Below are 72,089 nucleotides of genomic sequence, written 5' to 3'. Positions count from 1 at the left end.
TTTTGGAGAAAGGATGAGTCAGCTTGAGCTTGGCATGAAGCTGACTAGTGTCCTCTCCCACTTCAGTTATTCTTCAGTTCTTGAGTCCACTTGGAGGTTCTTGCTTCCACTTGGAGATTTAGACCCTCTTACTCATCACCAGTCGAATTCCCTGATCCAAGTGTCATTTTGGAAGCTTCCTGAATATTGACACCTTGAGGAATGACTGTGCCACTTGGCCAAACTCGCCCAGCGCAGGTAGCCTTCTTTGCAGTTGACATTCAGCGCAGGTACACAGTGGAGCAGTTGACATTCAGCGCAGATGCTCAGTGGAGCGGTTGACATGATCCAGAATTAGCTTGTTTTTGAGTGTTTTCAGGTGGAGAACTGATATTCAGTGCTGTGGTTTGCTGACCTTGTTCCTCTAGGGGTAGGAACAACATGTTTAGGGACTTTGGATCCCTTAGATTATTGACATTTCATGCTTCATGCTGTAAGGCACAAAAATGTCTATAACACCTGGTCCCTCTTTGGCCTGCATTGGGCAAATTTGAGTGAATTTCCATGAGGGTTTGAAAGATTCCTTATCCATTGGATGCCTCTAGGAGTTTCTCAAGGCTATCTACTCCTTTGCGCTCGTATTTGAATGAGGAAGGGAGTTAAGGAACAACAATCCCTTTATCCCTTCCTCTATGGAACTAAATTCTAAGTTTGGGAGGGCATTCATAATCACCATTTATGGTATAACTTCCTTCATTCACCTATAAAAAGACCACTCATTCAAGTGATCAAAGGCTCGAAATCATCGAATTATAAGGAGATGCTATTAGTATGAGACTTGAGTTGATTTCAAGTATTGTAATGATGTCAAAATGTCTTGCTTGTTATGAGGAGAGGATGGGATTGAATTGGAGGAGTGATGCTAAGTCGAGCAATGGGTTGTAACTCTTCCTTTTACTAATAAAGTGTTCAAAGATTTTTCCATATGCTTGTGTTATTCATTTATGCTTTCATATGTGTATCATGTACTTGATTCCATGCTATGTTTAATCAATAGATCATTATCATATGCTTTGATTGGTTGTTGTCTTTTGTCTGTGTGCGGGTACTCTTCAAGCAGATTAAGTATGGAGAGGAGTGACAAAGCTGGTCAAGGGAGATAAGGAGTAAGTGAAAGCTACAAGTAGGTTTCATTGCCTCTTATTTAATCTATTGGTCATAGGAAAAGTACAGAATGCTTTACACTATTGTTCTAGACTTAGCTACTTGTGTAGGGGTTTAATCTTTTATCCGTAGACACTGAAACTTCCCAAAACAAATTTAGTGTCATAACTTGGAAGTTATGCCATAAATGGTGATAATGAATGCCCTCCCAAACTTAGAGTTTAGTACCATGGAGGAAGGGATAAAGGGATTGATGTTCGTTAACTCCCTTCCTCATCCAAATACGAACCCAAAGGAGCAGGTAGCCTTGAGAAACTTCCAGAGGCACCCAATGGATAAGGAATCTTTCCAACCCTCGCGGAAATTCCCTCAAATTCACCTAGCGTAGGCCAAAGAGGGACCAAGTGCGCTGCAATGCACATTGACAGTGTACTGGCTACACTATAGTGCACCCTAATTTGTTTTGGGCATATTTAGTGTTCTTGGATAAATGCCTAACCCTATAAACGAGTAGCTAAGTCTAGAACAACAGTGCAAAGCATTTTCTACTTTTACCATGATCAATAGATTAAATAAGAGGCAAAGAAGCCTACCTGTAGCTTTCACTTACTCCTTATCTCCCTTGACCAACTCTGTCACTCCTCTCCATACTTAATCTGCTCGAAGAGTACCTGCACATAGACAGAAGACAAAAACCGATCAAAGCATATGATAATGATCTATTGATTAAACATAATAATGGAATCAAGTACATGATATACATATGAAATCATAAATGGATAACACAAGCATATGGAAAAAGCTTTGAGCACTTTATTAGTAAAAGGAAGAGTTACAACCCAATTTGCTCGATTTAGTATCACTCCTCCAGTTCAATTCCATCCTCTCCTCATAATGAGCAAGACATTTTGACATCATTACAATACTTGAAATCAACTCAGGTCTCATACTAACAGCATCTCCTTATAATTAAATAATTTCCAAACCCTAATCACTTAGATGAGTGGTCTTTTTATAGGTCAATGAAGGAAGTTATGCCATAAATGGTGATAATGAATGCCCTCCCAAACTTAGAATTTAGTTCCATAGAGGAAGGGTTAAAGGGATTCATGTTCCTTAACTCCCTTCCTTATCCAAATATGAACCCAATGGAGTGGATAGCCTTAAGAAACTTCTAGAGGCACCCAATGGGTAAGGAATCTTTCAAACCCTCACGAAAATTCGCTCAAGTTCACCCAGCGCAAGCCAAAGAGGGCCCAAGTGCGCTGCAATGCACACTGACAGTGTATTGGCTACACTACAACGCACCCTAATGAAGGCCTACCTGCACTGATCTTCTTAGAGACAGTTTCTTGATGATTTCAGTCATGGAACTTCTTGGGAAGCTAGGCATTCTGATGGTTGACATCTATAGGGCACATAACAATTGAATTAGGGGTTGATGGGCCCTAATAGTACTGATCTATAGGTTGGGGTTGATGTGCCCAAATGGATATATAACAGTTGCCCCCTAAAGCATGAAGTCGTAAATATGTATGTCGATTGAAATTCTTTATCATGTGGACAGGAGGTTTCAAAGTGGAAGGTGACCTACATAAATTACAATACATATATCATGATAATTTGATTTTTCCTCATAAACTTCCTGAGGGAAGGCATACCCATGCTCATCTTATAAACTTTCATTACATGTACAAATATAGTCATCTACAGATATAGACCCATGAATGGATGACCATGAATGTAAGGCCATTATACATTTGATTTAGTACTCTTGAAAATATTGCAGCTCGGATGGATGAAACTAGAACCGGGGTCTTCAATATTTCGCTCAAGTACAATTTTAACCATGTGAATAGATGTTCTGAAGTCAAACATGGAAAGACATTGTCTGATTACTAGCCAATCATGTAAGCCATTAACAGACGTGAGAGGAATCATCGATAATGGTAATGATCCTCAAGGTACTACAATACATTTCACATGGTTTGAATAAATGTTTTGATTTCAAACACCATACAAAGTCTTTCGGTCAAAGGCTAGTGATGTCAACCTATTTCCGGAAGCGAGAAACCTACCATTGATGTATGCAAGCCTCAAGGTACTGAAGGGGTGTTTCTAAGTCAACTTCTTAGATGACGTGCTGATGTTGACAAGAAGTGACTCGTCTCAGGAGGGCCTTGATGTATCCCATATCAATGACATGAAATGAAGTAAATGATTTTGGAGATGAAAAAATCGACTGACAACACAAGGTTTAGGAATGGTGGTCATGAAAATGAAGGTTTACGGTATTGCAAAGGGTGAAGTTTGAACTAAATGAATTCTCTTGAACATGTTGGTGACACTAAGATGAATTGGTAGCATTGACTCAAAACAAAGTAATGGATGGTATGATAGACCAACGATGTGATAACCATCAAGCTGAATGACCCAACCCACATAGTCACGGTGATGAGGTGAATGTGTCAGGTTCAAGAGTGACTTGCTACCGTAAAGTGTTTTCCCCTTTTCCCAGTTTCCCCAGTCATAGCTGATCGATACCTCTTTATTTTTGTCAAGCTTGAGGAGGATAACATATGCTTGTTGGATAATTTCATCCTTCGGGCGAAACCATCACTATTTGATTTTTTAATGAGTCTAGCGAAGGTGAAACTCGGTCTTGTCTAGATGGAAAGTTTGTCACTATTTGATGTTTTTAACGAGTTTAACAATAAAGAGAACTCAGTCCTTTTCATGTTTAGAGAGTTTGAAAAGTTACAAAAAGAAAACTCCACAAGTTATTTTTCATAAATTAATCTCTCAAGTCTGAAAAAGCGTAAAATAATACAAGCGAGATATCTTTTCCAATCCGTTAACAAGCTGGAAAGGGCAGGCACTCGACAATCTTCTCATGTTTAGAGAGTCTAAAAAGAGCTTAAAGAGGACTCTATTTTGAGGAACAAGTGGTGTCTAGGATAGCAACTCGTTCCGGTGATGTTGGAACTTCTCAAAACGTGTTGATTTATGTGAAGAGGCTAGCTAATAAGACCACTCATTGCAACTATTCCTCAAAAAGGGATAAAACAATCAAGTGAAAGTGTATGATTGGCCAAAGAGATGGTGGTGATGGAATGAAACAACCAAGGCTCATCTAATAGAAAAGGCTGATAGAATGGAAACCACAAGGGTTAAAAATGGAAATGGGTTCATTTTTACACAAGTTTGAACCATAGGGAACTATGTTGGGGTTCAGTTCCATGTTTACACAGGCTTGAAATGAAAAAATATGCTTGGATTCAGTTTCATTTTTACACAAGCTTGAAATGAAAAAGTATGCTCGAGATTAGTTTACATGCCCCTAGCATGATGAAAGGTTGAGTCTCTTGTAACCAGATGGAAGTTGTTGTGGTGAAGTAGGATGGTTATCCAACACATTTCTGGCTTCGTCCAGATAGGGACAAAGGTGAATGGGGTGATTCCCTTCACATAACCTACAGAGAAACTTCACTTTACCATTAGGTACATTCCCCCCCAGCTTCATTACATTCACCTTAGTAGACTACTCGTGGCTATTAAGTGGATCAAATGAAGGTTCTTTTATGAGATCAAGTGAAAGACTCGACTGGGATTTTACGAGATCTAATCAAAGACTCGAATTGGAACTTTGCTCCAGGGATCCTTGTTTCAGTTTTTTTAATGAGCTTGACACAAGACAAGGAACTCTACTCATATCCTTGGTTTCATTTTTTAACGAGGTTGACATAGGACAAGGGACTATCCTCATGGGCCTATTTCATTTTTTAATGAGGTTGACACAGTAAAAGAACTACCCTCAAATTCCTTGTTTCATTTTTTTAACGAGGTTGACACAAGACAACGAACTATCCTCGTACTCCTTGTTTCATTTTTTAACGAGGTTGACACAAGACCAGGAACTATCCTCATGGGGGATGTTTCATTTTTTAATGAGGTTGACACAGTAAAAGAACTATCCTCATATTCCTTGGATCACAAGTCATAAGTGGTCATGAAGGAGAGATCTAGTTCCAATGCCCCCAGTACATGATGTATAACATCACTGAATTGATCGTCAATTATTGTAGGTATGGAATAGGTTGCCACATAATTAACCCATGGCATGGATGATACCATTGGTACAAAAGGAGCATTTAAGGAAGATGGTTGACTAAGAGCCATATTTGGACTGGGAAATGAAAGTTGGTCAATGGTGACAATTCCGCCTTCATGCAGGAAACAAATCACTCGAAAGAGTGTTGAAACAATAGCTCCCATGTCATAAACATAGTCATGCCCAAGTAGTAAGTTATAACCTAAAGGGCCTGGGACTACCATCACATTTAGATAAATGATTTTTCCTCCCAAAGTAATGGGCAACCAAGGGAGGATCCCTAATGGTTGACTAGTTCCTCTGTTAAAAGCCAATAAATTCTAGGTAACTGGCACAAGCGGCGGCGAATCGAGTACTTTCCAAGCAGTTGAGGAAATTATCCTCACTGATGCACCTTCATCTATAATAGTTCTAAATGCAATCATATTACAAACGTGTACTATGATCTGGAAAGGCACACAAGAAGGAAGACGAAATCCTGCCAGTTGGTTCCAATTAAAGGAAGTGACAAGACTACTTGGAGGGGGTACCATAGAAACAAGCGAATTAACCCCTTGAGTTACGAGAATTGGAGGATTTTCCTCCTTTTTGATGGAACATGAGGATTGCCCCCAAGCTCATTAGAATTTGAAGAAACAAAAAGAACTTGAGTGGTATCATATCCACTCTCTTTGAGAAAGGTACAATTAGCTGAAGGTGAAATCAAGGTCAACTGTTACCTCAACCTATTGATTAAGGTCGGGTATAGACTCATAGGATTCACTTTCAGAGAGAGTGGGTCTGACCAATGGTTGATTTTGGTCAGTCAATTCATCAACTAGTGGTAGTAAAGATCATGGAAAGAAGGGCAAATTTAAGTTTCCTTGTATGTTATGTGAAGGGAATCACCCCATTCACCTTTGTCCCTATTTGGACGAAGCCAAAAAAGTGTTGGATAAACAAGACATTTTGGGAAGTTTTAGTGTCTACAAATAAACGCTTAAACCCCTAGACTAGTAGCTAAGTCTAGAACAACAGTTTAAATAGTTCTCTACTTTTCCTATGATCAATAGATTAAATAAGAGGCAAACAAGCCTACTTGTGGCTTTCTCTTACTCCTTATCTACCTATACCAATTTTTTCACTCCTCCCCCTACTTAATCCACTTAAAGATTATTTGCACACAGACAGAAGACAACAGCCGAAAGCATGTGATAATGATCTATTGATTAAACATAGCATGGAATCAAGTACATGATACACATATGAAAGCATAAATGAATAACACAAGTATATGGAAAAGGCTTTGAACACTTTATTAGTAAAAGGAAGAGTTACAACCCATTGCTTGATTCAACATCACAACTCCAGTTCAATCCCATCCTCTCCTCATAACAAGCAAGACATTTTGACATCATTACAATACTTGAAATCAACTCAAGTCTCATACTAACAACATCTCCCTATAATTCAGTAATTTCCAGCCCCTGGTCACTTAGATGAGTGGTCTTTTTATAGATGAATGAAGGAATTTATGCCATAAATGGTGATAATGAATGCCCTCCCAGACTTAGAATTTAGTTTCATGGAGCAAGGGTAAGGGATTGATGTTCCTTAACTACCTTCCTCATCCAAATACGATCTCAAAGGAGTAGATAGCCTTGAGAAACTTCTAGAGGCATCCAATGGATAAGGAATCTTTCAAAACCCAATGGAAATTCAATCAAATTCACCCAGGGCAGGCCAAAGAGGGACCAAGTGCGTTGTATAGCACCCTATCAGTGTATGGTTTGCATTGCAGTGCACCCTAATGAAGGCCTACCTACGCTGATCTTCTTAGAGACAGTTTCTGGATGATTTTGGTCATGGAACTTCTTGGGAAGCTAGGCATTCTGATGGTTGACTTCTTTAGGGCATTTAACAACTGAATTAGGGTTTGATGGGCCCTAATAGTACTAATCTATAGGTTGGGGTTGATGTGCCCAAATGGGTCTATAACACTTGACCCTAAAGCATGAAGTCGTAAATATGTATGTCGAGTGAAATGCTTTATCATGTGGAGAGGAGGTTTCGAAGCGGAAGGTGATCTGCCTCAATTACAATACGTATATCATGATAATTTGATTTTTTCTCATGAACTCACTGAGGGAAGGCACACCCATCGTCAGCTTATAAACTTTTATTACATGTACAAATATAGTCATCTACAGATATAGACCCATGAGTGGATGACCATGAATGTAACGCCATTGTACATTTGATTTAGTACTCCTAAAAATATCGTAGCCTAGATGGATGAAACTAGATCCAGGGTCTTCAATCTCATTCAATATTTTGCTCAAGTACAAGTCTAACCATGTGAATAGATGATCTAAAGTTGAACATGGGAAGGCATCGTCTGATTACCATCTAATGATGTAAGATGTTAACAGATGCGAGAGGAATCACTGATAATAATGATGACCCTCAAGGTACTATAGTACATTTCACATGGTGTGAATAAATGATTTGATGTCGAACATCATATAAAGTCTTTTGGTGGAAGGCCATTGATGTCAACCTATCACTGGAAGTCAGAAACCTGCCATTGATGTATGCAAGTCTCAAGGTACTGAAGGGGTGTTTCTAAGTCAACTTCTTGGATGATGTGTTGATTTCGACAAGAAGTGAATCATCGCAGGAGGTCCTTGATGTATCCCACATCAAAGACACAAAACAAAGTAAATGATTTTGGAGATGAGAATCGAATGATGACAGAAGGTTCAGGAATGGAGGTCATGAAAATGAAGGTTTATGATATTGCAAATGATGAAGTTTGAACAGAATGACTTTTCTTGAACATGTCAGCGACACTAAGATGAATTGGTAGCATTGACCCAAAACAAAGTAATGGATGGTGTGATAGACCAACGGTGTGATAACCATCAAGCTGAATGACCCAACCCGCATAATCACAATGATGAGGTGAAAGTGTCATGTTCAAGAGTGACTTGCTACCATAAAGTTTTCTTAGCTTTTTCCCATTTTGCCTAGTCATTGCTGACCAGTACATCTTTATGTTTTTCAAGCTTGAGGAGGATAACATATGCTTGTTGTATAATTCCACCCTTCGGGTGAATCCATCCCTATTTGATGCTTTAACAAGTCTAGGCGAAGGTGAAACTCGGTCTTGTCTAGATGGACAAGTTTTTCACTATTTGATGTTTTTAACGAGTTTAATGACAAATATAACTTGGTCCTTTTCATGTTTAGAGAATTTGAAAAGGGACGAAAATGAAATTTCAAAATTTGTTTTTCGTAAATTAATCTCTCAAGCCCGAGAAAGCATAAAATAATACAAGAGAGATATCATTTCCAATTTGTTAACGAGCTCAAAAGGACAAGCGCTCGACAATCTTTTCATATTTAGAGAGTCTGAAAAGAGCCTAAAGAGGACTCCATTATGAGGAATGAGTGGTGTCTATGGTAGCAACTGATTCTGATAATCTTGGAACTTCTCAAAACATGTTTATTTATGTGAAGAAGCTGGCTAATAAGACCACTCACTGCAACTGTTCCTCAAAATGGGTAAAACAACCAAGTGAAAGTGTATGATCGGCCAAAGGGATGGTGGCGATGGGATGAAAAAAACCAAGGCTCATATGACAAAAGAGGTTGATAGAATGGAAATCATGAGGGTTAAACTGGAAATGGGTTCATTTTTAGACAAGCTTAAACCATATGGAACTATGCTTGGATTGAGTTTCATGTTTACACAAGCTTGAAACGAAAAACTATTCTTTGATTCAGTTTCATTTTTACACAAGCTTGAAATGAAAAAACTATGCTTGAGATTAGTTTACATGCCCCGAGCATGATGAAAGGGAGAGTCTCTTGTAACCAGATGGAAGTTGCTGCAGTGAAGCAAGACAGCTATCCAACACCCTTTTGGCTTCATCCAGATAGGGACAAAGGTGAACGGGGTGATTCCCTTCACATAACCTATAGGGAAACTTAACTGTACAATTAGGTGCATGCCCTCCAAGCTTCATTACATTCACCTAAGTAGACTACTCGTGGATATCAGGTGGATGGAATGAAGGTTCATTTACAAGATCAAGTGAAAGACTCGACTGGGATTTTACGAGATCTACTCAAAGACTCGACTTGGAACTTGGGACCTTGTTTCATTTTTTAATGAGCTTGACACAAGACATGGAACTCTGCTCATATTCCTTAGTTTCATTTTTTAATGAGGTTGACACAAGACCAAGAACTATCCTCATGGGGCCTATTTCATTTTTTAATGAGGTTCACACAGTAAAAGAACCTTCCTCATATTCCTTGTTTCATTTTTTAACAAGGTAAACACAAGACAAGGAACCATCCTCATTTCCTTGGTTTCATTTTTTAACGAGGTTGACATAAGACAAGGATCTATCCTCATAGGAGCTGTTTCATTATTTAATGAGGTTGACACAGTAAAAGAACTATCCTCATAGACCCTTGTTTCATATTTTAATGAGGTTGACATAAGACCAGGAACTATCCTCATATTCTTTTGAATCATAACTCATAAGAGGTCATGAGGGAGAGATCTGGTTCCAATGCCCCCAGTACATGATGTACAACATCACTGAATTGATCGTCAGTTGATGTAGTTATGGAATAGGATGCCACATAATTAACCCATGGCGGGGATGATACCATTGGTACAAAAGGACCATTTAGGGAAGATGGTTGACTGGGAGCCATATTTGGACCCGGAAATGAAAGCTTGTCAACGATGATAATTCTGCCTTCATGCCAGAAACAAATAACTCAAAAGAGTGTTGAAACAATAGCTCCCATGCCATACACATAGTCACACCCAAGAAATAAATTATAATATAAAGGACCTAGGACTACCATCACGTTCAGATAAACGATTTTTCCTCCCAAAGTTATAGGTAATTGAGGGAGGATCCCTAATGGGTGAATGGTTCCTCTATTGAACCCAATATATTCTAAGTAACAGGCACAAGCGGCGGCAAACCAAGCACTTTCCAAGCAGTTGAGGAAAGGATACTCACTGATGCACCTTCATCTATAATAGTGTTAGATACAATCATATTACAATCTTGTACTATGATCTTGAAAGGCACATAAGAGGGAAGACAGAATCCTGCCAGCTGATTCCAATAAAAGGATGTGGCTAGACTACTTGGAGGGGGTCTCATAGAAACAGGAGAATTAAACCCTTGAGTTATGAGAACTGGAGGATTTTCCTACGGTCTTGATGGAATAGGAAGACTGCCCCCAAACTCATTAGAATCCGAAGAAACAAAAATAACTTGAGTGGTACCATGTTCACTCTCTTCAAGAAAGGTACAATTAGCTAAAGGTGAAATCAGGTCAACTTTTACCTTGACCTATTGATTTGGGTCAAGTATAGACTCAGAGGATTCACTTTTAGAGAGAGTGTGTTTGACCAACGATTGATTTTGGTCAGTGAATTCATCAACTAGTGAAGGACTTAGGGAGAGTTTCCTGTAACCATATGGAAGTCACTGCAGTGAAGCAGGACAGTTATCCAACACTCTTTTGGGTTCATCCAGATAGGTAAAAAGGTTAATGTGGTGATTCCCTTCACATAACCTACATGCAAACTTAACTTTACCCTTATTTCCTTGAACTTCACTACCACTAGTTGATGGTGTGTCACCAGCATGATCTCCAGAAGTTGATGGCACAGGATGATGTGAACGAGAAGACCATTCTTCTAAGATATGAGGAATATCAGGGCAATTTCAAAGTTGATGGTCTCCCACACAAATTTTTCATGGATGTCAAACTTTGTGAGGCTTGACGAACGGTTTCTCATCAGATGTTACATTCAGAGCAATGGTTTCTTGCTTGGCCCTCTGCTGAATTTTCTTCTTCTTCTTCTTCTTCTTCTTAGCCACCTGGTTACTAGTACCAATACTTTCACCAACCAAAGAACAAGAAGGGGAGGAAGAGACAATCGAGGAAGAAGGCAAGGGGTCAACTCTGCAATCAACTGGAGATTGATTTTTTTCCAGTTGGAGGTGTACATGATTGTGGAGAAATCATGACGTTTTGAATCAAGGAGGTTGAAGACAACCATACTGGAAAACAAATGGTAAATCCCAATAGGGATAATGTAGCCATATAAGGAGCACCAATATTTTCAAAAGGAGGAAAAGGTCTAGGATTCCCATCAATAGGAATTCCTTGATCAGTGGACTTCGGATTTGTCGCCATATGCTTCAACCTAAGATCAACTAACGAGTGAGTGTGGGGGATGTTATTCATGGTCAATTAATTTAATTTTAATCAAAGTAACAAAAAAAAACAAAAGAGGGATGTTCTAGGCAAAAGGATTACCAACTGTGAACTGCAGAATACCTCTTGGCGAACCAGGAAGTAAGGGCAGGCAATCTCCCCGAATGCTGTGTTTGGTGTATCACAGTGTAGAAGGCGGCTGACTCAGTTACCTAAGGATGGATAGAAACCTAGATTTTTCCTCCCATATATACCCGAAGGTACGTGGAGGCCCAGTCCGTATAAGAACTTTCTAATGCAAAACCGCACAATGAGAGCATTCCCATATACTTTATGTACTGTAACACCACCCTATATAACCGAAGGTACGTGAAACAGCTACTATATACTCATGTATGTTGAATGAGGTATCACACTCGGAATGTATTGCAAACAAGTTAGTGACAACTGCTTTGTTTTTACAATGCTGGAACACGTGTCTATCCTAGACCTCTAGATGTTTTTTGTTAGGTGAGAATTCTCCATTAGGTAAATTCAGATAAATTTTAAGTTGATCTTCTTTAGAATTTTCCTTTCAAGGTTCACCATGTGATGTATGTTTTCAATTCCTAAAATGCAACTAATATTATAAGCATTCTTTCCATTCAATTTAACAATGAAAATCCTTAGCTAGTAGGGATAGAGCGATCAGGTCTTTGACAAAGAGAAAAGAGCACAACTAATGCAATTTCCCTAGCTATTCCTTTCAAGCATTCACAAACTAGAATATGAACGATTCAAGTTTTTATTTTCAAATCCCTTAATGTTATGATGAACAAAAAGTAAATATGCACAATCGATAAAAAAATTTCTTTCAATAAAAATGATGATTTTGCGACAATTTGCTTTCAAGGAAAGGAAGAATTTACGACACTTTCAATTTCAAAGAAATGAGGAATTATGACACTTTCGATGAAAAGACAAATGATGTGCACATATAAATCAATTGATCTTTTATGAATGAAGACTTTACGACAATTCAGTTTTCGAAGGAAAATACGACTTTATGACACTTTCGACAAAAAGACAAACCATTTGCACATATAAATCAATCGATCTTTTACGAATGAAGACTTTACAACAATTCAGTTTTCGAAGGAAAATATGACTTTACGACACTTTATTTCGAACAAAGATTAATCATATGCACACATCAGTCAATCAATATTTTATGAATGAAGAATTTACGACAATTCAATTTTTGGAGGAAAAGACAACTTTACAACACTTTCTTTCGACAAAGATCAATCAACCAAAAACTAACTTTGACTATAGACTGATAATGACAAAGAAAACATTAAAGAAACATTAATCAATCCAATCAAAGTAGGGCTGGCTAAGGAGATGAAAACTTATTTTCTGAGATATGACATCATTGATATTCAGCAAGCAAGCAATCAGAAGAATTTTAGCGAAAACTCAATTAAAAGGTGGGAATTTGACCCAAGGTTGATCAGTGCAAGTCAAACAGGGACTAACTACACTATAGAGCACTGTCTCTCACTAAAGCTTGCACTGATTTCAATGATTTCAAGATTGATCAGCACATGTCAAAGAGGGCTTATCTGCATTGATCAGCGCAGGTCAAAGAGGGTCCAACTATGCTAATTCAAATATTTCAAGGTTAATCAATGCAGGTAAAAGAAGGCCTAATTTCACTGCAAAGCACTGTCTCTAAGGCTAGCCTGTGCTAATTCCTGTGAGGCCACTCGAGAGTCATATAACCTCAAATTTTGACAAAAATTCAATGCAAAAGGCTAAACTACAACCAGTAAAGTATGTCAAGGTGTCTAAGGAGGTGGATAAGCTACTAGGAAAGGTGATCTTCCCCAGCAGAGTCGCTAATTTGTTTTGGGAATTTTTAGTGTCTATGGATAAATGCTTAAACCCCTAGACTAGTATCTAAGTCTAGAACAACAATTTAAAGAGTTCTCTACTTTTCCTATGATCAATAGATTAAATAAGAGGAAAACAAGCCTACCTATGGCTTTCACTTACTCCTTATATCTCTTGATCAATTTTGTCTCTCCTCCCTGTACTTAATCCGCTTGAAGAGTACCTGCACACAGATAGAAGACAACAGCCAATCAAAGCATGTGATAATGATCTATTGATTAAATATAGCATGGAATCAAGTACATGATACACATATGAAAGCATAAATTAATAACACAAGCATATGGAAAAATCTTTGAACACTTTATTAGTAAAAGGAAGAGTTACAACCCATTGCTCGATTCAGCATCACTCCTCCAGTTCAATCCCATCCTCTCCTCATAATGAGCAAGACATTTTGACATCATCACAACACTTGAAATCAACTCAAGTCTCATACTAACAACATCTCCCTATAATTCAATAATTTCCAGCCCCTGATCACTTAGATGAGTGGTCTTTTTATAACTAAATGAAGGAAGTTATGCCATAAATGGTGATAATGAATGCCCTCCCAAACTTAGAATTTAGTTCCATGGAGGAAGGGAAAAGGGATTGATGTTCCTTGACTCCCTTCTTCATCCAAATATGAGCTCAAAGGAGTAGACAGCCTTGAGAAACTTCTAGAGGCATCCAATGGATAAGGAATCTTTCAAACCCCAATGGAAATTCACTCAAATTTTCCCAGCGCATGCAAAAGAGGGACCAAGTGCACTACATAGCGCCCTATCAATGTATGGTTTGCATTGTGGCACACCCTAATGAAGGCCTACCTGCGCTGATCTTCTTAGAGGTAGTTTCTAGATGATTTTGGTCATGGAACTTCTTGGGAAGCTAGGCATTTTGATGGTTGACTTCTTTAGGGCATGTAACAACTGATTTAGGGTTTGGTGGGCCTTCATAGTACTGATCTGTAGTTTGGGGTTGATGCGCCCAAATGGATCTGTAACATCAAATCATTTATTCACACCAAGTGAAATGTGTTGTAGTACCTTGAGGGTCATCATCATTATCAATGATTCCTCTTGCATCTGTTAATGACTTACATCATTGGCTAGTAATCAGACAATGTCTTCCCATGTTCGAATTCAGATCATCTATTCACATGGTTAGACTTGTACTTGAGAGAAAGATTGAAGACCCCAAATCTCGTTTCATCCATCCAGGCTGCGATATTTTTAGGAGTACTAAATCAAATATACAATGGCCTTACATGCATGGTCATCCATTCATGGGTCTATATCTGTAGACGACTATATTTGTACATGTAATGAAAGTTTATAAGTTGAGCATGGGTATGCCTTCCCTCAGCAAGTTCATGAGAAAAGATCAAATAATCATGATATATGTATTGTAATTGGTGCAGGTCACCTTCCACTTCTAAACCTCCTCTCCACATGATAAAGCATTTCACTCGACATACATATTTACGACTTCATGATTTAGGGGGCAACTGTTATAGATCCATTTGGGCACATCAACCCCAACCTACATATTAGTACTATTAGGGCCCATCAAACCATAATTCAATTGTTACATGCCCTAAAGAAGTCAACCATCAAAATGTCTAGCTTCCTAAGAAGTTCCATGACCAAAATCATCCAGAAATTGCCTCTAAGAAGATCAGCGCAGGTAGGCCTTCATTAGGGTTTGCTGCAATGCAAACCATACACTGATAGGGTGTTATCCAGCACACTTGGTCCCTCTTTGGCCTGCACTAGGTGAATTTGAGTGAATTTCCATGAGGGTTTGAAAGATTCGTTATCCATTGGATGCCTCTAGAAGTTTCTCAAGGCTATCTACTCCTTTGTGCTCGTATTTGGATGAGGAAAGGAGTTAAGGAACATCAATCCCTTATCCCTTCCTCCATGGAACTAAATTCTATGTTTGGGAGGGCATTCATTATCACCATTTATGGCATAAATTCCTCCATTCACCTATAAAAAGACCACTCATTCAAGTGATTAAGGGTTGGAAATTATTGAATTATAGGGAGATGATGTTAGTATGAGACTTGATTTTATTTGAAGTATTGTAATGATGTCAAAATGTCTTGCTTGTTATGAGGAGAGGGTGGGATTGAACTGGAGGAGTGATGCTGAATCGAGAAATGGGTTGTAACTTTTCCTTTTACTAATAAAGTGTTCAAAGCTTTTTCCATATGCTTGTTTTATTCATTTATGCTTTCATATGTGTATCATGTACTTGATTCCATGTTATGTTTAGTCAATAGATCATTATCACATGCTTTGATCAGTTGTCGTCTTCTGTCTATGTGCAGGTACTCTTCAAGCGGATTAAGTAGGAGAGGAGCAAAAAAGTTGGTTAAAGGAGATAAGGAGCAAGCGAAAGCTACATGTAGGCTTCTTTGCCTCTTATTTAATCTATTGATCATGTTAAAATTAGAGAACTATTGAAACTATTGTTCTAGACTTAACTACTAGTCTATGGGTTTAAGCGTTTATTCGTAGAAATTAAAACTTCCCAAAAAAATTGGCGACTCCGTTGGTGACTCTTTAAAAATGAAATCTCTGATACCATGATAAAAATGCAATGTTGTATATTAAATGAAATGAAACACAGTAGTCAGCTCTACAAAAGAAAGTTTGAACCAGGAGAGTCTGGCTCTGCAGAACACTCTACATTGCTCATGCACATTACACAATATATAGTAATAATAGATTTAGGGAAGTTAGAACCATAACATAAAAAATAGAAACGAATTCCTATCATGAGGTCTTGTGAACTAACTCACTATTCTAATATATTCTCCATTATCTCTAAAAATGGCTAACATGCTGGCAGTCAGATAGAGAACACACATTCTAAGTTACAACATGCACACCCTTTGATTGGGAGATTAAGAAAATTGAAAGTATATATGTAAAAATTAAATCTTTTTGAATTAATGTTAAAGCCATACTAGCATTAAATTGATTCGAATTAAAATTCAAAACCTTTTATTATATGTACCATGAAAATCATACATTATCGCCTACAATAGAAAGTCCAAGTTATAACTTTAGATATAACTTTGTTTGGATAAACATTTTTATTAAAACATTTGTTAAAACTTAAATAGGTCACATAGATTTAATACTTGGTCAAAAATTTATGGAATGCAATAGTCCCTATTTTGCGGGCCTCCTTTGCTGTAGGCGGGGACTACTAAGATGGTTTATAAGGTTTATATTATTTGGAAAATATAGTTCTCATTTGTCGTAGTTGTGATGGTTGGTTTATAAATAAAGGAGTTTGTTTTTATTGTTTAGGAATTGTTGTGATGTTTGATTTATATAAAGGGTTTTGTTTTTATTTTTTAGGAATTATTAAGATCTAGATCATTTTTTAAATAAGTATGTAGTTGAATTTTTTTTAACTAGGTTAAAATAAAATTTGTATCTTAAACTAATACTTATTACAAAAATAATTACATATAATGTGATGTTTAATAAAATATACAATCAAGTTTTGATGTGCAGTTTATTTCTCAAGTTGGCATCAAAGCCAGTATGACCTTGGTGAAGTTTTGATGTGCATTTTATTTTTCAAATTGGCATCAAATCCAGTATGAGGGAGAAGAAGAATAGGAATAGTGTTCTATATGATGATGTTTTTAAATTTTATTCCTTGTCCATCGGTTTGGTTTGTTAAGTGCCTGTGAAGCCCTTGAGCTTAAGTCGATTTTAGATTCCCCAAATATTTGGGAATCCAACGGACATGGGCGTGGTCAAAAAATTGACCACGCCCATGTGCGTCTGATTCTCGAATATTCGGGGAATCTGCAATCGACTTAAGGATGCCCATAGATGATTAAAAAGAAATCGAGTTACAAGTGTTGCTGGTCTGGATTTTGGAGCGAATATCATGCTGTGTATTGAAGACACAGTCAACTAGACGTGATGACCCTAACAATGTGGGTTTGGAGGAGGTCGAGGCTGTCAATGTTTGTGTGGAGAATGCCTGTGGTGCCATGCATAGTTATCATTGCATGTTGTTGAGTTCATGTCAGATCAAATCCGTTGTAGCTTATGCTTAGAATGATTTTCAAACCACACTGAAGAACCATGTTACACACTGTGTAATTGCACCAATGGATGTTCAAAAGAGAAGCAGTCGACTACCCACAAGAGAAATTTGTTGTACCGATATGAAGAAATGCAAGATCAAGCATGAAGAATCCATGGAGGTTTTACAATCCAGTACGGATGTGAACATGATAGGTAAATTGTGGCTTTCTATTCAGCTTACCTCGTAGCAGAGAAAGTGAGGAGTGTGTTGAAATTGTAGTCAATGCGAGAAGCCTAAGAAACCATAGTCGATAGTTGTAGTTGTGTGCAGCACACAAGATGGGAGGTTGATACAGATCATGTCCTCAATGAACTTGTAGACGTTGTGCCCATGCACAAAAGAAGCATTAAATTTAGAGGATAGTTCCTACATATGAATCGTGGCATAGAGTGTGGAGTGGCCAATGTTTGAATAGAACGTGGATGGCATGGAGTTTTTGTGTGCGGACATGGATTATTGGTGGGATCCAACATTATTGATAGGGCATTTGTTGTCAAAGTGTAAAGAGGAATATTCAACCATGTTTAGCGATTGAAGTTGCCACGTGAAATTTACTAAGTATTACCAATACACTCACATCATATTTACAAGCCTAAATTTGTATATGTCCTATTGGAAATAATAATCCTAACCACTGCAACACTCCGACAACAACCTCTATTTGAATATGGAAGTATTAAAGCGCCAACTATTCCGAAACGAAACAAGAAATTTGAAGCATTTAATGTATTTTGCTAAATAGATATGGGCAAGCATTCATTCAGCAACTATTGCCCACACGTGATTCTGATCACACTCAAGAACAACATCATATTAATTATTTTTCTCTATCATGAATTAAATTAAAATCGTATGTTGAGTTAAATATGAATGTAAAGGTCATTTTGTAAAAGAGAGGGTAAGAGAGTTAAAGAGAAAAAAAACAACGAGGGTCTCTAAGGAGAAAATGGTGGAGCAAATTTTGGTGGGCGTGTGAAAACAACAGTTACTGTGTTTTACTGTGTGTTATTGTAAAACCTTTGTTTTACTTGGTGAATGAGCCACAGCCTCATGTAAATGTATTTTCATGTTTTAGAATTCAATATTAAGTTTTTAGTGTGTTGCTCCAAACCTACTTTGTTCTATTTTTCCCATGAGTGAATAATTTTCTTAAGTCTCTATATAGCTTCATGAAGAGTCATAGAGTCTCACGAAATTACCTCCCCATGACAAGTGTTTTTACTAGCAATAAGAATTGTTTTGAGGGAATATTTTTTTTAGCATATTTACCAGCATGTAGAAAGTTTTTCTTTCACTCAGAAATGGAAAAATCAAACAAAAGCTTGACTATTCTTCAACTACCCCAGTTTAATGGAAAAAAATATGATTATTGTGCTATTACAATGAAGGCCTTGTTTTCTTGTCAAGACATTTTGGATTTGGTGGAGAATGGTTTTCAAGAACGAGTAGATGCAGCAACATACAATGCCTTATCTCAACAAGAAATAGATTTGTTAAGGGAAAACAGGAAGAATGATTCAAAATCCCTATTTTATATTTTCCAAGCAGTTCATGAAAGTATTTTCCAAAGGGTTTCAGTAGCAACAAAGTCCAAGCAAGCATGGGACACCCTCCAGACAACCTACCAAGGCATGGAAAAAGTCAAGACAGCAAAACTGCAAATGTTGAGGAGAGATTTTGAAACACTTTGTATGAAAGAGTCTGAGAATGTAGATTCATTTTTCACACATGTAAGTGGGCTGGTTACTCAAATTAGGTCTCATGCTGAGACACTTGAGGAAAAAAGAATAGTTGAGAAAGTTTTGAGAAGTTTGCTAGCAAGGTTTGATGCCATTATTGTGGCCATAGAAGAGACAAAGGATCTCTCACAGTTCTCAGTGGATGAGCTCAATGCATCACTGATTTCTCATGAACATAGACTGAATAGAGAAACAAGCTCCTCATTGGAGCATGCCTTCAAGACACAAGTATCATTTGGTCAAGGTCGAGGCAGAGGAAGATCATTTACTAGAGGAAGGGGAAGAAGCCCACACAGAGGTGGAAGAAGCATCCCTTCAAGCTTAAATGGAAGATGCAGCATTCAAAATCCAAGTCAAGGCCCAAGCCAAAATCAAGCACAAGGTCATAGGTATGATAAATCTCAAGTTCAATGTCATTACTGTAAGAAATATGGTCATTATGAAAATGAATGTAGAAACAAGTAACATGAAATTTGTAACAAACCAAGTGTAAATTTCACAAAAGAAAATCAGAACCATGATAGCATGTTTTTAGCTTGTAATGTAGCACAAGAAAAACAAAGTGATATATGATATCTAGATTTAGGGTGTAGCAACCACATGTCTGGAAACATAGAAATGTTTTCAATTTAGATGAAAGTGTGAAATATGAGGTGACATTAGGGACTGATATCAAAGTCTCTATCATGGGAAAAGGAAGAGTTAATATCTTAACAAAGAAGGGGGAGAAGAAGTACATCTCAAATGTTTACTTTGTCCCTGGTTTGAAACATAACCTCATAAGCATTTGACAACTCATGAAAAAGGGCTACAATGTCTTTTTCAAGAATGATGTATGCACAATTTTGGATAGGCCTCCAAGCAGACAACTGATTGCAAAGGTTCAAATGAAAAAAAATAAAATGTTTCCCTTAAAATTAAAATGAGATTTGCATAAAGAAGGTCCATAAGCACAACTATCTATGAACTCAAAAGAAGCTGCGTGAAAAGAGGCAGCTGTCATACAAGTCAACTTTCAAGCAGAGGTAAAAGAGGAAACCTGGTTATGACATTTGAGATTTGGACATATCAACTTTATAGGTTTGAATTTGTTGCATAGGAAATGCATGGTGAAGGGTTTACCACTCATAGAAAAACCAGACACCCTATGTGAAGGATGTACCTTGGGCAAGCAACATAGAGAGACATTTCTAGCAGGAAAGTCAGTAAGGGCAAAGGCACCTTTGGAGATTGTCCACTCATATTTATGTGGACCAATGCAAACACCACCAATTGGTGGCAGCCACTATGTATTGACCTTCATATATGACTACACAAGGAAGACATGGATCTTTCTCCTAAAATAGAAAAGTGAAGTGTTTGAGCACTTTCACCAATACAAGGTTGTTGTTGAGAAACAAATGGAAACTACATCAAAGTCCTTAGGCCTAACAAAGGTGGCGAATATAGCTCAAATGATTTCCTTTGATTTGCAGGGAGCATGGAATTCACAAACAATTTACAACAAGGTATACCCCTCAGCAAAATGGTGTTGTAGAAAGGAAGAATAGGACCATTATGGAAATGGCAAGGAGTATGTTGAAGGCAAATCATTTGCCAAATGATTATTGGGTTGAAGTTGTTGCTTGTGCAAAATATATCTTGAATAGATGTCCAAACAAAAGCATCCAGAACATAGTTCCTAAAGAGGCATGGAGTGGAACAAAGCATAGTGTCACTCACATGAGAGTTTTTGGATGTGCGGCATATGCACATGTCCCACATGAGTTGAGGAAGAAGTTGGACAGCAAGGGGGAGAAATGTATATTTTTTGTATACAATGACGAATCTAAAGCATATAAACTCTACAATCCATCAAACAAGAAAGTCATAATCAACAAAAATGTGTAGTTCATAGAAGAGGAAGCACGAGATGGAAGTTTAGAAAAGAGAGTCAATGTCAAAGCATGCATACCACATGAGGACAAAGAGAAATTGACAACAACAAGTAATTCCTCAAGAGTGACTCCCTCTATTCCTATTCAAGCCCAACAAAATAGGAAGCAAGCAATGACATCAACATATAATAGGATAGTTTCGTGTAGCCAAGAAAGTGCTTCTCCAAGCACACTACGAAGCACGACACCAAGTGACATGTCAAGCCTATCTTCAACAAGCACAAGAAGACCAAAATTCAGAAATTTAAATGAAATTTATGAGCAAGATGAAATTGACAGTAGCGCTGGTCTAAATACCTTATTTGCCTTATTTCGTCATGTAGATGACCCAATCCATTTTGAAGATGCAGTCAAAGAATAAAAGTGGGTTGCGGCAATGGAGGAAGAAATAGAAGCAATAAAAAGGAATGACACATGGGAGTTAGTGAGCCTTCCAAAAGGAAAACATGTCATTGGAGTGAAGTGGGTCTATAAAACCAAAAGCAACATTGAGGGAAATATTGAAAGGCACAAAGCAAGACTAGCTGTCAAAGGATACAGGCAGTAGCATGGAAAAGATTACGCAGAGACATTCATGCCAGTCATGCGGATGGAGATAGTGTGCGTAGTTGTGGGGATTTATGTGCAACATAAATGGAAAGTGTATCAGATGGACGTAAAATTAGCGTTCTTGAATGGAGTGCTGAAAGACGAAGTGTATGTTACGCATCTACCTGGTTATGAGGTTGAAGGCCAAGAAGACAAAGTGTATCGGTTGAAGAAACCTTTCTATGGGCTAAAGCAAGCACCGTGCGCATGGTACAAGGATAGATGCCTAATTGTTGGACAATGGTTTCGAAAAACGTGATGGTGAACCCACTCTCTACATCAAAGAGAGCGAAGGTAAGATTCTCATTGTTTTCTTATATGTAGATGATTTGATTTTAACAGGCAGTGATGATTTCCTCATCACTGATTTCAAACAAACCATGAAGAGTGAATTTGAAATCCCTGATTTGGGACTGCTAAGATATTTTTTGGGCATAGAAGTGAAGAAAACAAAAAATGGCATTTTTATCTCTCAAAAGAAGTATGTGGTAGACATTTTGAAGAGGTTTAAAATGCAGAACAGCAAGTCCGCACCAACTCCAGCTTTCATAGGGTTGAAGTTGAGAAAATAATATTGCAGCAGCAATGTCAATCCGACATTATACAAAAGAATGATGGGAAACTTGATTTATTTTACCACCACTAGGCTAGATATAATATATGCAGTAAGTTTGGTGTCAAGGTTCATGGAGACACCCAAGAAGACACATTGGCAAGCAATGAGAAGGATTTTAAAGTATGTCAATGGGACAAAAGAATATGGTGTTTTGTACACAACAACAAGTGATTTCAGGCTGGTTGGTTACACTGACAGTGATTAGGCAGGCAGTGTCGATGATAGAAAGAGCACGTCAGGATATGTTTTTCATTTGGGTTTCGGAGCCATTTCATGGGCCTCCAAGAAGCAGCCAATAGTGTCACTGTCAATAGTAGAATTTGAATATGTCGCAGCAATAGGAGCAGCGTGTCAGGTAGTTTAGATGAGAAGGATGTTGAGGGATCTTCGTCATGACCAAGAGGGAGTGACAACTATTTTCGACGACAACACCTCAGCAATTGCATTACCAAATAAATTTGAATTCCACATGAGGACCAAGCATATTGATGTTAAATATCATTTTATTAGAGAGTTGATTAACAATGATGAAATTGCGTTGCAGTATTGCAAGTCATAGGAACAATTTGTTGATATCTTCATAAATCCATTGGCATGTGAAAGTTTTGTTTATCTCAGAAACTGTTTGTGAATTGTCAATGGCGGTAATTGTAATTAAGGGGGAATGTAGGAAATAATAATCCCAACCACCGCAATAAACACTCTAACAGTAGCCATACTTGTCAGAAGTATTTTTGCAAGTTGTGTCTATGTTTGAATATGGAAGGACTGAAGCCAGGCACGAACTATTCCAAAATGAAACAAGGAATTTAAAGCATTTAATGTATTTGCTAAATAGATATGGGCAAGAATTCATTCAACAACTATTGCCCACACTCCACAAACACGTGCACGATTCTAATCACACTCAACAACAACATCATATTAATTATTTTTCTCTGTCATGAATTAAATGTAAAATCGTATGTTGAGTTAAATATGAATGTAAAAGTAATTTTGTAAAAGAGAGGGTAAGAGAATTAAAGAGAAAAAAAAGAGCGAGGGTCTCTGAGGAGAAAATGGTGGAGCAAATTTTGGTGGGTGCGTGAAAACAACAGTTACTGTGTTTTACTGTGTGTTATTCTGCGTAAGTGTAAATCACTGTAAAACCTTTGTTTTACTTGGTGAATGAGCCGCAGTCTCATGTAAATGTATTTTCATGTTTTAGAATTCAATACTAAGTTTTTAGTGCGTTGCTCCAAACCTACTTTGTTCTATTTTTTTCATTGAGTGAATATTTTTCTTTAGTCTCTGTATAGCTTCACGAAGAGTCATAGAGCTGCGTGAAGGTGAGCTATGCGAAAGAAGCTTCGCGAAAGTCATCTGCATAAATTCTTTGCACATAAATTTTTTCAATTTTTCTAACATGTCCCATATGACCTCAAAGGTTGCGCAAGTCTTAAAAATAGACTCGCATCATATTTACAATCCTGAATTTGTATATGTCCCACGTTGCACAACAATACTTATATAGGTTGTAGGATGATTATAGGGTAGCGTTCACATGCAAATATTATAACGGTTATCGTACTTAATATTTTAGTATCTTATTTATTTGTTAGATAAATTTTTAAATTATGGCTTGTACTCTACAATAAGAGAGGTGTCAAGTGTATGGATAGTTGTCGAGTTAGTTTGACAGTTGTAGATCAAGGGAAGGATCCTTCATTTGTTGAAGAGGTGAGAGTGGTTTTCTCGTGAGGTTGTGCAACATCTTGGGATCCATGATTCAGGAGTTTGAAAGTGGAACTTCGTAATCCAACTTGTCGACTACACCTTTACTCGGGTTAAGAGAAAACTTGATGGAGCTAGTAGCTTAGAAGATTTCAAATTGATAATTATGAAGAGGGGATCCATGATTCAGGAGTTCGAAACTGGAACTTAGGAATCCAACTAGTCAACTACACCTTTACGAGGGTTAAAAGAAAACTTGATGGAGCTAGTAACCTAGAACATTTCGAATTGATAATGATGGAGAGGTATGTAGTTATAATGGTTGACATAACCATGTATGCAAAGGACATCATAAGAACTTGGTGGAAGTATAGAAGGTTTCAAATTGATAATGATGGAGAGGTATGCAGTTATAATGGTTGACAGAACAATGTATGTGAAGGACATCATAATAGACTAGCATTCATGCATTATGGTGGATGTTTGTTCCTTTATATGGACATTGACATATTCTTCTTTATATTTTTAAACACCGGGATCATAGCTAGACTTTGCTGATTGAGATTGAGACAAGTAGTCATTAAAGGGGGGACTTGGAAAATATAATTCCTACTTGTCTTAGTTGTGATGGTTTCTAAGTAAAGGAGTTTGTTCCTATTGTTTAGGAGTTGTTAAGATCTAGATGTTCTTAGATAAGTGTGTGGTTGAGATATTTCCTCAACTAGTTGATTGTATGGTTAAGATAGAATTTCTATCTTAAATCAATACTTGTTATATATATATATATATATATATATATATATATATATGTGATGTTTAATAGAATAGACAGTGAAGTTTTGGTGTGCAGTTTATTTCTCAAATCTATTCATGAGTCAGTTATAGTCTTTAAATTATATGTTATTCTATATTTATGTTTGTAATGTTATTTTTAAGTTGTGTAATGTATAAAGATTTTAAAGAATAGTATTGTAATGGTCAAAAGTTAGTATTTGATAAAAATGAAATTGGTAATTTTTTAAAGGATTTATATAATGAATATATTGAGTGGGTTTAATGGTTAATAAAATTCATTTCCTTTCAAGAAGTTATGGGTTCAAATATAAAGGGAGGTAGAGTATGTGCGCACCTACCCAAACATTAGCAATCAAATATTATTGTGCAAAGGTGGGTCTTTATCCCATAAACAAGGGGGTATCATACACCATAGTAGTCAAATCTTTGTGCGATTGTGGGTCCCTCATCACATAAACAACAAGGACTCATACACCAATGAGTCCCCTATCACATAAACAAGGGAGTCTCATACACGAGTGGGTCCATTATCTCATAAAAAATGAGGTCTCATATACCAATTTAGTGTCTAGCATAGTTATGACATTATTATTATTAAAAAAGTATCTACTATATTAATAAGTTCCCAATTGAATTCTTCAGTAAAAGGGAAAATAGTATGTTCAACCTTATGTAAAATTGCTAGAAAGCCTATTAAGGATGCTTCAAATGAGTCCCAGCAAAAATAATAATTAATTTGAGGCAGTAAAATTCCTTCATTAAAAAAATAGATTCATCTCCTACATTCCCAAGATCTTGAATTCATCTCTTACATTCCCAAGATCTTGAATTCAGAAGTTGGAGCGTTCCCATAAAACGTAGACTCGAGTCCTAATTGTTCAACAGTTAAGGAGTGTTCCCATAAAACGTAGACCCGAGTCCTAGTTGTTCCTATTTTTAGAAATATGGATATAAACAAAACCACATTCCCAAGATCTTGAATTCAGAAGTCAAGGAGCTTTCCCATAAAATGTAGACTCGAGCCCTAATTGTTCCTATTTTTAGAAGTATAGATATAAACAAAACCCCTGATAACATGATCACTTCCTCTTTTAGCCACGTTATATGGAATTTTTTGAAAGGAATATTAATGTATGGCTCGAAATACATTAAAAGGGAACTAAAGACCAAGATAAACATCATTTAATTATGGACAATTTTATTAGGTTAAAAATCATTGTGGATTATTGTAATAATAAAATCATTCTTATATGTCGTTTTATTTATTTTAGAAAAGTATTTGACATAGTGTTTAAGCTCATTTTTGGAGTATATTAGAAAATCCAAAGCCCATTTCTAATAGTATTGTTGTGTTATGGTTATTGAAGAATTTTATTCTTAAATTTAATAATCAAAATCATTGTGGATTATTGTAATAAAAAAATCATTCTTATATGTTGTTTTATCTATTTTAGAAAAGTATTTGACATAGTGTTTAAGCTAATTTTTTGGAGTATATTAGAAAATCCAAAGGCCATTTCTAATAGAATGGTTGTGTTATGATTATTGAAGAATTTTATTCTTAAATTTAAGAACATTGAAGGATAGCCCCAAAAAAACTTAATTGTAATATAAGAGTTTATCAGTGTTTTATAAAAAAATTCAATTACTTAAAATTCATTCAGTTCACTAACTCAGCCTAGATGATTAGGAATGAATCTCAACTTAAGAGTTTATCAGAGTTTTATAAAAAAAATTAATTACCTAAAATTCATTCAGTTCGCTAACTCAGCCTAGATGATTAAGAATGAATCTCAACTAGTTTAGATAAGGAAAATCAACTGGAACAATAAATCGAGGGGACAGTCGAAGTCAAGTGCATAAGAGGACACCGAGTTGATGGTTGAATCGATATAATGACAATCAATTCAAGAGAAATTACCATAGTCAAAATATACATGGAGTTAAGCAACCAATAGAAGCTGATAAATCTATTTGGAATAGTAAAAGGGATAACAGCTAGGGACACGCCCATAGTCCACTAAGTCTAGGTCGAATTGTGGATAAAGGGAAATTGACTATAGAAGTAATCGAGAAATAGTTATGAATCTTGAGATTCCAGATTTTTGGCCAATAATCTTCAAGAAGCTCTAAGAATTAAGGTTTTTTTTTGTGTATGAATAAAGCATGATATAACTGTCATATATAATGATGAATCATAATCTATAAAGATGAATAATCATGATCTTATTTTAAATCGAGAACAATATATTGTTGTGCATGCGAATACATTCGATTAACATCAATGCAGGATTGCGAGAAACTCGAAAAGAAAACAAGAAATACGATTCACGTAGAGTTTGGATGTGATTGACATTAAAATGAAATCAATTGCTGAAAGAAGCGTCTTCTCGTTTCGAAGCTTCAAAGGTTAGTGTCAGAGAGGTGTCGCGTTACAAGTCTGCTGAACTTCAATCGCAATCTGTGTGTTTTGTATATACCATCAATTTAAAAGTTCCAGGGGTTCGTTTAGTTGGTCAAAATCAGTGCCTCACCATCCGGAGGTCATAGGGTCCAATCTCTCTTAAACCTTTGGGGTTAGGGTTTGCTAGTGGGCTGGGGGGCTAAATTCCCTTCTGGATCCATCAGCCTAGATATGATATTTCTATGGACGTAGTGCCACCCAGGGTGGATCAGCCTAGATATGAGTGGATCAGCCTAGATATGATATTTCTGTGGACGTAGTGCCACCCCAGACCCTTGGGGTCAGGCCTTGGGGCTAAATTCCCTTCAAAGTCGATCAGCCCAGATATGATAATTCCCTTCAAGGTTGATCATCCCAGATATGATATTTCCGTGGACGTAGTGACACCCGAAACCCTTGGGGTCAGGCCTTGCTAGTAAACTGTGAGCCTAAATTCCCTTCATGGTTGATCAGACTAGATATGATATTTCCGTGAACCAAAGTGTTCCTGAACTACAACCTAAAAAAATATACCATCAATTTAAAATCTACACGTTGCGGCCTTCGCTTATCTTCTTTCTCACAAACATTTGTCAAAACTCTCAACCATCGCTATACAATATTCACAACAGTTGTATGATGATGCCCGTTCCGCAAGGTTTTCGCCATACTTGTCATCGGCAAACCTCGAGCAACAACAGAGTTGCCAAAAAATCCTTGATTCCATTATAAGAAGGTTTAAGTAAAATATTTATCCCAAGTCACTCTGTCTTTAATGTTCGCTTCTGTCACAGCTATGCTACTCAGTTAACCTACAATTCGTTAACGATAGAGTGAAATGTCAAAAACTTTGAAACCTACTTTAACATCAACCATAAAAAAATTTGGTTTTTGCTTTTAAATATATTAAAGTCCTATTTTCCCTCTCGTGAATAATAATAATCTGATTTAAACCAAGTTTCTTTATCGGATAAAGAATCTCTTTTTTTAAGGTAGTTGATTCCTTAATTTATTGATGGAAATATCTGATCTTTTTAGATTTAAGTATAATATCTACAAATTTTTAATCAAATTAAAATTGTATTAGACAGTTCTTTTAAATAATTTTTTAAAGGGAGTTTTAAATAAGTTTATTATTTTATTTCCCTTCAATAATATTAGGGGATATGATCTAATTTTCAACATAAAAATATATTTGCCCCCTCCTCTTGATGCTGGAGGAGACATCTCGCACCTTCTCCACTCCTTAACATGCACACATTCATGGTCACGGGGTGAGTGATCAAGGATGGTAGCTTGCTTAGTTTTGTCCTTAATTTGGATGCTTTTGTGACAACTCTCTAGTATGATTACTTAGCAACCTCAGGATCAGCTTTTCAAGTTAGTTTTTAAGCCATTCCCAACCTTTACATAGCGACAACATTGTTTTTCTTTGGTGGTATATGAGTTTCTTTTTTTCAATATTTGGTTGTATTTCTTGTTGGAATAATATTCATCATTGATGGAATATGGGTTCGGCGAGGCAGAGGGGGTTAGGTGTTGTTGCTTAGTGCCTCTGGTCTCAATTCCCTTTCTCACAAAATGTATTTAGTTGTAGTAGCATCTATGAGGTTTGACCTATGGGTGCTATATCATTTTCTACGTTTTGTGTGTCTAAGCATTTTCCATTCTGTTATGGTCCTCGAGATTCTACTCTTCTTAGGATTGAACATGGCTTATAATGTCTAATACACAGGAGATGATGAGGTTGGTGCAGGAAACTTGTCTCCCATGCTCAAGAAGGAGCTAAGTTACTTGCATAAGTTTATTGGGCATATATTCCACATGAGGATTCCTTAAAAATAGAATTAAAAAAGGAAGAGGCAAATTGGAGCGAGGTTTAGAATTAACAAAGGAAGAGGCAAATTGGAGTGGTGTTCATCTTAAATGCTAAAGGAAACAATAGGACCATGGATTCTAGAAACTAGCAATCTCCTAGTGGATAAAAGTGAAGGATATTAAGAGATTTTACTTCAATTGGATGAGTTGCAACTTCAAATCAACGTGGTGGCCCAAAAAAATTTAGCTCTCACTAGGAGGACAATAAGTCTAGAGTTTGTAGAGACTGAATATGCTCATGAACAAGCCATTGATGATGTTGTCAATACATCCTTTGCATAATTTCTACTATGTCTGCATTAATTCCATGGATAGCTTTATCATAAACATAGATTCTTTATTTATGGCATTTGGATTGGTTGTTAATCTTAGTTCAAATGGAGAAAGGATCATTTATTCTATAATTTTTTTTGTGTGATTAATATAAAATAGCATATCACATAGCTTACAAAAAAAATCACAATTTTATTTATATATTTTATTTCTAAGAAATTTTAATGAATGAAGAAGAAATAACTAAATTTTGATTTTAAGCAATGATTCCAACCCTAATCATGTATGTCTAGGTGAGGACCGATTTTTAGTTACCACATAGAAAAGAAGATTTAAATAATTGGTTAAGAGTATGTGTAGTTCTAAACTAATCAAGCTTAGTATTGATTAATACCTAATAATTTTTAATGATCTAACAAAGTGGCAAAAGTCAAATGGGAAGATTTGTATTCATGGTTTTCTAGCTATGTCATATATTATGTGTTAAACCTCTATGTGCAACAAAGTAATATATTTTGACATTATAGGTGACATTGAGACTAAACCAGAATATAAACCATCAACCTTAACTATAAAAAAAATCATTTCAAAATGCCCCATATAATAATTAGAAGCACTTAATATTTGACAAATAAAGAACTAAATATCCTATAAATTAAGAGTGATATTGAGGCCATTCATAAACTTTTTATTGAAACCATTTGTATTCCATTAAGAAGCTCTCAATCAAGATGTTGAGTAAAAGCGAAAATAGTATGGTCAAGGATGGGTATGATAAGGGGTGTATGATTGTGTTGAAGCCCCGAAAATTGGGTCTACAACAAGGGGGATACCCGCCCAGTCCGGACCTTGGTTGGCAACTCCTTATCCGTTTGGTATAGCGGGTCCGACTGGGGATATGGGACCAGTTTCCCAATTTATGAGTGTGTGTGTGTATAGAATTTGATGTTCCTCATCTAACAGTTCCTAATTAAGATATTCTAATTCTAACTTTAATCTAATGCTATGCTATTGTATTCTAATAAGCAACAACATCTAAGTCTATAATAACCCGGGGTGTAATTCCTCTATTATGCGATCTAAACAGATTTCAAATAACAACTAGTAATAAAGATCATTCAGCTATTATGAGAAAAGAAATCAGTAAGGATGAACCACTTCGTATAAAAAGTTAGACGAAACAGTTGCGAAAAACATATCGCATAATGAGCTATTCATACATTAAGCATAAATAAATAGCTATCACCATACAAAAGTGCCAAATGATAACTCAGGCATTCATGCAGTAATATATAAACAACTAAAACTGCATATCACTTTAACACAAGCAGAAATGGTTAAGAGATAAAAGTACCATTTATAACTAGTCCTACTCATGAGCTTCAAGTGACAATGATTTATCTCTCCTTTATCTAACATCCACTAAGAGTACAGAAGTGCAACATCAGTAGCAGATATCAAATGTAAACATCAACAAATCCTGTTTCATTCATTCATCAAAACCTCCTCGGAGGGTGCAAAAATGCATGTTCTGATGACAAGTTTTTGACAAATTTCTGAACCCTTCTCTAAATGCATGAGAAGGGTTTAAATACTACTAACTAAATCTAAAAATAACTTATTTACAAAAATTCAGGATGCGGTTTAAATGACCATCCTTTTTCTAAGCAAAACTATTTCTAAAATTAAATCTAATATCTAACTATTTTTGCATTTGCTCCTTAACATTGCAAGCATTCAGTATTTGCTTGAGTAGAGTTGGCTGACTCTCTTCCGCTTTTAGTTGAGCTAAGCAAACAGAATCGGCAAGAGTTGGCGCCATCTTCTCAGCAAAATGGATGATATACTTGAGAGTCATTCACTAACTATGTGGCTTTACCGTGTATGCCCAGTAATAATCCCAGTTCAACTTGGCTAACCCTTCGATTGCTTCTACCTTTTCTTTAGCTTTCTGTTTCCTGTTTGTTTTTATCATTGCTTTCTTGCAATTTTCAGGGCTTGCAGGTGACTGAGCAATTAGAAGCTTTCCTTCTCGAGCAATTTTCTCAGCGATGCGCGATTAGCGCTAGGCGCTAGTCACGCATCAGAAACTGCCTCCATTCCTTGATCCGGGCTTCTCTGGTGCGTTTTTCGCCTTTTGTGCCTCTCTCTCTTATCGGGTATAAAGCTCAAAATTTGTAAAAATAATGATTTCATGAGCTATTGACCCTGAGCATTAAACTGTCTGTTTCTGATATTAGCATCATTCAGTACCCATTTAACCATGGCTGTATGTGAGAGATCTGTAATGGATGGCTCAGCAGAATTCTGTGAATCTGCGGTTCTATTGCATGCGGTGTTTGTGTATAAGGGCACCATTTCTCTGCGTTTCGACATTGGAGCCTTACCCTTTTTCCCCATAGTTTCCTGCACATTGTTTTTTGTAACTTTTGTTCTTCGTTCCTGTAGTCACAAGTGAGGTGAGAGTAATGATAATAAATAATGACAGGAAAGCTTTATATGCCAAGGATATGCAAAAACACGCCACCTTACGTGAACTGGTTCCTCGAAAAACACAAAACCATATTTTATTAACAACTGGCATGTAACTCATTAATTATCATTAAAGCGCGTAACCTGTTCTTGGTTTATGGAAAAATCTTTTTGAATAATGAGCCAGAACCAACTGTGATGGAGAGATTTTGCGATTTGGTTTGCAATATCGCAGATCGCTGCATCGCATTACCGCAATATCATCGTTTTGTTCTATTGCAAGGTTGCTTGATCGCAATATCGCAATATCGCAAGATCGCAATATCATCTAATCGTTACTGTTGATGTGCTTTATGCGAATTGTGATTTTGCGATATGCGACATCGCATATCGGGAGTGCTCATTAATGCATGCGATGCGATGGAGTTTCGCGTCGCAATCTCTCATTTTTTATCATTTTGGCTCATAAGAAGGTATCCTATCATTCTGTGCATGATGCGATATTTCTTAAGGAGTGACTTTACTTTCTTCATCATGAAACTTAAGCGTTTTAGATTTTTCAAAAGTATTTTCCTAAGTCCATGATGGTAAGTTTTATCCAAAAGGAAATATAACCACTAATTGATTCTTTTTAAATTTTTGACTAAGGGTCCCCACTTATATAGTGTTATTGTTAATACTAAATAAGGAGGGGGGTTGTTGGTGGCCACAACAATTGGCGATTCACTTGGAAGAACCAGTGATCTCTGTTTTTCTATTGAATTTTCTAAACTTCCAAAACAGAAATGTTTTTAGAAAGTTAAACTTTATTATGGAAAGATAAAGTGCATTATGCTCTAACCTGTCAATGACATTTTGTTTCAACTATTTTCAAATTTGATTATTTTCTCCCTTAGGCTAGTCCTTGTATTTATATCAGTCATTACTTGGTCTGTAAAGTAAAACAAAGTCTTCTATGTAAACCAGTTTTAAGTATGCTCATTTGTCGTAGGTAGAGCCTCTTGGTCATTTGTCGTAGGTAGAGCCTCTGCTGCCAGCAGGCATTTATAGCCTCGACAGGGTTACCTGTTACCCAGCAATGATCCTGTATCCTACTTAAAGCAACCTACAACTCTCAAAGAAAAATCCACATCCACACTTATTGCTTTGATTTTCTCTTTACTCTTAAAGAACAACGTCTTGGTTTGATAGCCAATTTATGACACAGTCATTCACTTGATTTATAACTTTGATGAACAAGCTGGCTCGTGATGAGACCCCTTGTATTTTGATTGCAACAATCTTGAGTCATTGCTCTGTTGTGGTGTACAGTATTTGGCAAAGTTAGCAAGTTATAATATCTGTGAGACCTCTTATTCTTCAAGATGAAGTGTATCCTTGGGTTGTTCATCTGAAAGTTGTGATTTCCTTAGTAGGGAGGAAGTCATTGTTAACTTAAGATAGCTCTGGACAACAATAGTAGAGTTTTTGGAAATAGTTGTTCTACAGAGAATCTTTATTTTTTTATTGATACCTTTCATTGTACTGACATTAAACAATTTCTTCACTAAAGGTTGTTTTCATCAAACTTTATGAAGTTGAAACTAGTATCATATCTAGGCTAGAGTCTTTAACTATATCTTTCAATAATAAAGATCAATTTTCCAAAAGATTTGCTATTTATACAAGTGAAAAATCAAAATCTGAAAGAGAATTGGTGTCTTATTCATAAATGCCTAATGTAACCACTCACAATTGGTTTTATTATGAAAAGAAAAAAAATTACTCTACAAAATAGAAGAATAATCCTCTATGGAAAATATATCTTGAGAATTTGTCCGTTAACAGGCAAAGAGTCTCTCTTACCTGCTAAATCATCTAACACGAATGTTTATGGACCTATGACTTCTATAATTTGAAAAGGACCAAGCCACATTCTTTGAAATTTGGTACGTTTCCCTTTTTCTTCATGAGCCTTGACCCATTTTAAAACTAAGTCTCCCATCTGAAAATCTTTTCTGGTCATTATGTTTGAATCAAAAGAGGATTTTACTAGTGCTTGATGATGAGCATGGGTTTTCTTAGCCTGTTCTCGTTGTTCTTCTAATTTGATTATTTCCATTTGTCTTAGCTATAAGGAGGAAGTTGGTACTTCATCAATGTATTGAACTAGAGACAAAGAGGGAATTGCTAAATGAGTCGGAAGAACCACTTCTTTCCCATAAACTAAATTAAAGGGAGAAGTGCCGATAGAAGCTTTTTGCATTATTCAGTCTGCCCATAAAGCATATATTAAAGCCTTATGCCAATTTTTATGATTTTTGTCAACTGTTCTTTTGATAATCCTGATTAGGTTTTTATTTGTAGACTCAGCTAACCCATTGCCTTGTGGGTAATAATTGGCCGAATATTTAAGTTTGAATCCTATTTTAAGTGCAAATTCAGTCATTACATTTCCAGAAAAGTATGATGCATTATCATACATTAAAGTGGAAGGAAATCCAAACCTGGTGATTATAAATTGATCTATGAACTCAATGATATTTTTAGCATTAACTGTCTTGAGCAGAACTGCTTCTACCCACTTAGTAAAATAATTTGTTGTTGTAAGGATATACCTATGCTGCTTAGAAGAGTGAGGAACGATCTCACCTATTATGTCCAATCCCCACTAACTGAAAGGTTGCTCAATGTTAACTGGCTGTAGTGGCAAGGATGGCTTCTTTTGTCTCCCAGCAATAGTTTGGCAGACTTGACATTTCCTCATGTAACTGTGCGAGTCTTTTAATAACATAGGCCAATAATAGTCTGTGCACAAGATTTTATGTGCAGTAGCATCTCCAGCATAGTGTCTGCCTGCTGGCCCATCGTGGAGTTCCTGCAAAACTTTTTTAGCTTCAGATTTCTCAAGACATCTGAGAACAGAATCATAATTTATTCTAAAAAGAATATCATTTATGAGCTGATATTGTTTGGCTTTTAACCTTAGAGCTCTTTTCTTAGTATGATCGAGGTGTGAAGGAGCATACCTGTTCTTAAGATAATAAATGATATCAGCATATAATGATTCTGCATCGTTTAGGCTTACCTCGCACATTTGTACCTCTGCAGATGGAATTTCAAAAATTTGTGACGCTCCAGCCAGCATTTTGCAAAAGCCTTGACCTTTTACAATGTTTGCTGGTTTAATTTCTATGTCATATACCTGTAAGGCAGTAACCCAATTGGCCCTTTTCTCACGCCACATCCTTCTGTACTAGAAGATTCCTTACTGCTAGAAACGGTACTATAATTTTTGTATGGGTTTTGAGTAGAAAAGGTCTTAAGTATTTGATTGCTTTGAAAACAGCATAAGCCTGTTTCTCCACATCTGAATAATTTAATTCAACGCCCTGTAAATTTGAACTAAAAAAGCAATTGGGGCTTTCACTTTTTCTTGATTTGCTTGAGTGAGTATCGCAGCATATGACCTATCTGAGGCAAATGTTTATAAAATAAAAGGCTCTGAAAAATTCGGAGTTTCTAAGGATGGAGCATTAATAATAGCTTGTTTGATCAGGTTGAATGCTTCGTGTTCATCCTGGCCCCATTTAAAATTTGAGTTCTTCTTAATCATGGCTTGCAAAGGAGACACGATTCTTGAAAAATCTAGAACAAATCTCTTTACAAAGTTGATCTGACCAAGGAAATATTGCATGGCTTTTTTGTTGTGAGGTAAGGATATTTCAGAAATCTCTTTGATTCTGTCGGAATCGATGTGAATTCCAGATTTTGACACTATGAATCTTAGAAGTTTCCCTTCACTTAATGCGAAAAAGGATTTTTTGGGTTAAGTGAAATTCCATACCTTAAACAATGTTAGAAGATTAGTTTTAAATCTCTAAGATGGTCGCTTCGTTTCTTGGAATACACGATTATATCATCCAAATAAATTACTACAGATTTATTGACTAAACCTTTGAATGCGATGTCCATGGCTCTCTGAAATGTGGCACCAACATTAATCAAACCAAATGGCATCTTTTGATATGCGTATGTGCCCCATTTAGTTCTGAATGTGGTTTTTAATTGATCATCAGGATGTACCAACACTTGATTGTATCCTGAAAATCCATCCAAGAAAGACATTAATTCTGAGCCCGCCACTACCTGCAATATTTGTTCCATAGGTGGTAAGGGAAAATTATCTTTTTGGCAGGCCTTGTTAAGGTTTCGAAAGTCAATGGAAATCCTAATATCTCCATTTTTTTGTCTAACAAGTACCATATTGGAGACCCATTTAGAATGTCTGATGGGAAAGATTATCTTGGCTTTCAATAACTTATTGAGTTCAGTCTTTATCTAATTTTCTAAATTGGGATAGATCTTTCTCAACTTTTGTTGGATAGGTTTTTCATTATCGATCATTGGAATAGTATGTTGGATGATGTAAGTGTCGTATGTTTTGAGTTCATCATAGTTCCAAGCAAAAACATTTTTATATTGTCTCAAAAGACGAATATATGCTAATTTTTCTTCATGGACTAGGCCGAGACCTAGATTAATGTTTTGTGGTTTGGCATCGGTTCCTAGGTTTACTAATTCGTAATTCAAAGTTGAACTTTGGAATTTTTAATTGGTAGACCTTTTAAACTAATCTTTCAAATCGTACAGGTCTTCTAACTTGACTATCGACTTAGGTATAGCATTGTTAGTGCTATCTTGTTGCAATTGTCGATCATGTTGGTCTTCGTCAATTATTTGATTGGAGTAGGATCCTTCAGATGTGAGGAAATTTATGATATTAGGATCGTCGTTGAATATTCTCCAATTTGTGATGTTATCAGGAATAGATGGTCTAAATATTAATTCTATTGAGAATCTATATGGACTAAAATCTTCTGAAGGAATAAGCTTAGAAGCTATGTTAGCTAAAAGGTCTGCACTTGCATTCTGGAGTCTGGGAATTGAAGAAATATTAAATGCTATAAAATGCTCAGTCAGATCTTGAACTAAGGATTGATAATGTTTTAAATGACCTAATAAGCAATGTATAGTATTACGTACCTGTCTGACTACAATTTCAGAGTCTCCAAAAACTTGAAGGTACTTGACATCTAACCCGATTGCTTTGTACAACCCTTGGACTAAAGCCTCATATTCTGCTGTATTGTTGGTGCAATCAAATTTGAGTCTGCATGTTAGCATAATTTTATCTCCTTCTGGACTAATTAGAACGCATCCTGCTCCTGCTCCTTCGTTAGATTTAGAACCATCAAAAAATAATTTCCAAAACAAAGATTTATTTACAGGACTATCTAAAAAATTGATACATTTTGAACTATCCGTTTGAGAAATTTTTTTGACTTGGGACAAAATAAAATGTTCTAAGTAAGGTGACGTATGAGCATTAAAATTTCTGAGGAAATAATCTACTCAGTAATTGCCAATAATGCTATTGCTATATGTTACTGGTTCATTTTCCCCCTCTAGCTCTGTTACTATGTATTTCTGATGTAGTTATCATTCAACTTTTATTTGATTTGGTTTACCATTGTAGGGTAGCCACATGTGCAACCAGTCAGTTGCGAAGTATCCATGAAGTTTTTCTGACCAATCCCTGCTAAGAATTAAGCCATAAAATTCTGGAATATCAACACCTAAAATGTCAATAACTTGACATACCTTTGGGTTAGATGACAGCCTTATGGTTACTTGATTTAGTTCACCAATCACTTCAACTTGAGATCGATCTAGCTGAACTATGTGCAAAGCGGATTTTTGTGGTTGAACGTTTAATTTGGCACATATGGACTTTGGTAAAATATTCGATGAAGCACCAGAATCCACTAAAAAATTATGCACATTTTTATTGAAAGTTTCATAAGTAAGGAGAAACGGGGGAATATGAGATCTCGATCTTCCTCCAATTAAAGCGATGTCATTTGGATCAATCTTATTGGTCGCATTAGTTGGAGGTCTTCCCATGTTATGGGAAGATTGAGAAAGTACAGCGGCAGGAAAAGGTATGACTGGCACAGCATGTAATTCTTTCAACATTATCTTTTGTTGATGCTTTAACTTACTCAATTCGTAAAGAGTGATGTTGGCCCTAGTCTTTTTCATATCTTCTATAATATTGTACTCCATTTCATCTGAAACGATTAGCGTTTTAGATGGAGTTGATGAATCTGTTTGGACTGGGCTGGTTTGAGTCGCTTTAGATGTCGTTTTCTTTGTTGCGACTTTATCCTTTATTGCAGAGCTTGCGCTCTTTGGCTTAGGGATAGTTTGGGGAGGATCAAGTTGATTTCTACTTCGTGTGATAACTGGGAATACTTCTTGATCTTCTTCATGTGGGAGGATGAAATCCGACATTCCTTGTAACTCTAAAACTTCTTCTTCATCGGTTTGCCCTTTAGTGGAAATTTCCTCTTCCTCTTCTTTGGATTCAGCATTTGTAATAGCATTGGGTGGCTTTGAATCCGTTGAAGGGCCTCTTTTAAAAGCTCTATAGGGCTTTTTTGAATAAGTTTCCGCTACTTACTTCTTGATGTCGACGATTTCATTGGACTTGGTCTTTAGAACTTTTTGCAATCCCTCCAAATCGAATGGATCTTTCGCTTGTTTCTTCTTGGAATCTTCTTTGAAGGTGACTTTATTGGATTTCCATTCCTCTATCGTGGATTTCTTCTCTAGGGCTATTATACGTTTCTCTACTGCTATTACTTCTTTCATGTTTTCGTCTAAGGTTGTTTTATTAGCCCTGTCCATGAAGATTGCTATGTGTGATGGTAAAGCAGTGATATACCATTCACTTCGTACTTCTTCGCTAGGCTGGGAAGTAGTAGGAATTTTGTTTAGGATCTTATTGACACGTAACTTGAAATATTTGATAGGCTCTCTTGACTCGGCCCTAAGGTTAGATAGGTCGTTGATTAGCGTTGTCGTAGACCTGTCATCACCAAACTTGGTCAAGAATTGCTCTTGGAAGATGTCCCAACTAGTGATAGATCCAGAGGTTATTGAGAAATACCATGATCTGGTTGTTCCTTGCAGAGTATAAGGAAAACGTCGAACAACAACATCTTCATTAGTAACCCCATTGAGATTAATGGATAGCATAAAGTTGTTTATATGATCTTCTGCTAGCATGCCTGCCTCGGGATTAAACTTAGGTAGCCATTTCTCAGGATGGGCCGGTATTTGACTCAAGGGTGCAGGCATTAAGACTGCCCCAGGGTTATTCCATGGAGTTTGGGCCATTGTTGAACTACTAACAGAGGAAAGTGTAGAAGATGATCCCTGCGGTTGGGAGGATGAGGATATTACAATTGCAGATGATTGAGGAGGAGTTGTGGGGGTTCCAGTGGGCGGATGGACAATGATCTGAAGTGGAGTGGATGGTTGACTTCGTGATGAAGAGGTTGAGATGGATGATGATGATGAAAGAGTCTCGCTATCGGACTCTTTAGGTGATTTACTTGCTCTTTTCCTTTTGGGAAGAGGTAATTCGGTTGGTTGAACACCAAACTTTTCACTCTTTAATATGGTCAGGGGATGAGCAGGGTTATATTGCGAAGTCACGCTGCCTTGAGATTTATCAAATCTTTGAGGAGAAATAGAAAATCACTGAAGTTTGTGAATCAGAGATTCGACTTCAGGAGGTTCAATAGTAGATTTTTCTGAAATATCAGGGTTTGTAGCAGCGGTCGATGCTCCAGCGACTTCTAACTCTAGATTTAAATGTAATGGAGAAGTCGGGGGAGATGGTGAGGGCAATTTACTCTTAGAATGGAATTTAGATTTAGATTTACTTGCCATTCATAGTTCAGGCCCTCCTTCTACTGCCAAATATGTTGAAGCCCCGAAAATTGGGTCTACAAAAAGGGGGATACCCGCCCGGTCCAGACCTTGGTTGGCAGCGCCTTATCCGTTTGGTATAGCGGGTCCGATTGGGGATATGGGACCAGTTTCCCAATTTATGGGTGTGTGTGTGTAGAATTTGATGTTCCTAATCTAACAGTTCCTAATTAAGATATTCTAATTCTAACTTTAATCTAATGCTATGCTATTGTATTCTAATAAGCAACAACATCTAATTCTATAATAACCCGGGTTGTAATTCTTCTATTATGCGATCTAAAAAGATTTCAAATAACAACTGGTGATAAAGATCATTCAGCTATTATGAGAAAAGAAATCAATAAGGATGAACCACTTTGTATAAAAGGTTAGACGAAACAGTTGTGAAAAACATATCGCATAATGAGCTATTCATACATTAAGCATAAATAAATGGCTATCACTGTACAAAAGTGCCAAATGATAACTCAGGCATTCATGCAGTAATATATAAACAACTAAAATTGCATATCACTTTAACACATAAGCAGAAATGGTTAAGAGATAAAAGTACCATTTATAACTAGTCCTACTCATGAGCTTCAAGTGACAATGATTTATCTCTCCTTGATCTAACATCCACTAAGAGTACAGAAGTGCAGCATCAGTAGCAGATATCAAATGCAAACATCAACAAATCTTGTTCCATTCATTCATCAAAACCTCCTCGGAGGGTGCAAAAGTGCATGTTCTGAGGACAAGTTTTTGACAAATTTTTGGACCCTTCTCTAAATGCATGAGAAGGGTTTAAATACTACTAACTAAATCTAAAAATAACTTATTTACAAAAGTTCAAGTTGTGGTTTAAATGACCGTCCTTTTTCTAAGCAAAAATAAAGCAAAACTATTTCTAAAATTAAATCTAATATCTAACTATTTTTGCATTTGCTCCTTAACATTGCAAGCATTCAGTATTTGCTTGAGTAGAGTCGGTTGACTGTCTTCCACTTTTAGTTGAGCTAAGCAAACAGAATCGGCAAGAGATGGCGCCATCTTCTCAGCAAAATGGATGATATACTTGAGAGTAATTCACTGACTATGTGGCTTTACCGTGTATGCCCAGTAATAATCCCAGTTCAACTTGGTTAGATTGCTTCTGCCTTTTCTTTAGCTTTCTGTTTCGAGTTTGTTTTTATCATTGCTTTCTTGCAATTTTCAGGGCTTGCAAGTGACTGAGAAATTAGAAGCTTTCCTTCTCGAGCAATTTTCTCAGCGATGCGCGATTAGCGCTAGGCGCTAATTGTGCATCGGAAACTGCCTCCATTCCTTGATCCGGTCTTCTCTGATGCATTTTTCGCCTTTTGCGCCTGTCTCTCTTATCGGGTATAAAGCTCAAAATTTGTAAAAATAATGATTTCGTGAGATATTGACCCTGAGCATTAAACTGTCTGTTTCTGATATCAGCATCATTCAGTACCCATTTAACCATGGCTGTATATGAGAGATCTGTAATGGATGGCTCAGCAGAATTCTATGAATCTACGGCTCTGGTTGCATGCGGTGTCTGTGTATAAGTGTGCCATTTTTTTGTCTTTGGACATTGGAGCCTTACCCTCTTTCCCCATAGTTTCCTGCACATTGCTTTGTGTAACTTTTTTTCTTCGTTCCTGCGGTTCACAAGTGAGGTGAGAGTAATGATAATAAATAATGATAGGAAAGCTTTAAATGCCAAGGATATGCAAAAAAACGCCACCTTACGTGAACTGGCTCTTCGGAAAACACAAAATCATATTTTATTAACAACTGGCATGTAACTCATTAATTATCATTAAAGCACATAACCGGTTCTTGGTTTATGGAAAAATCTTTTTGAATAATGAGCCAGAACCAACTGCAATGGATAGATTTTTCGATTTGGTTTTCAATATCGCAGATCACTGCATCGCATTACCCCACTATCATCATGTTGTTCTATCGCAAGGTTGCTTGATTGTAATATCGCAATATCGCAAGATCGCAATATCGTCTAATAGTTATGTTGATGTGCTTTATGCGAATTGCGATTTTGTGATATACAACATCGCATATCGGCGATTTTTAGGTTTCCAATGTGAGTGCTCATTAATGCATGCGATGCGATGGAGTTTCGTGTCGCAATGTCGCCTTTTTTATCATTTTTGCTCATAAGAAGGTATCCTATCATTCTTTGCGCGATGAGATATTTATTAAGGAGTGACTTTACTTTCTTCATCATGAAACTTAAGCTTTTTAGATTTTTCAAAAGTATTTTCCTAAGTCCTTGATGGTAAATTTTATCGAAAAGGAAATATAAGCACTAATTGATTTTTTAAAATTTTTTGACTAAGGGTCCCCACTTATATAGTGTTATTGCTAATACTAAATAAGGAGGGGGGTTGTTGGTGGCCATAACAGATTGATAGAAAATTTACAAGGATGATTCTAATCAATCCTTAAAATGTGATAAGATAAATAAATACAAAACAATAATTAAAAGAAAAATAAGTATATAAATAGAAAGAATGAGAAGCTTTTTCATATGTTTAAGCTAGATCCTAAGAATTTATGGAGGTGAATTCTATGTCGTAAAAATATAGGAAAGAATTTGATTCTTTTGATTCATTACAATTCCTAATTTAAAGCTTTACAAATCCTATAACATCATTGATAACATTCAAACCTCTATATAGGGAAACAAATTTTTTTCAGAAAGCATAGAGTTTGGGGTTACGTGGTTTCCCAAAGGAAAAGCTAAGTAGATTGAATTTTACCAAGCATAAGCCTTAAAAGTTGGATGGCCTATCCTAATCCCTTATATTCACATTGTCTTCAATTTAGAAGTTAAATAGGGTTTCCCTAAGCCCTAAAATTAAATTTTGATTGTTTATATTTTTTAAATGAGGATAAAAACGACTTCCCTAATTAAAATGATCGTATAATCACACCTATTTTGGAAAATTTATATTGAATTATCTTTGAAACGAAGAATTACTGTATAGCTAGAAATCCATACAAAAAGAATTGGAGGCTTAACCAAATTTTTTACTTAGCATTCAAATATAAACTAAGTTATCATTCAAATATGAACTACCCTCTTTTGTTTCATATCATTTTGTATGAGTGTTGTAATAATAAGAGTAATCTCCTATGTTACTCCATTTACTTTATAAAATAGTTTGATATTGTGGTTAGAACTAGCCTTTGGAATATACTAAAAGAAGATAAAAGTCCCTTCCTAATTCAGAGTTGTTGCATTATAATCATACAATAATTCTATTTCAACTTTAAAAACATTGAGGGTTGGTCAAAGAATAATTGTAATGTAAGAGTTTACCAAGGGTGTCCCATATCCCCTAGCTCATTTGACATATACATTGTCAAATTAGAGGTTTCTTTGGAAGAAGTAGGATATGTTAGCATGTATCTAATTGGAATTGTGATCATTCATCTTCTTTCTACTAATGTTATTTCTTTTATGGTGAGAAGTCTCCGTGACCTTGACAAGTAATTAAAAATTATAATGAATTTTCACTCATTTCTGTATTACTATTAACACTAACATAAAAAGTATCATGTCGATTGAAGAATAGGTAAATGGAGGGTGAAAATGATATTATAGACTTGAAAAAAATTATAACTATTGAACCTTTGACTTTAGGATAAGAAGAAAATCATATTTTATATTTTCATCAACCTTGTTATCTTATATGGTTGTGAAGTTTGGGGCTGCAACTCCTCTAGAGAATGGTGGGGAAATTATTTTTAAGTTATAATCTTAAAATTAAAGGCAACATACCCTATCCTATCCTCGTCATAGAATTGTAAGTAATTCCTCAATTGAGAGCACAATTGTGACTAGGCAGTTATTATATAAGAGAAATATGAATAGCATAGATGACAAGAGGCTTCCAAAGGTTGCCTCATTGTCCAATAAAAAACTACTTTTGGCTCAAAGTTGGGTTAGAACAATGTAAACTTTGAAATGGGAACTATAAACTCAAAACGGGAACTCTGGCCAAAAAACCCCAAAAAAACATCAAAAACAGGGCTAAAAACGAAAAGTGTGTATACTGGAACGATGTTTTTTTTTTTAGGTGTCAATTTTGAACGTGTTTTAAAATGGCAGTGACTACGAAATTTACTACGAAATTTTCGTGCAAAATATAGCTTCAAAACGAAAGTGTTGATACTGGAATAATGATTTTTTTTTTAGGGTCAATTTTCAAACTTTTTAAAAAATGCTAATAAAACCAATTTTTTATGTCTCAAACAAAGTTAAATTTTAAGGAAAAAACACATTAATGTTTCTGGTAGAATATCATTTTTCTTTCCTAAGTATAAATTTAACATGTTTTCAACCACAACATGCTAGATACAAAAGAAATTGAAAATTTTTCAACTATAAAACTAAAAAAACATGACATTATGAACAAATTATATCACTGACACTGCGCCCACCCCCCTAACCCCCGCCCAACTGTACCCTTCCCCAGCCCCCATCCACCCCTACCCCTGTGCCCTACCCCTACCCCCCCCCCCCCCCACTCCTTACACCCTACCCGCGCCCTACCGTTACCCCCCCCCCCCTCGCCCACACCCTACCCCCCACCTTACCCTCCCCCCTCCCAACCCCCTACCCTTAACCGCCCCCCTACCCCCCCCCCCCCCCCCCCCCCCCACCCCCCCCCCACCCCCCCCCCCCCCCCCTACCCCCTACCACCCCCCCCAGCCCCCTCACCCTCGCCCACCCCCTACCCCCTACCCCCCCAGCCCCCTCACCCTCGCCCACCCCTACCCCTACCCCCCCTAGTCAAAGTGAAAATTGGCACTTCAAAGATCACATTCAATGTTCTTTCCAACCACTTTCAAGACTGCTCCAAACAATCCTACTTCTATTATCTCTTATTACTAAAGCATGGTTACAAGTGTTTTACTTGTTTTATGTGTATTTTAGTGCCTTTGGCCTCCTAAGTTATGGCCTGTATCTCTAACTACTTTTGATTCTCTATCATAAGTTGCTAGCAATTTCTTTATAATAAAGAATAGTGAACAAATCTGATCAAAGTGAATCTACTATTACTAAAACATGGTTACAAGTGTTTTCTTTTTTTTGTGTGTATTTTAGTGCCTTTGGCCTCCTAAGTTATGGCTTGTATCTCTAACTACTTTTGATTCTTTATCATACATTGCTAGCAATTTCTTTATAATAAAGAATAGTGAACAAATCTGGTCAAAGTGAATCTACTTGTATTTCACAAATAGATGTACTTTTTTTTATGAATGAATAAAACTTTGGTTTAAAAGAATTAAATATATATATATATATATATATAAAATAAACATAATTAGTATTCAAAAAACAATCAAAATTTAATGTAAAAAACATAAAAATTTAATTAATACAGAAATTGTAAATTATATATATATATATATATATATATATATATATATATGATTGAATGACTAAAACTCAAAATTTAATGATAAAAAATATAATCTTATTTTAAAATATACTTTAATTAACATGAAAATTGTAAAATTTAAATAATTGGAACAAGACTCCTTAAATTTACACCTTATTAGCAAAATTAACAAAATTGTTAATTTGCCGTAAAATAAAACTAAAATTCTGTAGTTACAATTATATATATATATATATATATATATATATATATATATATATATATATATATATATATATATGATTGAATGACTAAAACTCAAAATTTAATGATAAAAAATATAATCTTATTTTAAAATATACTTTAATTAACATGAAAATTGTAAAATTTAAATAATTGGAACAAGACTCTTTAAATTTACACCTTATTAGCAAAATTAACAAAATTATTAATTTACCGTAAAAATAAAACTAAAATTCTGTTCAAAAGCAAGCTAGTTTCTCATGTTTTTCCAAAGAAAAGACAAAATTGCCAACTATATGTAATATCGTTAAAAAATTGAAGTAATTTTTTAGAAATATATTATTAAACATTTTATAATTTAATATTAAAAATTTTCAATATTTATAAACTTTTAAGATAATTTAAGTTTTTTCTTCAAAATTCTCACAAAATATGCTCCTTGGTCGATTCCCGGAATCGACGTCGATTCCGGGAATCGACCAAGGAGCATATTTTGTGAGAATTTTGAAGAAAAAACTTAAATTATCTTAAAATTTTATAAATATTGAAAATTTTTAATATTAAATTATAAAATGTTTAATAATATATTTCTAAAAAATTACTTCAATTTTTTAACGATATTACATATAGTTGGCAATTTTAAATTTTTAAAGTGAAATAGTTTTATATTATATAATGTGGATGTCTTTTCTTTGGAAAAACATGAGAAACTAGCTTGCTTTTGAACAGAATTTCGATTCCGGGAATCGACCCAAGAGCATATTTTGTGAGAATTTTGAAGAAAAAACTTAAATTATCTTAAAAGTTTATAAATATTGAAAATTTTTAATATTAAATTATAGAATGTTTAATAATATATTTCTAAAAAATTACTTCAATTTTTTAACGATATTACATATAGTTGGCAATTTTAAATTTTTAAAGTGAAATAGTTTTATATTATATAATGTGGATGTCTTTTCTTTGGAAAAACATGAGAAACTAGCTTGCTTTTGAACAGAATTTTAGTTTTATTTTTACGGTAAATTAACAATTTTGTTAATTTTGCTAATAAAGATGTAAATTTAAAGAGTCTTGTTCCAATTATTTAAATTTTACAATTTTCATGTTAATTAAAGTATATTTTAAAATAAGATTATATTTTTTATCATTAAATTTTGAGTTTTAGTCATTCAATCATATATATATATATAATTTACAATTTCTGTATTAATTAAATTTTTATGTTTTTTACATTAAATTTTGATTGTTTTTTGAATACTAATTATGTTTATTATATATATATATATATATATATATATATATATATATATATATATATTTAATTCTTTTAAACCAAAGTTTTATTCATTCATAAAAAAAGTACATCTATTTGTGAAATACAAGTAGATTCACTTTGACCAGATTTGTTCACTATTCTTTATTATAAAGAAATTGCTAGCATTGTATGATAAAGAATCAAAAGTAGTTAGAGATACAGGCCATAACTTAGGAGGCCAAAGGCACTAAAATACACACAAAACAAATAAAACACTTGTAACCATGTTTTAGTAATAGTAGATTCACTTTGATCAGATTTGTTCACTATTCTTTATTATAAAGAAATTGCTAGCAACTTATGATAGAGAATCAAAAGTAGTTAGAGATACAGGCCATAACTTAGGAGGCCAAAGGCACTAAAATACACATAAAACAAGTAAAACACTTGTAACCATGCTTTAGTAATAAGAGATAATAGAAGTAGGATTGTTTGGAGCAGTCTTGAAGGTGGCTGGAAAGAACATTGGATGTGATCTTTGAAGTGCCAATTTTCACTTTGACTAGGGGGGGTAGGGGGTGTGCGGGGGTGACGGGGGGGGGGTAGGCGGTAGGGGATGGGGGGGTGTAGGGGGTAGGGGGTAAGGGGGGGTGCGCGGGTAGGGGGTAAGGTGGGGGGGGGTAGGGGGTTGGGGGGTGTAGGGGGTAGGGGGGGGGGGGCGCGGGTAGGGGGTAGGGGGTAAGGTGGGGAGGGGGGGTAGGGGGTAGGGGGGGTAAGGGTAGGGCGCAGGTAGGGTGTAAGGGGGGAGCGGGTGGGGGAGAGGTGCGGGGTAGGGCACGGGGGTAGGGGTGGGTGAGGGCTGGTGAAGGGTACAGTTGGGCGGGGGTTGCGGGGGTGGGCGCAGTGGCGAGGGGCAGCCGCGGGGAGGGGTTGGGGGGTTTGGGTGGATGGGGGGCGGGGGTAGGGGGATTGGGGCGCGGGAGTGTGGGGGGACGGTAGGGGGTACGGTGAGGGAAGGGGAGGGGGGCCCGGGAGGGGGGCAAGCTTAGGAAGCTTCGTTCAAACAGAAAATTCCGCTGAAAACAAACATCTAGCGTGGCATGCAAAGGATGGACCACGAATAAATACAGAGTTGGCGAGCGAAACAAAGAGAAAACACAGATTTGATGGATGCAGGGAGTACAATAACTTGGTAATCATATCGAGGGATTTGTCATCATCATCATTTTCGGAGATTGGATCAGGCGTGTTACTTTAATTATTAATGTGTAGTGAATCCAGACAAGAGATCTCTCGTGAGAGGAATAAGTTAATGCGGCCGGGGCTTCAATGTAGTCGTCAGGGGGTTGTGGGGGGCATGGGTAGGGGCTCGCCCATACTTGCCTAATTGTGCACTTAGTCTCATTATCCCTCACCTGACCTCCCGCTCGCCCATCGACCCGCCTGCCCGTTAGAGGTGGCTGGGCAATTCTGATTATACAAATAAAAAATTTATGGTCTATTTTTGTTGTTAATTTAAGTTAATATGTTTTTTTATTTACTAATTTATGTGGTTTTTTTTAGGAAAATGGCATCAAGGAAAATTTCTTTGAATCTTTCTGGACCAAAGAGTCTTAAAGGTGTATCTTCAAAAAACATTGGTGAACGAGCTCCACCTGAGCTCATGCCTACAAATATTTCAAGTGCTTTAAGTGATAAGAAGCTAATCTCAGATTGGAAAAGTTCAAAAGAGGTGAAATTTCCATCAAGAGTCTGGTATGTGAAAGAAAGAGAGAGCACAACTGTGATTTTCGCATTGATTTTTAAGTTAATTATTATTTTTTGAAAAAAAAAGTTGTTATTATTATTTTTTTGACATGAAATTCATAAAAAAAACTATTATTTGACCATTTTTAGTTAATATTTTTGTATAAAAATTGTGATTTTGACATGTTAATTCTAGCAAAAAATTATCAAAACGTTTAGTTTTTTTGTTATATTTATGTTAAAAATGGTTATTTTTATGTCCATTGTTAAAAAATGTTGTTTTTTAGAAACAATTATTTCATGTGGATTGAAAAATTAATTAAGGATGTATAAATATGTAGATTATCTAAAATTCAAACTATCGACTTTCTAATTTAAAAACGCAAAACAATAAATACCCCCCTAAAAAAAAAAAAAATTAAGATAGAGAACAAGAAAATATGAATAAAATGACGACTTCAAAAACTATCAAATTTCGAAAATATTTTTTTACATTTCACACACTAGAAAATTAAAAGTCAAAAAATAGGTCTTTTAAAAAAAGGGTGTGATGCAGAATACTCACTTTTTAAAATCAGCATGAAAATCAATACCATTCTAAAACTTGATTTCATTCTTGAACATGAAAAAAAATTAAAGTTCCAAAAACCATGTTCTAAAAAAAACATGTGTATTCTGCATCACCACTTTTGAAAATCGGGTCATTTTTTTGCTATCTCTACGAAACGGGTAACAGTATCAGTTCCCGTTTCAAAGTTTACATTGTTTTAGAATATCATACTAAGTTTTAGTTGATTCATTAGGGTATAAACAATAAGTTACTCTACAAAGTAAGTATAAGAAATATTATTACATCCAAAGTAACTAGAAATAATGGTGCCACAAAAAATTAGAGGATAAGAGGAAATTAAGATATTACAAGGAGGTGATGAACCATAATATAAAATATCAAAAGCCTCTCATTTGTTTTAATTAGTGTGAAAAGGAAATCAACATTTGTAAATAGGAATAAGCTCTCATAATATATATATATATATATATATATATATATATATATATATATAGATCTATTAAGGTTTTATATATTTTGAATATCACCATTATGAATATGAATTATTATTATTTACATTTATTTTAATGTGATGTAATATGTATATTATTATTTTTTTTAAACGTTTGTAATTTTGTTAATAAAAACAAAATTACAATATATATGTATGTATGTATATATATGTATATATATGTATATATATATATATATATATAATTGAGTAGATATTATTAGTATTTTATGTAGTATACTTTGGGGGGGGCATATGGGGTACAAATGGAGGTTCCCAAGGCAATAATGTGATAAAACCTTTACATCACATTATTCCCTTGGGTACCTCCCTTTGTACCCCATTTGATCCCCCCTAGGTATACTACAGAATAGGGTTCTGAAGAAACTTCAGCAACCCCCAACCTACTAGCATCCTACTAGTAGAAGCATCCCCTACAATCATTGTGCGCAGAGGTTTTCAATCATGCTCTCTCAATAGAATGTTGATCATGCCATAAAGGATGTCAAAAGTAAAATAACTAGCCGAGCCAAGACTACTAAAAACCTATTTCACGCATCTGCGTGTTTATACCAATAACATGTGTTTGGGTTGCCCATCTTTTTTTCGATTAGATGCACATGTCATGTGTTTTTCAAGCCACTAGTTTCGATGATGTCGAATATTGGGCTGGGCATATTCTCATTGAGAAGATGCACCATCTGCGCACATTTTCTTACTACAGGCGTGTCGACAACGTAACCTTAGACAACTTAGCCATGGTGTTTTCCAACCAACGACCTCACTTCTTTAGTCCCCGAAGCTGCACTAACAGCGCAAATGACCCTAGTACACCCACAGTGACTTTTCAGGTTTCCTTGGGAAACCCGTGGAGACAAAGCGACTAAAACTCAACTGCCCAAGTGGTTAATTTTTTCCCTAAAAAATGTCGTACAAGTCGCCCCTATACGACATACCTAGCCTAGTCTACCAAAATGACAAAGTTATGGTTACGTGTTCTAACCCGTCTCTCCTCTCAAACTACCCAGGTGAATAGGATGACCGCAATGGTAGGAAACAACTCCTGGAATAGCTCTGACCTCCCAAAATAGCAAGTACAAATGGAGTGGAATATGTCCCACTTTTCCCTATATATCACCCTCTTTGTCATCTTCTAGAGCCCAGTACAAGAGCTCATGACCTCCATTTTCAAAATCGTGAGGGAAATAAGGATCAATATCACATCATCTTCATCATGGTACCCTCTATTCCGTTTCAGCCCTAAACTCACTTTTCAGGCCCACTACACGCTGAGAGTGCTACTTCACATGCAACTTCTCCTATTTTTAGATTCATCTTGTTTAGCCCATTTTCAGCTTACATGTGTTTTTATCAATATTTTTTCACTTGGGGTATTGGTTGTTGAGGTTGTAGGTACATCAACAACTTCCCGCTAGATTCAACATGCTATGCTCTTTACTTGTAAGAAATTCAGAATACAAGAAATACGAAGAAATATAGCCCAAAAGACAGAATTTTCAAATGAAGTGAGACAAACAGCAAGACATTTTATTATTCAGAATATTTTTTTTTTCACTTGCCTCTTTGAGGGGGAAACCTCCAAGAGAGCATAGCTCAATTACAATAAGGCTTGGTGATCTTTCCCATACTAACTAAGATTATTTATAGCTTAATGACATCCAAAACCCTAACTACTAGTGGTCCCTTACATAACACAACTTAACCACTTTATTTATCAACTATGGCTCTTTTACAACTAATTATGGTCTATTTTCTATAATACGAGTCAACCACTTACAATTATTGTTAATGTGGATAACCACTTAATGGCTTTATTGACTCTCTAACCACCTATGACTCTGACTAGGCCCGTTGGGCTTATAACATAATGTTTACAGTGTTGTACCCACCAACATTCAAGGGATCTCCCTGATATGAAGTCCCAATTATACCTCACACCATTTGGTGTAGGAGTCACACTCGGAATACAACCTGGTTTCCTATACAATGGGTGCTAATGATATTCCTTGGATGCAATTATGCATAGAGTGATGTATAGTGACTTTGGTGGAAACAAATATGTGACCCTGCAGAGAGTCAAGTGTGATGCATGAAGGTTCTGCCACGCGGAAGGCAAAATAAGTGAGCCCCTTAAAATCCCGTAATAGTATGCAACTTGAAAGGAACATACAAGCATAATGAAATCGAAAGATAATATGCGAAATAGTTCACTGGTTAATAGTGATGAATTAAGAGAATAAAAAGAATTCAATAGGATTCATACCAATGTAAAAAAAATAGTTCATAACCATAAGCATAAGTTAAATAACATACATTGCAAACATAACAAGAATATTCCTACTACATTTACAACATATGCATGAAAATGTGTCAGCTCTGATCTTTTATTAAGTGAAAGTTCCAATCATACATACACCATTGACAAACCACTAGCCCCAATAGTGGAACGTGAAGCCAACATCATTTGCTCCTCCAAAGAAACATACTTCATCTATGCTACGGAGAAGCCAAGGTTCTCAGAAACTCCCAAGATCCCGACTCTAAGCCTAAGCCTAGCAAAAACCTTGGCTCCAAAAAGCCCTTTACATGAGTTATGAGGTTCTATTTATAACAAGAGGGGGTGACCATTCAACTCCCCTTTGTGGCTTTTGGACTACCCTCATGACTCTTCAAGTTCTTTACAAAATAACTCATTACATTACATCATGACTCTTCGAATTTCAATATTGTTTGGAATTCCACTTACAAATTAATTACAAATGATATTACAATTTACATTGGTGCCCATTTAAAATAAAATAGGGTAGAGCCAACTAGAAATCCTAACAATAAAAAAGACTACGATGCTTGAGTTTGGGAGAACTCAAGCTCAACAACTTCCACTTGATGTTTCTCAGTCACATATTGATGGCAAGCTTGGTATTGTGTGATGACATCCCCATAATGTGTGATGGTGTCTCGCTGGAAATAGATTCTAGCCTCCATGGCATCCTAGTAGAATGGTTCGGAACGAGTTTCTACTTCCTTGTGAAGCATGAGCAACATTGTTCACACTTGGACATGGCCACCAATGTAGTTGTGCATATTCTATCTATTCACGTCCAAGTCCTCCTTGGTGGCATTTTGTCCCAATTGCTGCAAGTATTCCTCTATATCCTTTCTGACTTGGTTCCTTGGTTTGGCTTTAGTGAGTGATCCAACTAATGGGATCCTATGGGTCTTTACCAAGAAATCCAGAATATTGTATAACCGTGCAAATGAGGCCTGAATACTACCTATGGATGAGGCAAGTTATTTGTTTTTATGGATCAACATACGTACTCTTTCTTACTCCAGCTTTTCTTGTGGCTTCATTTTCTTACCAAAGTCAAGTGGTGCCCCTTTGTATCACATTTTCCATTCATGCATGATGATAATTGCATATTGTACATTTCTGAGAGTTTTTACAAAGTCTTTACATTGCTGCTACAATCCATGCTGTCGGACAGTTTCCTTATGCACGGTAATAAGCTCCTCATAGATATTTTGCATGGTCTCCCCAAGTTTTGATACTTCACTAAGTATCATTGCCCGCATTTCCTCCAGATGGACCTGTGCAGAAGCCACGTTCTTAGCTGTTTTGTAGAGTTGTTTAACCACTTATCTGGAATCCTGCAAGTTATTTGTCATTTTCTTATTCTTGGCCATCAAATATTGAGTGTTTGACTTTGTTGCACCTGTGAAGACCAAGTTGGCTGACGAAATGGCTTCAAGATTTCTCCTGGTGTCGACCACAACCACCCTTTCTCTAATAAATACAAGAGATGTGAGATCATCTATAAAATGCTTCTTACATGCTTGTACAATCTTCTTATAGGTTTCATCGTATGACATATTTCACATTTCCATAACCCAATCATCGTCAAGAGGAACAACTTCCCCTTCCTCGCCTTGAATTGACTCTACTGCTGGAGGTGATGGAGGTTGAATAGTGACCTATTGTGTGCTAGGAATCAGGTTGACATCTTCATTTTGGGGCTCTGGTTTTGCCTTTGTGTCATTGATCTCTAGAAATTCTTCAATCTGCTGAGCAAATTCCTGATCCTACCATCAAGGGAATTTTGAGGTCTAAAATCAGCCTCTTAAGAAAAATGTACAACTAGAATAAACTTTATAAGAACCAATAGGATTCAACATGATGATGTCAACCATGGGGGATGATTCACCATTAAAAAAGTAAAAATAATAAAATAATAAAACTACTTTTTCAACTCGTATTTTAAACTTATCTCCCTAAGGTTTTACTCAAATTTCAAGTTAGACTACTCATTGGAGGAAAAATTTAATTCCTCATCCAAGGGGTACCCATGTTGCATACTTTCGATGGATCCTGCTACATGAAAAATGAGAAATACATGAAAAAATTGTGATTGCAATCACATTTTTCATGTATTTCTCATTTTTCATGTAGCAGGATCCATTGAAAGTATGCAACATGGGGATGCCTTGTGTGAGGAATTAAATTTTTCCTCCAACGAGTTTTTCCGCTTGAAATTTGAGTAAACCCAGAAGGAGATAAGTTGAAAATACAAATTGAAAAAATAGTTTTTTCTTTCTTCCCTCTAAAATTTGATGATATAATATAATATTATTTTATTATTTCCACTATTATTTTATAATTTCCTTAGGAGGCCCATTTTAGACCTCAAAATTCCCCTAATGATTTGTCCACCCTCCTCCTTTGCTGGTTGTTGGTTCTACTCTTTCTCTTCAACTTATTTCTGTGTTGTTTCTTCTGCTATTGCACTCTAACTTTCCTCTTCTTCCTCCTTTTACTTCTCTTCTTATTCTTGCCTATGCTTTTCTTCCTCTAGTCTCCTATGTTCTTCCATCTTCCTCTGTTCAACTCTATACATCCTTGGTTTCCTCTTTGCATCTACTGCCAAAGCCACTTTCATAAGATTTGGATCTGCTTTCATCTTAAGGCTTTCTTCTCCCCCTGGACTATAAACAACCTTTATTTTTCCCTTATCTTGTGTGGGGTTGCTCCCTTCTACTGGTAGTACTTTCAAAGTAGCTTCCCTTGGTGCAGTCACCTGTGAAATTCTTTCAAAATTTTCCGACTCACAGGTATTGGAGGCATTATAGAAATTCTTCCATGGATCCTCCTCCTACCAATGGAATGTCCTACTAAGCCACTGAAAGTGAGTTAGCGCACAGTGGCCTTTCCAAATACCATGGGGATCATATAGATTAAAGTCTCAAGTATTGAATGGAAACTTCTCTATCGCATTTCCTTCAGTATTCATGACTTACAGGTTCTTTATCTCATACAATCCAATTTGCATAGGAAGAGCTTTCCAAGTTTCTTTCTTCTTCATTTGCAAATATGCTTACAACCCTATGGTGAGATGATATGAAACTTCTTGCATGACAAGCTTATCAATGGCATGCCTTGGCAAAAGTTTCAGTGACTTTGCTCCACCGAACACTCTAAGGAAGGTGCCATCAGGTGAGACAAGCCAATATGCAATCTTTTATACTTCCTCCATTTCCCTAGGTGACATGCAAGGTGGTTCTTCCTCAAAGATCATCTTTTATAGATGAATAAGGAAGTGGTCAGTTAGCTTCTACATAACTCGTCAATGGCTACAATCTGAGAGAAACTTGTAGTGGATGTGTACGGAAAGGTATCAAGGTGTCCAATACTAGTTCATGTTAGGGAATGCAATATGTGCACAAATTGCATCTAGTAAATATGTAGACATATAAAATCTCACTTGGCCGCCCTTGGGAGGATTCCAGGCATTCGCTAAATGGATACTTAACTATCAAGCCAACAAGTCTGACCACTTGAATGGATTCCCCTCGTTTATAACTTGGTTCAATAAAATTTCCCACCATTCTGAAAAGGTCTCTGTGCTTTGCTAACCCTAGAATTTGGTAGCTAAGATGATCAACAAATGATATGCCCTCCTGAGAGACATTGTGTTATATGTGTTGGTGGGTTTCTGTCAAAACTTTGATGGCTTCTTCACCCAACTCTTAACAATATCTTTTGTGGCCAAATAGTTGTTAGTGGCATAGAAATATGAATCCATGAGTGCTTCTGGCTCAACAAAATGGTACATATATCAGTAATCTGATGCTAGAAAAGTAGCAAGACTGCGTCCACTGATACTACTGAAAGTCATGGTCTTCACATCAATATGTGAGACAATCTAGTTGACGACATATGCACATGGGAAGGTTGGATATATACATGCATCCATGTGCACCCCTTATTTCTGGACATTAATTTATACATGTTGGTCCTTTAGATATTCTTCAAAGCTATTTGCTGAAAAATCTTCATTCACTTTCTGTCATATAAGATCTAATTACTTTTCCACATATAGTTGAGTATCTGAGTGTACTGGAAATCTTACTGGTGTTTGCTCAATTACTTCCCTGGTACTACTTTTAGTTGTATCTTTTGAAGTAGGTATTTTGGGTTTCATGGTAATAGTGATTGTTGGAGAGAAGTGCTCAAAAACTTTGGTACCTATGAAAAGGAAAAGGAACTCATGGAAAGTATATATTAGCTTTGAAAAACCACTTTCAAAATAAGATCAGGCAACAAATCGGTGCATTTATGATCAATATTGCACAATTCTTTCGGTCAAGTGAGGGATATTGGCTATGGGAATTTCATATTGCAAAATATCAAAATTCAAGGGTGCAGCCATAGGGTTGAGACTGCACAATGCGCAGTGACTAGGAGAGACTGTACATTGCGTGGTCTCAGTGGCTAAGGTGGAAGACTGAGTCGTGGAACCGCACAATGTTTAGTGGGGCTAGCTTGTATTGTGCATTTCTTACTCTCAGAGGCCAAGCCTCGGCTTGAGATTCTGACTTGCGTAATGCCTAGTTGGGAAAGGCAAGGCATGGCCACTAGAAGTGCAGATTTTCCCAGTGAAGGTGTGGGAAACAAGAAGATCTAAAAGATAATAAAAGTTAAAACATGGATCGGTCTAAGTATGGATAGATCAATGTGAATCAAGTGTATAAAATTAACAAATGGAAAAAAATAAAAATGTGAGGAGATTCGCCGAAATGATGATCACTAGTGTGCAAAAATAAGAAAATCAATGCAACACTCATTAAATGAGAACGGAAAATTGAATCAACACTTCTACAAGCTAATATAAGTCAAAATTCCAAAAAACATGAAGAGATTAAATAAAAACAACAAGTGTCGCAAACTCCATTGATGTTGCTTGATCTCCTTGGGAATGATAGAGCTCTAAGATAATATGTAAAAATGAGCTTTAGATGTGTCTATTAAATATATTTGACTGGATTGGGGTATATGACTCACATGCTTAAAATCAAGGAAAAGGCAACACTTGGCAAAAATTTCTAAAATTAGGGATTGTGCCATCTATGGGAAACTGATGATGAATCCCTACTTTCTAGGGATTAATTTTTCAATTTTTTCTTTTTTTCTTTTTAGGAAACTTTCCATGCACACTACCAAGGAAGATTACACAATTGTAGGGAAGTGGGCAACTCCCTAGCTCAATGAATTTCACAGTTTCTGAGCTCAAGGAATGGATTTCGTACTTTCTGATCTTTTTGTTGGGCTTCCATCCATGACTGCACAGTTTTCAAGCTCAAGGTTGAGATGCTTGTCAGGATTGTTCAATTTCCATCACCAAGGCTACCTTGCCCTCATGGATTACACAGTTTTTGGAGGCAAGCCCAAAACTACTACAAGATCAAGTCATAAGGCTTCTTGTAACTCAAAAAGATAAGTTGAGTATGAAAAAAAGAAAACAAAAGGATAGATAAAAAGAAAAAGTCTTGATCAAATCATGAATACTTGACGATAGTCAAAAATAAGCTCGTGTAAACAGAAAGGAAGGATCCAAAATAAAACCATAGGAAAATTTTCGGAGGGTGGTTGTAGCAGCTATAACGCTTGGTGACACACTGGTAGAACTCCATCTCTTTGTATGGGGTTTGTCTCATGCAAAACAAGTCTAACTCTTCAGGAATTATTGTTCAGGTCATTGATTACCATATCTTCTTTACTTAGATTCTGTTAGAGATATAGTCCCTACCATTCTCTTCATTAACATCTAACTTAACCAAGCCAAGTCAAACTAATTTGTTTCGAATGGAGATGAGGAGTATATAGATACACAAGTGAAAATAATTATCAGAGTCTTACTTTTCATCTCTGGTTTTTCTTTGCTTCCAGCAGGCCCAAATAGTACCTTGTCGGAGTCGCTTCAGGAACAAAAACATTGCTCCACTACCAATGAACCTAGACAGTAACCTAGTAGAGTTTCTTGCTTCACCTCTATGTACAAGAATCCTTTCTCTTATTTTTCCTTTTTTTTCATTTTTTTTTTCGTTTTGTTTATAGAACTTTGCATAGGCACTTATTGATTTAATGAGGTGGAAGATGGATCCTGACTTATTGAGAGTAGAAGAGGTTGTCCCTTCAAAGAAGGATATTTATATATACCTCCAACACATTTGTTAAGGTTTTCCTCCCCTCCTTACTCTACTAGACTTAGTTGACAAGGATTAACTGAAAGTGAAATATTGATAAGAGCAAGTGGTACTATTTATAAGTTCAAGCATCATGATTCCACTATGGTTTTCTCTAGAAAGAACGCATTTTCCACCAAAGTATCATCGACTAAAAGAATGCAATACTTGCGCAAAGAGAGAGAATCAAAAAATAACCAAGAATTGACAGTAGCACAAATTCCTTGTGGAATTCAACACACTCACTTCGGAAACCAAACATGGTCTCATGTGAAATCTATTCTACGACGGAAAAAAATGAAAAAGAGAGAAAAAGGAGAAGGTTAGAAAGTAAATAAAAGAAAAATAAAAGAATTAAATAATTAAACTATTCCTACTCCTAAGCTAACAGAGGATAGGAAAAACCTTCATAAAATTATATTTCCAATGTAAGCACCAACACATCGATTGGCCTATGTGTTATAGGCCATTTTGTGACATTCGATTAGTAGGCCTCCTAATGGGATCAATCAACAACCTATTCCCCTTGACATCATCTTGCACAAAGCCTTAAGCATGTATATTTCATTACCCAGAGTTTCTTCCTGAAATTGCATCATCTAAGCCGACCAACACACCCTAGCCTCTTGTTGGACAGCATTCACCTATAGGTTGCTCGACTGTGGCTTATGTTGAGCACCTACACGTTTCTCCCCTTTGCACCTGCATTGGTTCTAGGAATTCAAGGAAACAAGATAAATTATGGAAGCCTCCTTTTCCAGAAGCTTCGATAATTTGTTATAACTATTTACCTTAGATAAAACATTCAGATCCTATCCTACCTTACTTTTGAGTTTCCATCCCTTATCCTTTGATCTCATCCTCCCATCAAAGGTGGATATAAAACCTTAGAATGGTAATTAGATAAGAACTCCCAACTTACCCCACTCCTCTATATATTTACAACCTTCCATATGCATAAGGTTGGATTTTTAGAGTGATTTTACCCTTATGTTCTTGTGGTGAGAGTTTTTATTTCATGCGTTTAGGGTCATTGTAGGTGCACATTATAACAAGGAAATGAAAAGTGGGCCTTGGATGAACTCTTCTATAAGATCAACACCTATTTATGGTTATAAAATCCTTCCATTTATATTAATGCAAAGAATTCTCTCTTTTCGTATATGTGATGTTGTTATTTCATGTATTTCAATACCATGTTGATCTATTGAATAAACTATTTAGATGATACTGCATAGATCTTGTAGTTTCTTGGCTTCTGTTATCTGACTGTGCAGGTTATAATTTTGGAAATTAGAGTTAGAATTTGAGCATTCAAGCTAAAGAAGGAGTGTAGCCTTTGACAGTTTCCAGCTAGGATTTATTCCATCATCTATTTACTTTAAGGAAATCATTATGTTCCTTATTTCGTTTTTCTTCTATGTTAGCCAACAAACCTAGGGGAGATACTTTTGTCCACAATTGTAAATCACGTATAATAAATTTGTGAATCTGTTGGGGAAGGGTGTATTCCCTTGGTGGTTCCTTTGTCCATTGTGTTTGATTACCTACTTGATAGACCTTCTATGATTTACCCAGCTAAGAACATACCTGGGAAGTGATTTCATTGAGTATTTTTTGCAATTTTTGTGTCAGAATACTCTATCCCTATACCAATGCACCCCTAGTGCCTCTAACAGAGCATTTCACCTCACCTGGGCCCAGACTATACCAGTGTTACAAAACACAAGTGCCTCTTTTGCACAAGTGTTTTCCCTTGTTTTTGCACAAAACATGCCCCTGTTTCTAGTATCTCTTTGATCAACCTACTTCTAGTTGACCTTCCTTGAGTCTTGAGTGTCTTGTGGTCTCTCTAAAGCCTCCATTTGGTTTCCATTTGTGTTTGATTTTCCCTTGGTAAGAATTGGTTTTTATTTTTCTTTGTTCTTATCATTTGGTCACCTACAAACTAATTTTTTTTTTGTCATTGGCTACTTGGAATAATTGTTGTCTTAGTCCTCATTCTAAAAATTTCATTTGAATCAGTGATTAAACATTTGCATCTTAGTTTTCTTCATTTCAAAAATTAAGTGTGTTGAGAAGAATTTTTTTTACATTGGAATTTATGGTTTTGTATGTGCATTGATATAGGAACAATTTCATTGAAATGGAAATTGCATCTTGCATCTTCTTTACTGCATGTTGTGTGCTACATACTGATTGTTTCTTCCCTTCCTTAGCTAGATTTTCACTCAAAGAGAAAGATTTCCATTTTCTCATGCTATATTTACATTTTAGGATATTCAGGTTACATTCGTGGGGAGCCCCAAAATGAAACTTAATCAAAGATAAGCAGTAAAATTTATTGAATCAACCTAAGGAGCATTTGTAACATTAAGGCAAACATTTAGCAGTTTAGTCTAGAGATTTGTTCCAGCATATTTAAACGTAGAAGTTGTCATTATTTTCTATCATTGCATTCTGGGGGTGAAATATCCTTCCATGTATGTGAGTGTATAGGATCGTTCTCCACGTACCTTTTGGTATATTGGATGGTTCTCCACACAAGTAAAGTATATTGGAACACTCCCATCAAATAGTTATGCATTTCACAACACTACTACATACTCCACTCCCACATACTGTCGAGTATATTTTGGGAGTCCCCTATAGGTTTCCATCTAGCAATAGGTATGAGTTTATCGCCTTGTATATTTTGATACACCGAACACATAATTCGAGGAGATTAGTTGTTTTACGTTACGTCCTTAGTTTGGCAAGGTGTATATTGTAATTCACAATTGCTTGGTAATCCTTTATCCCTAGATTACCCTCTTTTTGAATTATTTATTTTTGTGTTAATAAAATTTATTATCGAACATGGAAGAAATAAAATCCCCCACCCTTGCATTCACATAAAATTAAAAATAAGCCTCCTCTTCCACCAAAGGCTACTCCTAGCAGTCGTGAGAAGCATAAGAATACACAAACTACCAAATGAAGAACTTAGGGAACTACTTCTAGGCCTCCTCTTGATATTGATCCGCCAAAATCGTCTATCACTTTGAGTTCTGAGCTCAAGATGGCATCTACTATTGATGGTGACACTGACACAATTGAAACAGAAGTCCCTAAAACCTTGTTTCCTGAGGTCATTGAACTTGACATTCTTGAGTCAAACACTTTGATTCCCGAGGTTGTTATACCTAAGGACATTCCTCCTCTCTTTCTTTGTCATAGATAGAACCTATATACCTTGGACCTGATGATGAACCTCTTCCACACAGACTTGTGACTATTGATGAGATCCCATAGGAAGAGCCTCATCCTTCTACTCTTGTTCATTGGGAAGGACTCTGTTTTTATCAGATTGATACTTTTCCTCCTCTTTACACTATGTAACAAATTCCTTTGCTTGATTATTTAGACTTACTTGTAGATCTATTGAAGAAAAATTCATTGGGATTGTTAACCATGAATGGAACTAATCCAAACACTCAGTCCATGTTTGCCACTATGGTTGAGACATCTAATATTTCTTCCTCCTCTACGTTTGCAACATCACCGTAATCACAATTGTATGGTGCTCCTTCTGTCCCACCTAGTTATAAATATTTATCTGGTACCTTTTCTAGTGCATCTTTCAATCCATGGACCTCTCCCATGTCATATAATTTAGGAATAACATCTGGTACTATTCTTGTGAATGCCACACAATATTTTATTCTTCCTCGATCTACACCCATGATCGAGCAGCAAGCTAGCCATTATGTGAGCGGGCAAGGCTACCTTCAACAACCTAACTCTTCTTATGTTGGGTACCCTCCATCTAGATCATAGTTTCCTCCATCCTCCCCTCCTTCTTTGGTAGGCGCCAACCTATTGTTGGTATGCTATAAATTGGTAATCAACATTATTATATTCCTCCTTATCCTGTAATGGATGACAATGTTTAGAAACCTACTTTTCCCATTCAACCTGGTTCATTTTGGGATCGATTGCTGAATCCTTAGCCTACACCATCTTCGTCTCAAATTCCTACCCATCCATCGGCACCCCAACAAGATCAAATGCATGTGAGCCAACCTTTACAAGATCTTGTTCAATCACAACCTTTTCCATCGATATCTGGTACTTCCTAGGCTCCACCTACCCAGCCTATACAAGGTACCTTACATTCTCAACAACTTGACCATGGTACTCCTTAAGTTTCGATAGGTCAGATTATTCATAGTATGACGTTGTCCCAATCAAACCCACCATAGCATGGGGTAATGAAAACCCCATCGAGCAACAGTGTGGACCATATCAAGGTACTCCTCAAGCACTTTTTCAAGGCCAGCAAACCCAAACCCAACCATTGCAACAACTTTATCGTCATCATGGGGCTGGACAACAAGGCCACTTGTATATTGGTTATCAGAATCCTCCCTATCCTGGTACCCACTTTCCTTATTATTAGAACCCTCCTTATCCAGGGATGAAGGTGCTTGTTTCTCAAGTTATTCCTTCATATCTATGCCATCCTCCTTTGGATGTTAATCGATAGTTTCTTTTTGTGGTTACTCTCGAATTTCCAAACTTAACTCAACTCACTAATGACCCCGTCACTCATTTTCCATGGTGTACGATTATTCCCACTAAATTTCCTTATGATATCCTAAAATTCAATGTGAATCTAGGAGAAGACCCGTCGATGCTCGTTATGATGTATCATATTTAGTGTTATTCGAACTTCCTTAATGATGATTTTATTCGACTTCATCTTTTCCAATGAACACTTATAGGTACTGCAACTAAATAGTATATTGAATTACCTATAGCTTCATTTCATGATTTCAACACTTTAGCCACCACCTTCCTCACAGATTTCCAGTTTCCATCAGATACGAAACTAGAACGGAACTCTTGACCAACTTCAAACAATAATATTCTACTCACATTAGTTAGTTTAGACTTATGTTCCTAATCAATTGTTAGAAGAATGGTTTTTCAAATCTGTATTAGCCCCTATAATAGAAGATGTGGCTAAAGGTGGAGTCGTGACCGAAGAACAAGTTATTGCTCGTGTGCAATATTTGGACCTTGTTTATACCCAATCAGGCACACTCTATAATAAGATACCAAATGCTCAGATACCTTTGAATATTGTTCCTCCTCCACCTAGTAAAGAATCTTATGCTACTGATGGCATGATTGGTTCTTCCAGTTTGCAGTCAGTGAGTAAGCCATCTGGTATTTCTCTTATTGCACTTGCTCAATACTCTCAATCCCATCCTCCTATGACTTCTTCTTCTGAGTAAATGTTGTTTCAATTGATAGAAGCAATTCTCAATAGAAACCTAGAATAAATAATAAAGGAAATGTTAAGAAGAATAAATATCCCTCACCGCATGATAATAAAAAAAATCAATCCTCCAATGAGAAAAGAAAGCCTTGATACCCATGCTTGATTTGCAACGAGGATACATGTGATTGTTTGCAGCTCACTAAAGTGAATCAAATTCTTAAATCTTCCACTTCTCCCACAGTGTTAACCAACCCATTTCCCAATCAAGAGACTCATATGGTTTCCCACGAGCCTTCTTCCTTTAACACAGTTTTGATGCTTTCCTCCTCAAAGATGAAATTCAATGTTATGGTGGCCACTCAGAACAAGGACTATGGTAATTAAAATCCACTTAATGGTGAGGTTACTGATCAACCTACCAATCTGGCATCATCTTCATTTGATCCTACTATAGCTCTCATTCCTACATAATTGACAATCAAGCCTCCTAATGGTGTTATTCATAAGTCTGATTTCAGCCCTTGTTCAAGAGCTACCCTAAATTATAATGTAGTTACAGACTTGGCTCAGTCTCCATTATCTATGTCAACTCTTGAAGTGTTGCAGAATTTCCCCACCCAAAAGAGGGGCTCGTTATCAACTATCAGATGTGTGGATCCATTGAACTCCAACCTAGTGGTTTTCTCTCATGAAAACTATACACCTCAACTTCAAACTCAATTAGCCTTTATAACCCAATTCATCGTTCATGGTAAGAATATTAATCACACTATTGTGGATGAGGTGACCTTGACCTTCATTGTGTCCTTGTCTTGCTCGTAGGCTATCGGCTCACCTCAACAGAGTAAATCAACTACCACATTGAAAACCTTCAATGCAAGAATGTACAAACCATGTGGGATTTTGAATTCCCTTCATGTAAAACTTGGGGGCAAAAACATTTCCATAGAAGTCAAATTTTTTGATGGACCTCTCAATTATAATATTCTATTGGGACATACGTGAGTTTATGCCATGGTTGTCATCATTTTGACTTACCTCTGTATGATCCCCTTTCCTCGCAAAGGTTAGATTGTAGCCATAGATCAACTCACCTTTTTTTCCATTAGTTCTCATGTTACTGGAAGTTTCCTTGTTGTAGGGAAAACTCTACATTCGTATCCGTATGTCGGAGTTGTATTGTTGAAGGATTCTTTGCTTATGGGAACCCTTTCGCTCCCTCCTATCGTCCTTCCCCAAATATCATCTTCGTTAGCTTATATCAGCATGATATCATCTTCTATTATCCTAGCTGATCCTAGATTGTACCTGATGGATCTAACATCCAAATTTTTGGCAATTAAATGCCAATTAGCATCGTTGAGCCAGATTACGAAGCAATATATTTGGCTTGTGTGACTTACACCTTTTATTCAATTAATTGGGTAGATCGATCACTAGATTATGGCACGTCTTCTAATCCTTTTTCTTGAGTATTCTCTATTGACGAGGGAATCATGAAGATCATGATGCCAGATCATGGGCCGTGGGACAAAAATCATCATCAATCCTTCTTAACAAATCACATTGAGGATAATCTCAGTGATTTATACTTACCTAATTTTATTGAGCCTTTTACGAATTCCATCTCCATTCATGAGATTGACTCCGAAAAGAACCTTTCAAATATAGAAGAGACCTTACCTCTCGATATTTCGATCAAACTGGGAATTATCAAAAATCTACACATTGGAACATCTTGTTCTCCATCTGAGATCAAGATATATAGAGAGCCTATTCTGTTACTTTTGAGACATATTTGCTTGGACTTATGAATAATTGTTGGGTATTGACCCAAACATAGTAGTGCATGATATTAAAATGTATCCTAATACCAAACCTATCGAGTAGTGCCTCTGTCTGGTTCATCCCAATAAGGCTGCTTGGATTAAGGCTTAAGTTGAAAATATTCTTCGGGTTGGTCCCATATACCCTGTTCCTTTCATTAATTGTGTATCAAACATTGTCCCTGTCATGAATAAATAGGGCACGATCCGAGTATGTGTCAATTACTAGGACGTGAATCATGCTTGTCCTAAGTGAAACTATCCAACCTTGTTTATTGACCAGATTGTTGATGACTATGCTAGCTACAACATTTATTCATTTATGGATGGATTCTCGGGCTATAATCAAATCAAATTTCTAATGGCGGACCAACCTAAGAATGAATTTATTTGTCCCTGGGGTAATTTTTCTTATCGAAAGCTCCCATTTGGTTTGAAGAATGTTGGGGCCACATTTAAACATGCTATGGATTATGCTTTTCACGACATCACACATATCATGAAACCTTATTTTGGATAATCACCCTACTCATTCCAAACATTGGATTGATCACTCGATGCATTTAAGGGTTATTTTCCTCCATTGTAGACATTATAACATTTGACTTAACGCACACAAATGTGTGTTTTTCATCGATTCTAGCTGACTACTAGGTTTCTTCATTTCAAAACAATGAATTTGTATTGATCCCCTGAAAGTATAGACAATCATTGACTTTCCTTGCACCTTCTTCTCTCGTTCAGTTACAAAGACTCCAAGGGAAAGCTAACTTCCTACAAAGATATGTCCCTAATTACACTAAGCTAACCAAAGGATTCACTCGCTTGCTGAAAAAAGGGGCCCCCTTGCATTGGGATGACGTTGCTCAGAAAGTGTTTGATGCCCTAAAAGATGTACTGGTTCAGGAATCTCTTTTATACCCTCCTGATTATTAGTGTGGTTATTTCCTGTAAATCACTGCTACCATTTCTACTATAGAAATGGTATTCGTCAAAGAATATTATATAGGGACTATTCGTCCAAGAATATTATATAGGGACTAAAAATCCTATTTATTATCTGAGTTGAAACCTTAAAGATACTGAAATTAGGTATACTCATGTAGAAACGTTAGTTGTGGCAGTCGTTCAAGCCATCCAAAGGTTTCACCATTACATCTTGCGTAGGAAAACTATGGTCATTTTGGATTGTAACCCTATGAAATATATATTGTCACGTCAATGTCTAGGGGGAAAGTACTCTAAGTGGATCATTATTTTGCAAGATTTTGACCTGAAGTTAATCAAATCCAAATCAAAGAAATCCCTAGTTTCCGCTGAGCTAATGTGACATTCCTTCCCTTATTTCTGAATCTACAAATGAAGATTCTATCCCTGACAAGTCATTGTTTCTAATATCATCATTTGACCCTTGGTATGGAGATCTTAAGATATATCTCTAGACCCAGAATTTCTGATTTAATACCTCTCACTCTTACCAACAATGTATTCGATACCAATCTCAAAATTACGTCATTATCAACAACACCGTTTACCATCCTTGTATTGATACAAGCTTATGGATGTGCCTCACCCATGAGGATGTTGAGAAAGTCCTTAACGAATCCCACTCAAGGGCATGTGGTGAAAATCTATCTAGTTACGCTACCATGTAGAAAATATTACATGTTGGTTACTTTTGGCCTACTATCTTTCATGACTATATTCTCATCGTCTAGAAGTGTCATGCATGGTAGATATATGATCATAAGTTCCATGCTCCACCTGCTCCTTTTCCTCCTATTCTAGATGTTGGTCCCTTTGCAAAATAGGGTATCGGCTTTATGACATGTAACCCTCACTCAGATGGGGGGCATGGTTATATAATTATCACTATTGACTAATTTACTAAGTGAGCTGAGGCAATGAATACATTTAACAACATAGGCAAAATGACTACTAGGTTTGGTGTTCTACAACCAATAGTTACTGATCATGGAAATAATTTCTAGAATCATATGATCACTGAACTAACTGCTAAGTTTGGACTTTCACATGAAATTTCCACTCTTTACTATCCTCGAGCTAATGGATAGGTGTAGGATATTAATAGAGTTCTTAAGACTATCCTTCAACCTATGGTATGGGTCCACAAATCAGACTGGCACTTGCTTCTTTACACTGCCTTGTGGCCATACTGAACATCACTTAGTACTGCTAATGGATTCACACCCTTTTATTTGGTCTATGGTCTAGAATTTATCCTTCCCATTGAATATGAAATTCCATCATTAAAACTAACTGTCCAACTTCTTCCTGCCACTCTAGTAAAGGAGGATCGTATTTTACATATGACTCATTTGGATGAAACTCAGTGTGATGCTACTTTAGCCAATGAAGATCATAAAAGACACATCAAGGTGAAAATGATAAAAATGTCAAGCCTCGTGTCTTCTCAGAAGGAGGCCTGATTCTCTTATATGACCAGGAGGTCGATGAGTTAGGTATAGGAAAGTTCCAACCCATGTGGCTAGGTCCATACATTTTCAAGTGAGTCCTTGCAAAAGGGGCCTATGAGTTAGTAGACTTTGATGGAGTTCCACTGGCACAACCTCAGAATGGGTTATACCTCAAAAAATACTATGCTTGATCCCATGCGTAGTACACTATGTACATATTATTTATAGGTGTATTTAGTGTGTTTTTAGTGTGTCTTTTTAGGGTTTCCTTCATATATTTTTTTATCCCTTTTACATTTGGTTTGCAAATGTCAACTTCTCTCAAACTGTATATTGGTTATGTCGATGTTTCTAGTTATAGTACTCTGAACCTATCCTCCACAACATGGGTTATATTTGCTCCAAATGGAGAGCTAGTGAGTATGCAAGGGATTTGCATTAGTCGCTCTACTAACAATATTGTTGAGTATAACTGGATGGTGGAGCTATTATCTAATGCTATTTTACATGGTTTCTATCATTTAGTCATCAAGCTTGACTCACAACTCGTAATACTACAACTCTCTAATGTTTATTCAATTAGAAACCCTGTCATCCTTTGCATGGTTTTTAGAGTATGTCTTCTGGAAAGATGTTTCAATTTCAGACGATATGATCATATTTCTAGAAATCTAAACACATTAGTACACGCACTAGCTAATTACATTTTAGATAGAAATTTGCAATGAATGTAAATAAGCTTCAATTCACATCACATCATATTGCAAGCATAATAGGAACTAAGAAACACTGTAAATATGTATACATATATCAAGTTTCATTTTACAAAAAATTGTGCCCCAAGACACATATGGCTACATCACCCATATGAAAAACTACATGTAGAGATATAAGTAAAAAAATCAATAGTTCTCATGATAAAATGGCACTGCACAATCTATCTTGCACAATAATCGACCAATATGGCTAGGCACTCTGATAGTGAGTCACTGAAGTCACATCAAAATATGGCCGACCTTGGTCTCAATCAATCCCATGTGTCATCCCCTCCATGTGGCGCTCCACCTCTGATAGTATCTCAGCTACCTCAAGATCCCGTAGCGCATCCCATCCTACCACAACAACCTATAGTAGGTATACTCCCTCCTCATGTGGTTGACTCTATGCACAATGAAGATATGAAGCACCTACTAGTCTAACTAATCTAATATCTGCATGAAAGAATCAACATTTTAGTCTCAGAAAACATAAAAAAACAAACACAAAAAAATTGTAAAACTTTTAAAAACTTAAATAGTTGAAATACTTTACCTAAAGAATCCCATTGCCCACCCCCAGGAAGCATGAGATCAGGATCATCCCGAAAATTTATTCCCACATAAGGATAATTGTTAGTCGTGATGAACTGTGTATGCAACCACCCAAAGAAGGTTGGTGAGAAACTGATCACTGAAAGGCTTGCATGTTGGGCCATATGATCTATCCACATCCTCATCCATGGGGCCCTTAGATCAATAGGCTCAATTACAATCTATTGAGGCTAAAGTAATGGCACCCATTCTAGAGCAAAAGAGACTAAGATCGAACCATCGTTGAAGTTATTTAACTTCACCTCTCTTTATTTTTTCAATTGTTCTTTCATATTGACCAAAATTCCCTCACTCCATTCAAAGACTGTTAGCTTTAGACAATTCAATTCATAATGCATGTATGATCTCCTTGCCACATGAAGTGTTTAGCTACCTACCAATCTCGCAATAATGAATAAGATTGTTCTCAAAGGTAACTGGGTTACATCTTTTATGTTGATCTTTCCATCCCTAGTTGGATGCATTTGAGGTCTACAATAGGTGGCGATATAATCTTTCATTGTCTCCCCACCACCTCTCCGACCTAGGAGCAAGGAAAATTTTAAGGATGGAAAATTTTCTTGAAGTTTAAAACTTTGGCGAATCTCACTAATCCCTAATATGCAAATTATAAATGTTTATTGATATATTTGTAAAATTAATCAAATTTATAATTAATATATATATATTCTCTATATAATGTTGGCGATTTTTAAGGTAAAATAATTTTATATTCTAAAATTTGGGCGAATCGTCTTTTATAAAATTGGAAATTGGTGAATCTTTTTTGTGGAAAAATCATGGAAAATTAGCCCACTGGGCGAACATTAGCCCCTAAAATTTTCCATGCCTAGGAGAGAGATGGGGGCACCCCTTTTGTTTAAACCTGTTAGAAATTAGATATCTTCTACCTTTATCTCAAGTAGATGTTCCCCAAACCTGAATTCTTGTACCTGAACATCCCATGAACGAATAAGATATTTCAACAATTCAATCTATTGCCTCATACTAGGAAGCCGGAATAATTTTATCCATAGTCTTTTAGTGGCTGGATGGTAACAGGATCATTTGATGCATTTAAATCTTGTTCCTCATGTTCTCTTTCTCTCCAAATGAATTCCATTTTGTGATAATGAACACCTGAAACATCAACAAGAGATTCATTAGGCTCCTTTTCATGCAAAAAACATGACAAGAATTGAGGGAAACTGATAAAAAAATTAGCATTTTATGCCCAACAAACCCCAGTAGTGCATGACAAAGCATTGCACCTCTCCTAGAAGTGATAGTCTACCTACGTACAATGTAGATGTAGATACTAGGGGCTGTGTTCTTAGAACTCCATGACCCTCAAAACCTCAAAAAATTCGCATGAAATCACAAAAATGGACCATAAAAAGAAAGAGAAGAGTTTTAGGTCCTCTGTGGAAGCGACAATACTCATAATGGTCCACTGTATTGGCCGCAATCAGTTGCAGAGATATCAGGGGAAAAAGAGGATCAGGACTCTCACTGATGAAGGTAAATGTGTAATGGTGAAAATGAATAGTCATTTTGAGTATTTACAGTCAGATATCACATTATTTTATTAATATTTAATGTTTTAACCTAGATATTGTTATAGCACCATTTACCACTCTTGGTAGATTTAATGCTCTGGTTATGGCCTAGGGCAAACCTTCTTTTCTAGACTTGGTCCAAATTCTAAAAAACAGTGTTTTAATTCCCATATGCTATTTTTCCCTATATAAAAAGCGTTTACACATGGATTAGTCTATACCAAACCCACGTATGTGTTAAAGCACTAAAAAATATATAATCTCCTTTAATTCAGGTGGAGTTTACGTTTTACCTATTACTCACCTACTATAGCTCGTGGACCAACTGTTTCCCAACTGAAAAAAATAATTTGGAGAAGTATAAATAAACCTTTATGGGAAGGCCTAAGGGGAGGAGAGATGAGATATTGATATTATAGTTGATTACATCCCTGATCAAATCTGAAGAAATCCCTGTGCCTCCTACACTCCCAAGTTATGGGAAACCTTTGTTTCCTGCTTTGAGGTGTCCATCATCTTAGTATGACATCCTAGTGTACCTTTACGGAGGAGTGTTGAGGCTTGTGCAGGACAAATCCAGAGGACGGTTCTACTTGGAGCTAGAGGAAGACTTGGGTTGTAGTTTTCCACATTTCATTTAGCTTACATCAATAAAGAAATCTTGTTCTGTTCCTGATATTTATTGTGTTTACACATTAATCTATGTTATGATTTACATATGAAATCTTATGTTAATTCTCATTCACTCACATGCTTATATGATTTAACACCTATATCATGAACATTATTTCCATTATTGTTGTTATATATGCTTTGGCTGGATAAGTTACAGGTTCTAAACGCATTGGAGGGAGCAAAGGGTTGGACCCTGCGAGATTGACCTCAAATGTAGGACCTTCGGGTAATACCTCTTCTTCCTACTTCAGTATTTTAGGTATTTAGACTATTTGTCTGTGTTTTTCTTTATGTTGTATGCCCTCCACTCTGTTGGGGTTTTCAACCGAAGACCCTAGGGTGTTCCCACTCGCAACATATATGCTTCATTTTACTATGAAATATGTATGTTTAATCATTTTCGTTATGTCTTGAGTAGGTCAACAATTGTTAACAATTTTTTATCATGCTTTAAACAAGTTATTTTGACCAAGGAGTATGCTTTTATCTCTTTTTGGGGCTTTATAAACCTACAAAAAAGGAAGCCCTTGGAGTCCTCTTTTATCTCCTTTCAAACTTCGAAAATATGAAAAGATCGTCAAGCACTTGTCTTTTTGAACTCGTAAAACTAAATGAAAATATGTCTACTTAGTATAAGTTCAACCTTTTTCCGGGCTAAGATAGATTGTCTACGAAAAATGAATACCTTAGTTCAACATGGCTAAGAGTTTCTCATTAGTATTTTTTTGACATGAGAGACTATCTACGAAAAGCGACATCTCGAGTTTTATTTTTCACTGCTTTTTAAAACTCTCTAAACATGAAAAGGATGTCAAGTTTTACCTTCCCTAGACTCATTAAAACATCAAACAATGATGGAATTGTCAAACATCACAAGGCCAAACCTCTCATTCTCAAGGTTAGTT

This window comes from Pinus tabuliformis, chromosome 7 (genome assembly GCF_031772625.1).
Source record: "Pinus tabuliformis cultivar Carrire ecotype Pingquan chromosome 7, CPIR1, whole genome shotgun sequence".
Classification (NCBI taxonomy): domain Eukaryota; kingdom Viridiplantae; phylum Streptophyta; class Pinopsida; order Pinales; family Pinaceae; genus Pinus; species Pinus tabuliformis.
The sequence above is the reverse complement of the archived record's forward strand: the minus strand, read 5'-3'. Positions refer to the sequence as shown.